Here is a 72,089-nt window from a genome sequence, read left to right as displayed (position 1 = left end):
TAACTTAACTGTCCAGCCTGCAACCTTCACATCGATTTTGAATTCCTATTTCTTTCTACTGAGGCCCTCCTCTTCTTCTCATAAACTCGTACATGGTTTGCTTCTTGCGACTGTCAGCCATATTCAAAGTATGCAGTGAGAGTGGCATAGGTATAATGAACGGCTAACACCGAAGCTAACCACTAAGCTAACCAGATACATAAACACTAGAAGTGCACATGTGCAGCGATCAAGCACAAACACACTGCTCCATCATAATGATTGGCATGTGGGACAACCAATAGACAAAGTGATACCCTGGGAACTTTTGGGACTCTGATAAATCCCCGCCCTTTGGACCGAATGGCAGGGTTAGAGTTTTTACAGACCTGTAGGTCCCACATAGATTTATTTTTTTAACCTCCTTTTTCTGAATACATAATGTACTGATGACTTTCAGGATGGAAGGACAATCTTGCCCAATATAACAAAATATGTTTCTGAACAGGATTACCAATTATAGCTTTAAATGGAAAACCTTTTACCCAATTTTAATAATGACCTGAACTTGACTAAATAATTTGACCGCTATGATAAATTGGAATGTATGTACACTCAATTGAATTGAGTGTTTGTGTTGAGGGCCTAGAGGTAACATTCTGTTAATTGGTGGTAGGCAAATAAACTGTACTGAACTGAAACTGTCTGCAGTTGTCATTTACACAATGTCTTTTATAGCAGCAGATTTTTCTGTAAGAAAACATATTCTTAGGTAGTAGTCCTGTAAGGTCGAAACTATGTTAAATTTTAGACATTTCAGAAACTGTTTTTTTTTTCTTTTTACAAAGTAGTATTTTTGAGTGGCAAAACATATTCATATCATTAATGGTTAAGCAGAAACTAGCTATTAACAGAAGAGTATGCAGCCTGTATGAGACATGTGAAACATTTAAGTGCTGCATTGAGTGACAAAAAATGAAAAAAAAAAAAACATTTACCTATCATATGCTCTCTATGACTGAAATGTATTAACTTGTAGGCTAATATTTAGGGTCAAAATAGGGTTACTACTTCCAAAAACAAAACTGTTTCTTGAAATTACAGGAGTGGATATCCTGGCCTCCCTACATTGGAACCGGTCCTTATTAAATTGTGAAATATTAAAATTTTATATAGGTTTAAATTTACTTTTATACAAGATACAAAGTCATTGGTGTGTCTGTTTTAATTTCAAATTAGCCTTTGTGTATGTTATTCCTACTTTAAATAACAGCACTGTCATTTAATCTCAGTTGCGAATTGGTTATTACAATAAGATGTATGGTGTAATAAAGGATTTTCGTTGACAATACTTTGTCGTTGAAAATCTGAAAACAAGAATGTGTTGGATCCTCTATGAAACAAACGCTTGGATAAACATGCAGGTTATTTTGCTTTATGATAATAGCTAAAATCTGTCACTATCAGCTAATAGCCTATTTCTGTTGTTGTGTCTTTGTGAGTGAGATACACATTAATGTCATTCTCGGTGTAATCTAAAAAAAAAAAATAGCATATCTGACATAATCTTTGACCTTGTGCAGAAGCGGCAAGCTTGTGCATCTGCTCTGCCTTACCAGCTTGACCGGTGATGGTGCTGGGAATAAATTGCTCTCTAAATCACAATGTGCCAGTGTTTAACAGACAAAGTGAGGGTTGGTTGGGAAAAATGCACCTGCAATGTCTTTCCCTTACTTCATCCTTTATTCTGTGTCTGAATCGATAGAGGCCAGATGACATGAATGGGCTTTGACACCTTCAAGCACTGTCCTTCCATCATTTACTTCCAACTCTTCGGCTAATAGTCATAGCAATGTCAGGCAGTGTGATGTGGCAGCCTGCCTGGATAAACTGTTATAAACTGCTTGCCCAAATTATCATTACAAGACATACAACACGGTTCCGATCGCTATTTAATACACCTGAAATGGCATGAAGAAGTGCTGCCAGGGCACAGATTCCATTTGAGTGTTCTGAGTGTGATTAAAAAAGCTTGTGTAAGAGTAAAAGAAAGGACTAGATTTTACCACTATGGAGTTTGATTGACTTTTACTTAACTATTTTTTATTGCTTTTTATTCGAAAAATATGAATTGGAACACACGCTAAAGAAAAACTGTATGGCAGGTGAATGGTGTGTGGTACCCTGTCTGGTCATTGCCCCATTGCATTTAGCAGGGAGCAGCAGTAACCTTGGATGAAGAAATAGGGGGAGAATGATAATTCATTTCAGCTTGATTGGTCCTTTTCTTTACGATTGGATGTTAATCACATTTCAGTTTAACTTGGGAATATTTTCATTAGATTATTCTTCCCCGATCAATTTCTTTGGTGAGGAAAATTAATGGGTCATTTGTCATTTTACAATCCCCGTAGAGTTCCCTTTTTTATCAGGTTTGATCAGTTAAAAGCCACTGAATAGGTTGTAATTGAAAGGTGGCTTTATGGACAACAAGAAAACTAAGTGATGTGCCCTTCAAGAAGGTCATAGAAGCTTAATTATTTCTTTAACTCACAATTTGGATCGTCTGTTAATATTGATTGTGACTTGGGCAAGGTGTTGTACTTTTGTTCAGTGGCATGTCATCTTTGTATCATTTACTTTTCATCTACCAATGAAAGCAGGTGAATGCAAAACATAGGAACAATTCATTCCATGTGATTTGAGCAAATGTAGACACTCCCATTAGAAGTATTATTTACATAAAATATACATTGGCCAACATAATATTATGACCAGAAACAGGTGAGCTGATTAGCACTGATGATCTCTACATCACACCACCAGTTAGTGGGTGAAATATATATTGCAATAAATGCAGATTTTCTTCTCAAAAGCCTATTTACTAAAAGGCAAGCACAAGGATTCAAATAGGGATCATCAGACAACTGTGGTAGGGCTCTATGAAACTGTGCCTCTTGTGGGGTGTTCTAAGCCTGCAGTAGTCCAAGGAAGGAACTAGCTCAGAATTAGCTCGTGAGGTTCATTCTGGACTAGAACTACTGTACAAAATTGAAGAAGTGATGTTAGCTCTTGTAGAAAAACGTTACAAAACTATTGTGCTCCGCAGTTCGTTCTATGAGTTTGCATGGCTGCAGACCAGTCGGAGCTGACTAAGAAGATAACGAGCTCTGATAAAACAGTGTTTCTTTAACATCACTTAGATAGTTGGGAATGTGTACATTGCCTAACTAGGAAAAATATGGCACCAGGAGGCACCATAGGAAGAACACAAGTTGGTGGAGGCAGTATGAGGCTTTGGGCAAAAATGATATTGGGAAACCTGGGGTCCTAATATTCAGGTGGATGTTAATTTTACACCTTTCCTTTGAAACAAACTACCTTAGAATTATAACAGGCAATGCAACAATTTTCCCTTTCATGAAAATTGTATTCCTTGCTAGTTGCGGCCTCTTTCAGCAAAAATAATGCACACTGCAAAAATGGTTTGAGGAGTACAATAACCCGTTTGAGGTAGAGACCTATCTTGCAAATTCCCAAGATCTCAGTTTAATTCAGCATCTCTGTGAGATTTACTCAAAAATCATACTTGATCCATGGAGGCCCCACATTGCAGCTTCAACAACCTGCTACTTACATCTTAGAGCCACATACTACAGTACACCTTAAGGGGGATGATGGAATCCATACCTCAACTGGTGAGGGTTGTTTTGGCAGCAAAAGGGGGGACAACACAACACATTGTCATAATGTTATGCCTAATCGGAGAAGAAACATAACAGCAACTCCAAGGGTACCAAACCTGTTCTGAGTACTGCAAGAACTTCCTCATGATGTTGCCCTCTCTCTTGAGTAGTTAAATATGCATTGACTCAAATGTTTATTTGCAGACAGAAGTGCCTCTCTCCACTCTGATTTATTAGCATGAACCCGTCAGCTTAACACTTACTGAGGCAATGATTTACATTGCTCAGCTCTGTTTAAAAATGTGTCAGCCTGCTCCATGGCTTGGTCTAAATCAGGGGTTGTAGATTAAGATATACCCAGCTGATTTTAAGCACAGGGGCTTGTGCCAGTGATGAATGCAGCCATAAACTGCTGAGACATGGGGAGGGAAGTACATCATCACCTCCTCTGTATCCAGCCACAACAATCCGTCTCAGTTTTCGTCAACACTTCCTTGACACTCAGAGGACAGATTGACTTTATTACTTAAGGTGAGGACGTGATGCATTTCTGATTGATCTATACTACATATCACATGCTGGGAAAAGTATGCTAATTCATGTTTTGTTGATCATGTTAATATTTTCAGAACTTGTGGGCTCAAGGTTTTGTTTCCCATAATCAATTTTTCATAGAATAAAACATTGATATTCACATTTATACTTTTATATTAGTTACAAATGAATGGAGCCCCTGATAGATTGACTGAATATAATCAAGAATAATGAGTTTTACGTGCTAAGCTTTTTCTCTTCTCAATTTATTTACAACTATCCCCATCTGTCATCAGTCCGTCTTTGTGTTTTTACATAGTTAAAGAGTCTTTTCTACAGTTTGTCATGTAACAGCCAAAATCTTCAAGGTAATTTGTTGGAAATTCTATATGACAAAAGTATTGCATTATTGTAAAGTGGAAAGAAAATGATACATTTTTAAACTTTTTAGAAAGAAAAACATGCAAAGTGTGGTGTGCATTTGTATTCACTTCCCTTAAGTACATATTTTTGTAACCACCTCATGATTCAGTTAAAAGGACTCAAATGCAGAACAGAACTTGGAATCAGTGAGGTGATTTTGGATTTGTTTTGGACCTGTTTTAGGACTGATTATCTCCCTTCACTCCATGCTGCACTCAGCTCAGCTACCTCCCAGCCACCACTCTGCTCCGTAAACAGATCCACCTGCTGCCACTAATTACCTTCAAGTCTTTCCACCTGTTGTCTCACTCGTCTACTCCCTGCCAGAACGTGGGTCCTGTCTTGCTGCCTGCATGTGTTGTTTTTCCCAGTGTCTTCTCGGCACTCTGCCTGTTCATCCCTTGGACCTGTTCTCGTCCTGCCCTCGCTGGTTTGTTTGTCTAGTGCTTGTGTTCACCACCTGGTCAGGATTTTTCCTGTGATTTCTGTGCCTCGCTCTGGGAACACATCAGTGGCTTCTTGTCAAGCCTGGTTTTGCATGCAACACCCGGTCAAGTCAAACACCTGCCTGCATTACTTGGTTAAGTCAGTCTCCGCCTGCATCATCTGGTCTCCTGCCCATTCAAAGTACACTACTACTCTACTTGTAGTACTAGTCTGTGTTCGGCTGAATTATAATGTTCACCACATACAGGAACATTAAAATCAGACTTAAGAGTTTTGATGATAAAGAAAAAATACAATAATGGGTTTGCACAGGAAAACACAGGATCAAGATCAAACATTTTAACGTGGCCAGTGTATGACGTTCACTTTGAACCAGCTGTGATTGACAAAAGCTAAATCCAATGGGACAAACAGGGCGTTTCTTCATTATGCCTCTTAATGGACAAACAGCAGGATCTCATAGATTTCCAAACTATGTCAGCGATGATTTTTACAAATACCTTCAGCTCAGATATTATATTAAAAACATTAAAAAGTTACAATTGGACAACATATCTTGCATCACACAAATGTTTATAAAACCATGAGAAGAAAAATACACAGGAAAATCATTGGTGAATTATATTGGTACCTCACAAAACTAAGGTGCCACTCTACATCTTATATCAAGGAGAAATGGGAACAGGAACTGGGAGTCACAATATCACCTGATGATTGACCTGATCCAAACCACAAACTCTGAAAGAAGGATGGGACCAGATTTTGGACCAAGCAAAGAGCCGCTTTCAGAACTCGGCTGAACTACGAAGGTGGATCCAGCAGCAGCTGTAGGAGGCTAAGAACTTGTATGATGATGATACAGAGTTCTTGCTGTTCTTCAGTGCTGCAGGAGTAGTTGGAGCACACATTTGTAGGGGTCAAAGCTGGTTTTGGTGCCACCAGGTTTTGGACTGAGGAGCTTTCAATGGGTATACCACCATGTAACCTACTCCTTGAACTTCAGGGAGCTTCAGCCCAGGGCACCCTCCAACCTTTTCCACCACTTATCGCAGCACCTCCTGATTCCTCTTCCTCCTGCCACAGACAACGCTGTGATCGAGATGCCCCTGCTCCAGAGGATCTGGTCAGTGCCTTCACACCTGCCCTGTGGTTTCTGACCAGGTCAAAGGTTTTACGGTACCAAGCCGACTCTTTGTCATGGGTCATTCCTCAGCATTCCCCAGCCCAGACTTCTCTTGAGCTCCTATAGTGGACTGCAGCCAGCAGAGTTGTATTCCCATAACTGCCTCTTAGCATGTTCCAGCAGCAGAACCTGTTCCTCTTCTCTTCTGAACAACAGCAGCAGCTCCTATATCCTTGCCTCCCAAAGCTTCTACATCCTCTTCTGCCACACTAGCAGCAATTCTGATGCCTGCAGCAACAGCATTCGAGATACACATTGTGCATCCTTTGGCCTCTGCATTTTCATCTCCAGCTGCAATGTCATTGGTCTTTCCCATCAACAGAGTGGCAAGACGGGGTTGAGAATGCTATTAATGGTGGGTTCTAATATGCAGGAGATAATATTCTACTCCTCCACAGCTGCTACTCTACAAAATATTCTCTCCTGTGTTCCTGTTTCCAAGTTTTGTGAGGGCGCCGAGCACCACTCACCATGTGTTTCTTTTTCCAAGTTCTCAGCAGGGGTCAAGTAAGACCCGCCTCACATTCCTGTTCCTGAGATCTCTGACAATGGGGCCCAGGAGGGTCCATATCCTGATCCCAAGTTCTTCAAGGAGGGACCAGGTGGTTCCACTTTGTGTTCTTAACTCCAAGTTACCCAAGGGGGCCCAGGAGAGTCTGCCCCATATACCTGTTCTTGAGTTCTCGAATGAAGAGTCCCAGAAGGGTCTTGTCCATGTTGAGGACTTCTGTAGATAGATGCAACTTATTTTATTTAGAGATATATGAGTAAAGGAGACTCATTACAAAAACACACTGCCTTCTAGCCTAATTATTTGAAAAAAAAAAAAATTATTTGTCTTTCACTTTACAACTTTGCAATATTTTGTATTGATGTAGCACCTAAAATCTTGATGAAATACATCACATGTTGTGGCACTGAGTCGGCGATTCTTTTTTAGTTCAAGAGTTCTAAGTACTTTTGTAAGCTTTTTTTTCAGTTAGGGGGTCCCGTCCCAGTGAAGTAGCCGCAAAACCGACTACAACTGAAACTAGCTCCCAGAGTGGATAGGTTTGAAGCTGCCCCTCGCGTGCCTCGGTCGTGACACCCCTATACACATAACCTGCTACACACGCGTTTGTGCAAGTGAGCCTACGTAGTCCACTCCTCTCCTTTAACATGCATGCGCTCTCGTACCAACAACTAAAATGGTGATCTCCATAGTTGCAGCACTTCCATGCACATGAGCAATGTGATGATCTTTACTTCCCTTGCTTAGGTTACTGCAGTACCACGGCACCCACTGGTGTGCTATACATATTACAATGCCCATTACAGCTTGTTTGGCTTCAAACGGTTTCATCATTACACCCAAACTTTTCTGTGCAGATATCTTAATTTGGTTTTGTTTGGCTCCGTGGTGATGTCGCCTGAGAGCAAATTTTTTTTGATGCAGTCTCTTTAAATCTAAAGGAGGCACGTCACACCTCGCCCCCCTCCAGGTGGCAGAGTGTTCAATTTCACCCTATTTGGACATTTTTTGAGTATGCTGTGGGATGGTGTAATGAACTACCGAACATTTTGAGTTATCTTTGGCATCCTTCAGCTTGGACTGCAAAATCGCTTCAAGATATAAAAATGGGGGAAACCTGGAAATCCATGATCTTATTTAGCAGTTCCACACCAAATAATGTGACGTAATTGTTCAGAAGACATAAAAGAGTGAAATATAGAATAGTGAATAGTGAAAACTGAACGGCTTGAAAAATATGACCTAAAAAGAATATAAAGATATCTACGCAATACCTGGACAGACTACATTAAAACGTTCTGCACTCCTACAGACGCCAAGTTCACAGTAAAATGTTTTTAAGGGCTAGAAAACTGGATTTTGCATGTTATGCCCCCTTTAAGCTGTCATTTGGTTTCAGATCTTGCCTATTTATCTGTAATGTAACAATCTGCCCTAAAATATGTCTTCATTTATGTCTGACTGTTGTATGAATCTCACTGCATTCTAAAGGAAATTCCTTAAACATAAAGTGATATTTGTTTATGTGTTTGTTAATTTATTCATTAATTTACAACTGCCAAGAACAGCATTATATAGATTAACAAGTTTTTTTTCTAACTTCTTCATACAGCTAATTGTGGTGGGCTTGGTGTCAAGTCTTGGAGAACCTGGAGAACATGCCAGTTCCCCAGCTGAGATTCAGACTCCAGACCTTTTTGCTGTCAGGCAATTAGTAAGGACAAAGGAAAGTTTTTTTGTGCATCATGGGATTTTTCTTTTCATTTCTTTACACCTCAAATAACTTGCATATTTTATTTTTATCTTTGGCGTGGTGTGAAACTTGGTTATAGTTGTTAACGCTGACAGCTAAGAGTTTATAGTATAAAACTGCACAAAATATTTGCATGGGCTAAGTAAATAAGAAGCAGCATCAAATATAGGTAAAAGCTTGAAAATCCTAAACAAGCAGCTTGCCAAGTCTTTGCTGACGTTTTCTCCCATCTGTGGGGCAGAATCGCGAGAGAGATGGAGAGCTTGGCTCACCTAGAGCCGAGGGAGCGGGCGGTTTCGGGGAGCTGGGGTCAATTACCTGAACACAATTACTGCATCTAACAACCTTCATCCATCACTTGCATTCTCGCTCAGCACTGTGGCAACCAGCCCATCCCACATTTGGGTTTCCTATCCCGTCAGATCGGCCACACACTCTGTCATCCCAGAGAGGCCCCTGCTCACACCAATTGAAAACCTGAGTGGCATTCTCAAGCAACCTTTGCTCTACTCCTCCTGGCCCTGCTTACTCCCACATGTCTTAAATTTTCACCCACCTCTGCAGGGAGGCATGTCGTCTTTGACAATCAGACTTTAGGAGGGGGAGGTAAGGGAAGACTTGACAAGAAGACTAGTAAATAGCAAAAAATAGCAACCCTTTCAGCATCACACTGACAGGATATCAGGTTCTAGGATCATGGAAAGACCTATATTGTCCAGTAGGAAGGCAGACTTAATGTCTTACAATGATGAATAAGCTGATGATGACTGCAGCGGAATGAATACATACATTATTGCATATTACATTGTTTTTTCAGCCATGCACTTTGTTTATTTTATCTAATATAGTTGCTGAAATTAAGAGTTTTAATGGTCATTACTATTGCATAAGTAACATTCAGTCTTTCCTTCAAACTGGTTTGTAATATCCTCTTTGTGGCCTTGTGTGAATGAATAAAATAAGTTGCCATAAAAATACCCAAGGACAAGCTATTACAAGAACCAGAGAATGTGGTCCCAGTCTGTCTGATCTGTAATAAAACAAAAAAAAAGTTCCCATTCAGCCATATGGGTGCTGCAGCTAAGGAAGATTACCCAAGCAGGTAGCAAACCTTGCAGCATTAGATGGAGATTAGATTGGAGGTGGAATTCTCCTTTAAACGAACCCAGAGGGAAACTGTAAACATGCATACTTTTTTTTTTTTTTTTTTTTTTACCTGCACACACACATTTATGCATATTCTTACGAGCATGTACTGCTCTGAGGGGTTTTGTGAGAGACAGATGCATGATAAGAATGGCAATGAAGGCCTGGAAAGACGGTATGTGTGCCGGTAGAATACAGTTGAGTAGGTCAAGAGATGGGTTTTGCAAAGTGCAAAATTGTGTGACTGCATGCCTAATGAGAGTCAACAACCTTGAGGTTGTGAAGGTTATACCTTGGGTTCTCTTGTTAATTGATCAACCCTAGTATACAGTATGTTGTAGCTTGTAGTGCGTATGTGTGTAGATGTGTGTGCATGGTGTAATGTATATTTTACTAGTCAGATTTAATTGTGGTTGCCCTTGAGAAAAGGTCAAACTGAAATATTGATGTCATATAGTGAAAGGGCTCAGGCAACAACGAGTAAAGTTTCTGGGTATCCGGGCTTATTTTGGTCCATTGGCTACTGTCAAAATTGAAATCAAATCAATCCCAAAACGTACATACAAACCAACGAACAAGAGCAGCTTTAAGGGTGCTGTTCACTCACCGTTCTTTTTTTACTTTTTTTTTGGTAAAGATCACAACATAACACAACTTGTCTGACTCTTGTGTTTGTCTCATCTTCAGTTTCCCCTTTTCTTCTGGATCCCAATTACCCAACAAGAGCACAGCCATTCGTTCACAAAGCCTGGTCACGGTCCATGCTCACAGCTTAAGACCACAAACATACCAATTCACCTTCCTTCGGTAACAACGGCAGCCTTACTCAATGTATGCTGGTTAAAATTCAACCACATTTAGAGAACAGTCGCTTCTCTTAATCGCATTCAACTGACTGCATACCTGAGGTAACGCTGCAGAGAATGTGAGTGTTTTTCCTTCTAACTATGGAGAACAGCAAACAGTTACTCAGTTACCTTAATTTCAGCAGTTTCTGTTCACTTAGCCTGAGGAGTTCTCATTCTCCAATTCACTGACCTGTGAAGGGCAATTGAGTAAAAAAGTTTTGCAAGGTTTGGTTAATGATTTCTCGAATGCCCAGGAGCACATGTGAAAAAGTATTATAAAACTGTAAACAGTTTTATAAAAATAGCAGCCCTCTCGTGTCTTCCCTGTACATTCAGAAAAAATCATTTAGAGCGTTTCACTGATCGGATATCTTCATTGAGGTGATTACGATTTGAAAGGTCAGGCCTGATGACTTCTAATGACGGGGGTCTGAAGAGTATGCCACAATCTGCACACTCCAGAATGTGTTGTACACTGATGCAGTAGCGCTAAAACATAACCAGACTTGACAGTTCGCTGCCTTCCAGGAAGGTCAAGCCCCAAGGATATTCGGCATCATCCCGACAGACAGCCGGAGGGCCAATTGAGGGAGTTGAACTGCAGTTCAGCATGTAACGTGTGAAACATCGTGAAAGCAGTGGGTGGGTAGACATGGCAGAGCTCAAAGGACCCAAACATAGCAGATTGCTCCTGCAGATGGAAGCTGTTCACTCACAGCTCACAGTATATAGGTTGACCGCATATATTCCGGGTCAGTGCACAACAGCAGGGGTTGAAAGGAGCAAAACAAACAAAAAATGGATAAACCAGCCAAAGGAAGGAGATGTGCAGCAACCCCTTTGTGGAACCGATAACAGAATCTCTGCAGCACAGGAAGTTGGCTGTTAAAGAAAGAAAGAAGGAGACTGTGCGAAAGGAATTCAGGTAAAGGATAAAAAAAAAGTGATGTAAAGATTTCAGTGAGGATTAAATATAAATGGAAGAGTCGAAATGCAGGAGTCTCAAAAAATAAGATGTGGGTATACACTGGCTTTCAAAAGTATGCATACCCTCTAACGTTTTTATATTTGACATGTCACAACCACAAACTTCAATGTTTCATTGAGCAATTTTGTGATAGCCCAACAGAAAGTAATGTGTGATGTCATGATCTAAAGGTGTTTTGGGTCCGGTTGTCTTTTGTTTTTATGTTTGCTGTATTTTCATATTTATTTATGTCAATCGATTGTATTACCATTTTTGTTTAATTCTGTATTTTGTCCCCCGCATATTCTAGGTTATTCTAGGTTATTCCCCTTTAGATTAGTATTTGTCTTTTCCATTTGGTTCATTTCCTTGTGCCTTAGTCCAGGTACTTCTCTAGCCACCTTTCCTCAATCTCCATGCACTTCTTCTGCTCCTGCTGCTTCACATGATCTCCTGATTAACTCACCAGCATTCAGTGTCATTTTCCATTTGTCCCATAGTTTATAGGCTCTCTGTTCATTATTGTTCCTCATCGGCGCCTTCCATTACCATGTCTATTACTTTGTGTTACCACCTGCTGTCATGGGTCAGTTTTAAAGCACTCAAATGCAGAGCAAGGATTTTAATGAAAATAAATTAAACTTCCTAAACAGATCCACAACAACTAGATGAACACAAAGGCACAGGGAGCAAGGGAACCACGGAACAACGTCAAGGTATGAAGAACATAGACATGGAGCAGGCAATGGAAGGAATCAGTGATGAAAGGAGACTTCCAAGCAGTTTATACACAGAGGAGAGTGAGGAGAAAAGGCATGGAAAGCAGGTGTGAGTAAGGTGAGTAGCAACAGCTGAGTCCAATATACGTAGAGGGAACTGAGGACAACAGGGTACCTGAGCTGGACAAGTCAGGGAAACACAGGAAGGAATTCAACAGAAAAACCCAAAATGAAAAACCCAAATGCACAGTGTACAATGTACTCCCGAGAAAACAAATGAGAAGAACTAAAGTGGCACATTTAAGTATGACCAGCAAGGAAAGAAATAGAGACATCTACAGAAACCAAAAAACCCAAACACCTAAGGATTATGACACCTGCTTTCTTTGTCCATGCTCCTTCATTCATCATGCCACTCCTTAGATCCTTTATGCACTTTGGCACAGCATCCAAACCACATACTCTGACACATAATTGTGACAATGGTGGAAAAAGGACACAAGATTTTCAAAGATTTTTACATCTGAAAATGTGAGAGGAGCGGCATGCATTAGTATTCAGCAACCCTGAGTCAATACTTTCTGGTCTTAGATTCATAACATACTATCCTTTAATCTGAACCATACCTGTGCATCAGATTTGTGAAGTGAAAAACCAATTCTACCATCTGAACATTGGATCTTGCAGCTCCTCCAGAGTTGCCATGAGCCTCTCAGATTCCTCACCAATAATATTTGCCTGCTCTGTGAGTCTAGGTGGGCAGCCATGTTTTGGTAAATTTGCAGCTGTGTCATTGTCTTTCCATTTATAGATAATGGTCAGATCAGTGCTAGGTTTGGGATATTGTTTTACAATTTAACTACAATTTTACAATTTGCATTAAATTTCTCCACAACTTTGTCCCTGAGATTTCTACTGTTCGTGGTCTTTATGATGCTGTTTCTTCATTAGTGTTCTCTTTCATAGAACAGCTGTGATCCTTCCGCAGGTTCACCTAGAGAAACCTTGTTACGACTTTTACCCCCAAAATTACAACGTCGGAGACTGGTGACCCCCTTTTTGGCAGGTGGGATTTCTTTTTTCATGGGGAAGAAGAATTATGAAAATAAAGTCATAAAGTTACAAAAGTAATGTAGAAAAGAAGTGAAACCTTTCTCAAGCATTACAATTATGAAAGTTGAGCATCTTGTTAAGTTATGGTTTGGTATCAGTTTCACAAATAAAGAAATACTAAATCTTTTTTGTTCATCAGCAACAAATCATCTAAGGACCGAACCCCCCCCCCCCCCCCGAAAGGTCGCGACCCCCACTTTGGGAACCCCTGCTCTAGATAGTCAAGTTTGATCGTCTTTTTGGCACTCTGAGATTAAAAAGTGGATTATTCTTACTAATATTTTGACACCCATTGGTTGTACACTGGATTTTATTCTGAGAATGGCTGAAAACGCGTATCACATTTTGAGATTTTTATCTGTAAAATATTTTCAAAACCGTGTATCATTGTTATGTAACTCCATTTATGCACTACTGTGTTAGTCTATCACATAAAATTCCATTTGAATACATTGAAGCAATTGCCAGGAGACTGACATTTTTTTCGTAAAAGGTTGTGATACGTTATTTTAATTTATTTTCAACGCTAATCAAATCCAGAATTTATACCCCGTGTTCTGTCAGTACCTATTGTATACACGATCGTAGCCCAGCTAATTCAAGCATGGAGACGTTTTTTAATTTTCTGTTATTATTTAAAATTAATCTTTTTTTTTTCTCTGTATGATTTCTGCAATACACTTAAAAACATGGATACTGAAAGAGTCTGGAACTCTTTGCATTTACTTTTGCAGTAGTCTTGCATAGTCCAGTTGCTTTACTGATGAAATCACACACTTACACACACACACACACACAATTTGACTCTCAAAGATTGTTCATTTCTTCTTGAGACATAAACAACCAACCACTGACAAGTCACTGCAGCAAGCAAGTGAATTTATTGACATAGTCAAGTCAAACCATGCCTTGGAGTGCTGGTTGTGGATATCACGCAGTTGTGAAATTCATTTTGAGTTTTTTTTTCTCCCCTCTGCCGCTTTAACATGGATGAAAAATTTCTTAGCTTTGATAAGAAGCCTAAATGAACTGCAATGTTGTCAGGCAGGAATAATTGCACTATACAGTGCATTACCCAGAAGGTATTATAATGGCAGAGGTCTAATTAAGTGTTGAGTCTTGGAGGCAAGGGAGGAGGTGTGATTTGTTTCTTCTAAAATTCCCTAGCATCACAAGTTGGAGCTGAATGTGTTTGAAGTTGAGCAAGGTGAATTTAACTGGATTGTGTTTCTTTTAAAGCATTATTTAGCTTTAGTCAAGGTGCAGCCGATGGGTTACTAATGAAAGGCTGATATTTGATAAAGATCCGTGACAGTTTGATTACCTTTTTATAACCATACAAAGGCTGGACTTTTTGCAGTTACACACTTAGTTTTAAATCCCTATCAGACAACAGGCAAACCTGGTACATTGATATTTCACTTCCATCGCCTATCCTTTTCAATGCAGACAGGAAAGATTCATCATTATTAGAACAATGACAGGTCTATTACCTTTAGAGACAAAAAAACAGAAGAAGAAACAAAACCGTTGATGAAAACTCATTTACTTCCTTTGCCTTTGTTGCAGTGTTAACTGACATGTCTTGCTTGACACAGACAGCTTTTCAAAGTCACTTCTGAGCTTTGCTCTAGTATTGCAATTACAAGTTTGAAGTGGAGTTACAATTTTTTTTAGAGTTACAGTTACTCTTCAGGCATATTTTTATGTGGTGAATGACTTTATTTATAGTGAGATTTTCAAATTTTAGAATTAAACTGTTTGATTAAAAAGGGAATAGATGAAGATTTAACATGCTTTGTCTTCCCACTGAGACATTCTGGAAGTGTATTGAACCCCGCCCAGCAGCACTCCTGCCTGTGTCAGGATGACCTGCCAAAAACTCATTCAAAGCATTCATCAGTGTACGGCAGTTACCAATTTACGTAACTATGATGCAACCTGCATTTTGTTCTATCCTTCTGCTATCATCCACTTTTATAGCTTGTTAAAGACAGAGAATGAAGCCACGTTCGTTTCATAGCACTAAATGCTGTAGTTAAACTTTATTGGATTTTTTTAAACATCTTGGAGACTTTTAAATAAATCAACCTATGCTTTTTTTCCCCTTAACAGCTTGCCAAGCGCCAGCCTTCTGGAAAGACTGAAGGCCCTCTCCCTTCTTTATTGTCGTGATCTTGTTACACACTCATTCAGACAAGGTCAGGCATTTTAACAAACAAAGGCATGAGAAAATTATGAAACATGTTTATGTGGGAGAAAATGCAAGTTAGATTCCTACTTAAAAAGATGTTGATTAAAAGAAGTATGTTTTCTATGTTAAAATTTGAACTTCAGTAAAGATACTCACTGTAAGGGCATGTGAAAAGTAAACTACATGGGAAAAGGTGTACAGTTAATTTCAAAACACGTAAGCACATGTAGGAAGTAGATGCATCTAAAAGGATGCTAATCCAGAGGCTTGCAAAAAAGGAATTTTCAATCGAAATAGCATAATCGCACAGAAATGGACTGAGAGCCATTTCTGTGCTCAGTAAATCAAGGTGCCCTTGAAGAAGGATTTCTTTTCACCTAATTGCTTGTACGAATGCATTTTGTAACCTCTTGAAATAAACTTGAAACACACACACGCAGAGAAGGGAGAAAAGACACATTAGTAAAAAATAATTTGAAGTGATATACGCAGTTGTAGCTCTCCAGGTCCATTTATTGAACACTAGAACAGCTAACTCCAAACCATTGATATATAGCTTTCTTTAACTTTTCCACTTTCATTTTCCTCTATCCTCTGTTTCCTTTGGGTGTTTTCACTTCCCTATCTTTGTAAATGTGTGTGAGATAACAAGAATATGCAGTATTCACCACCATGATATATATGCATTTTCTTACTCTGAGGGACATCAGATAAAGCATTGATACTAATGCTGAAAAAAAGTCTATTGTTTTCACTGCTGTGTGAGCTGGATTGTTTTCATATTGTGGGAGTTTGAAATATAAATTCTTTCTACTTTAATCTTACTTTAATTTATTTATCTTTGGATAACTGAACTGTTTTTGAAATGAAGAAAAGCACCATTATAATACTGATAAGGTTAACCACATTTATATATTTTTTTAAATGAACAAATTAATTAAAACAAAAGAATAAGGAGACATATTAAGCACATCTAACAGGAAATAAAGCCGGCTTTATTTGGTTTCCCAAGAAACAGAATTGTGTTTTAAATCCTTGACACATTTCCAGTCCATCTTGCAAAGCACTGAAGACATCATCCAGCCACCCCATCCTAAGTCTCATCAGAAAACTGATAGGTGGCACAGAGCATCACAGGCAAACATAGATAAACATGTGTGAGGGATAAGATCAAATGGCTTGTCCAGGCTGGAGAGCAAACTCTTTAGAATAAAGATTGTTGTCCGCAGAAATCAGCCAGCTGCAAGATCTTGCGTAAGCGTGACAAGCTCACCGTGTAATGCCCTATCCCTCTTAGGTTTACAGATGCATGACGAACACTGGCATTGGGGATAAGTGTTCAAGATGGAGCAGAGGTGTGACTGTAGATAAGACCAGGCAGGGGCTGACAGGAGAGGAGAAAAAGTAAAGAAAATGGGAACAAGTGAAAACTGGGTATGCACCAAATATGAACATTACAGAAACGTTGCCCCATAGTCATTAAGACTTGGATTCCTTTGGGGCCATTTTTCTTTAGATCTATACTGTTATTTGCTTTTTATAGCAATTTGACTTTAAGAAATTGGACCACATTACCTTACAAAGTAATTTGCAAAGTTTGAGCTTTTTGACATATTATCATGTTAACAATAAAAATCTAACGTGTGTGGAATACATTTCCATTCAGACCCTTTTACTCTGACTGCACCAGACAAAAAGCCGTGCAGCCAATTGTTCTCAGGAGTGTTTCATTCTCGGGAGTCACCCAAGAATGAAACAGGCCACTGTGCCTAATTTAAATTACGTATAAATACAGCAGTTAGGGAACAAACAGCACCATGTGGACAAAGGAACACACCAGGGATAACAAAAAACAGGGTAATACAAATATCTCAAGCTTTGAGTAGAAGACGGAGCACTTTTCACTCCAGCATACAAAAATAGAAAGAATGTGGTACAACTGCAAACAGGGCTGTCCACCTAACGTACCAGGCAGGGAAATTAGATGATTAATTAGAGACGCAGAGGAAAAGGTGAAAAATGCTTGGTTTGGGGGAAAACCTATGCCCCCCCACCACAGTGAATCATGGTGATGCTGTGGGAATGCTTTTCTCAGTGCCGACAGGGAAGCTGGTCATAGCTAACTGGAAGATGAATTGAGTTCAAAAGAGGAAAAGAAATCCTCTTAGAGCACAGGTGTCAAACTCAAGGCCCGCGGGCCGAATCCGGCCCGTCGAGGTAAACTATCCGGCCCTCAGGAGCCAAAAAGAAGACATATCGTGTCATAAAGTAGACGCATATATCCTTTTAAAGTGTATAAAGTGGCTAAAACTGTGCCTCCTGTAGTGAATGTTTTTTGTTTTTTTACTGTGTAGTAAGAGCATCCTGCTACTAGATGTCAGTTTTCCCACAACACATTAAAACAACCGAGAAATGTCCAAAAGGAGAAAAAGTGATGCAGAATGATGAATTTAAAGTGTAACTCACCCCAGTATCAACATTTTTTGCAGATAAACTGTATAAACTGAGCCTAAGGGTGCTACTTTTATGTTACTGTGTATTTTTTATACTTCTATGTAAACTGGAAGGAAATTATGAAATGAAAAGTATCGTCTATGCACGTGCAACTTGCCCTTTTAATGACTTCATGACGCCAAAGTGGCCCCATATAGAAATGAGTTTGACACTCCTGTCTTAGAGGCTAAAAGAAATTTAAAAACAAAAACGAGACATTAACCCTCCGTTCATAGTGGTCCTTAATATTGATGTTGTCGCTCTTCAGTTTTCATGGACTTCCTTGGAGAAAAAATATGCTCTTTTCTCCTCGTCCCTTGGCCAATCACTGAAAAGCAGTGGTTTCACTCAAAACTCCTCTCCAGTCCGATCTGCTTGACCCTGTTCTTGAGTAGAGAAACCCAGGCTGGCATTGAAAAAACTGCTCTTGAGACACTCACAAGTGGAACTGGGTCTTTACTCCCCTCTCAAATCAGTGTTTCTCCCTAAAAGAGTGACCACTGACCTGCATATGTGGAAAAAACAGTTTTTATTGTCACACTTAACCTGGTCGATACACTATACAAAGGTACTGCTTAGTTTACCTTTAACTCTTCAGATTGGTCAAGTCTCTCCGAGAAGAGATCAGTCATTTCAACCAAGAAGAACCCGTCCGATCTATCCAACTTCTTTCTTTTTTGTTTTTCTACCTGGATTATTGAGATGCATCAAGACAGGCTGAGAAGTTATGTTCAGAGATGGTCTTTGTCCAATCTGACTGAGGTTTAACCATTTTGCAAACAGGAATGGACAGAAATTTTCAATCTATAGATGGGTAAAGCTGATACAGACATATCTTAAAAGATTTCAGGCAAAAAACTGATTTAGGTACATAGAAATGCATGCCACACTTTTCAGATTTTTATTTGTAATCTTCACTTAAAATTCCAGTAGAAATACATTAAAATTTGAAGCTGTAACGTGATCAAATTGGAAAAGTTAGGAGGATCTAAATACTTTTGTAAGGCACCATATTTTAAAGCCCTCCATGCCTGTGCTGTTTCTTTTCTTTGCTGCCAGGACAAAATATTCTGGGATATTAAACTTATTAACTACAATTAACTGTGGATCATTCTTCATTTAAGATGCATCAATTAGATCAATCCCAACTCCTGCAGCACTGTATAACAGCTGAAGAATGCAGAGACCCTCCGCACCGAATGGGTTTCAGCCAAACAGATTTATATTATTGAATTTCAAAAACTCCAGTGCCTTAAGGCTTTGATCTGAGAGCCATCTGTACTTGCTCCAAATATCAAATACATGTGTGTTTTATAAGCATCCTACAATCTAACAGGTTTATTTGTATCGCCTATTGAATGCTAATAAAAAAAGAGGACTGAAAACACTCCAAACCAGCTAAAAATAGTTATCGTACTTTCCAAGCCAAAAAACAGAAAAAGCAGAATGCGGTGAAATGAATTACAGAGAAGACTTTTGTGGAAGTTTTCAACCCAAGTTTCACATCAGGAATCCTGATGAGGTTGGAAGCTTAATAAGAATATCTACAATTAATATCTTCAGCCCTCTTGATGAAATATAGATTAAGACAGTCATTTTCCACATGAAATCTGCCATCCGATATGAACAAATTTACTGCGGCTATTAGGGTATTACAGCAGGGCTGATAAGTATGCACAGGAGAGGTCTTATAAGAACAAATTTGAAATGCAGCACTGCAATGAATTAACTATTTATGGTTCTTAGTTGTCAGACCTGCTTCTGGAGTGACATATAGATATTTAATTAGTGTTAATCAGTAGCTTTTACTTCTAGCATGTCACAAAATTGTATACCACACTGCAGATTTTAGATTTAAGATGTACCAAAGGAGCCTACACAAATAAAAAAAATCTTGTTTCCTGAAGGTTTGATCCAAAAACAGACTTTGTTGTACTCTTTAAAAATAGTCTGAATTGGGAGTTCTTTAGGCTATGTGAAGATCTATGAAAGCAACAGATTTTTTTATTACATTCTTAACTTGCTGTCTGTCCAATTGTTATATCTGATCAAAACAGTATAATGTGCCATCTATCTATCTATCTATCTATCTCTCTCTCTCTCTCTCTCTCTCTCTCTCTCTCTCTCTCTATATATATATATATATATATATATATATATATATATATATATATATATATATATATACACACACATAAAGTATGAATAGACAATATCTGAAAGTCATATCTGAGGAAAAAAATGTTGGAAGAAACATCCAGCAACCCTGACAGAGGACCTGAGCGATACATCATCATTCAGTTGATCCATCAGGGTTAGGTTTTCAGCTACAGGCTGCTGAACCACCTTGCTGGAGCTACAAAGCAATTTACTTGGTCTGATGAAAAATGGAATATGCTTAATGCCCTTCATAGATTTATTGAAAGCAATGATATCAAAAAGGGTCTTTGTGACAAGCTGGATTGCCTAAAGCTCACCCTTACCGTCAATTGTTCAAAGGGGCCTAGTCACATATTGTGTTCATAAAACGAGAACACAAAAAATCTATATTCATCTTCAAATTAAACAATATATGTCAAGCGGTCGTTCGTCCTGATTGACATAGTATGTTTTGAGCTTGGGGAAAAAAAACTTTCCACCGGGCACAATCAGCAGACATAAACATTGTTGTGCCATCTGCCAGCAGTATCGTGTAACTATCAAGATGGAACTAACAAGATAGCGACAATTGTCCCAGGTACTTAAAGAGCCAATAGACCGTTCTACAGTGACGGCTCAGCGTGGTCGAAGACCAACCTGATCTTCAGGGTTAGGTATTTCTGTGTTTTACACAAAAAGTGTAAAACACAGAAATAAAATACAATAAGCCAACAGTGCGCAGAAATTTGTAATCTATACTACGTGACTAAAGACCTTTAATAAGCTGACAATTTTACACAACACTAGGTTATCCCTTGAATATGAGGATCTCTGTGTCTAAATTATTTTAGGTCATTTAGCAAATAAAACAAAAACATTAATGGTTTATTAGTTTATTGATAGAGAGAAAAGAAGATCAGGGATATCCAGTGTTTATTTATATTGCGCCAATTCACAATACATGTCATCTCAAGGCTCTTTACAAAGTCAGAAGCTTTTCCAGTAGGATTGATGAGGGGGCAGTCGATGCCAGCGGGTTACCCAGCTAAGTAGAGTCAGCGCCTCCTCTGATGAGTGTGAGTAATACAGATGAGTACGGTAGCTCGGAGGGAATCTAGGAAGTAATGAGAATGCTGCGGTTTCACAGTGGACAACTGAAAAGAAGCTCTAGGTTTTGAACTAAAGACCTGAACCACCATTCCTTTGTAGTTTTTTTTGTCCCAAGCATCTACTTTGGGTGGTATGGTGACATCCACTTTATTATCTCTACCGCAACATAAAAGTTAATTCATTAATGATAACCCATGAAGTTCTGTGAAGAACAGATTACTGATGTAAAACAATAAAATGCTTAAAATAAAAAGTAGAAGTATGAATTACAATACAGTACAAGGACATCAGAAAAACAATAACATTGAAACAAATTAACATGTTTATATGGGGCTGAAAGCCAACCCCAACAGGTTAGTCTTCAGAGCAAATTGATGATTTTTTAACTCAGGTTTTAGTTTCTAAGCTGCTGTAAACTGTGCCAGTTTTATAATTTACTGCACAAAATACCAAACTGTGATGAGTAAAATCTCTTGTTGTCATCAAACAGGAAGAGAGGCTTAACATGATGTGGAAATGGACATGGTGTGGTAACATTATGTCCATTTCCACTCGTTTTTTTTTTTTCTGTTACTGTTACATTTCCTGAATAGAGCGGTTTGTTGTTTTTCCTGTACATCACTTGGCCAGGGCTTGGACAACTTCACAGATGTGAGCTTACTTGTCTTAGTTCATTCAGATACATTTGTAGAATGAAAATCTGTGTCCATGTTGATTTTAAATAACTGCAGTACAGCTTACAGAAGAGTTGTATGTTTTCAAAGGAAAAGTTTCTGCTCAAAGTTCTCCAAAACAGGTGATTAAAGCAGAACAATTCCTACATTTCCTGTATAAAAAGTAAAAAGCCATGTTGTGCATTGTGTCAACCACTCCCACATTTCTTACTCAAACAGAATGGTTCTGTGCCTGAATGACAACATCAACTAATTCTCCATATCTATAAATGAAATGTATGTAGTCCAATAATTTCTACATTTTGTATTTGGCATCTGGTATATGTGTCTAGTCCATTGATTACAGGTGACATTTTCTGCCCTACCCTCCATTAATAGAGGGTATATTTGTTTTCTCTAGTATTCCTGCATGTGTTTCCATGATTACATTTATTTGTTTCTCAGGTTGGCTTCTGAGTACTTTCTGTGATGTCATTACAAACACCCTATCAAAAAACATTTCATACTAATTATTCAACTTGAATTAACTGTATGTAACCTGAGGTGCAATTGCCATACCATTGTCAAAACAGAATTCAGTGCATATTAGGATTTGTTAATGGGATTTCTTTCACTTTACACATGCCACAGCGAGAACTGGCTGCTCTGGCAAGCGTTGGTTATTTTTCTACATGCAATGAGCCAAATCCATGTGTACCATTACCCAACAGGTATCAAAATAAGAAAACATGAAGAAAATCTGTGAAACACTTTCAGGAAACCTGAAACACATGCATGCATGTTAAGACCATCGTCACAAGTATGCTATGTAACAAAGAAAAAGACATTCACTGCATAGGGCATCAATCAGTTCTATGTTGTTAAGTAGTATGTTGTTGTTTCTATTCAGAATGTTTATGACTGCTCAGTTATCTTTTGGCTTTAGTGGTCTAGTGGACAGTTATTACAGGGCCATTCACTTTTCCAGTATCTCAGTCTGAAAGGTGCACAGTATGAAATGTCAACTGAGAGGTTTAACCATCTAAGTATTTTTAACTCCTCATGCAGCTCTTATGTGTATGAGGAGACAGCCGTCACGGTGACCTGTCAAATGCTTTCACCTATAGTGGGGCTTTAATCAATGCTGAGTACAGTTCTTAACTGTGGTACGGTAGGGAAAACCTTGAGGGACAGCTTTAGCCAACAATGGGACTGAAGCTAATTTGCTGAAGAGAAACCCTCCGTATGTGTGGGTGACATTAAACTAAACCACATGGGAGACTTAAAAGTATGTAGGTGCAAAAAAAAAAAAAAAAAAAAAAAAAAAATTCAACGTAAATGAAACAGTTTATTTGATTCACTACAATTAATTTTCACATGTATTTTTACCAGGATATAAATTTTTGTAAAAATTTTTTAAATACTCCTTTAGGCTCTGCTGTGAATATAAGTTACACAATTTTCTTATTTGCTGCATATTTGTAAGTATAATTTACTGTCATCATAGCACAATCACTTTTTCAAATTTGAGAAAAAAGTAAGAATCAATACATTTTTAATAGGATTATTGACTAATTTGTTGTTGCATAATTGAAAAATGGACACGGGGAAGAGATGAACTTTGTGATGCATTAGGAGATTTGGATATAACTGTTTTGAAAGCAACTGCCACCAATCAGGAGGCAAACAAATTACTTTCTGTCACAAATTAGTTCTGTTTACACATCAAACCCTGGAGTTCTGCCCAAACCTTGTACTTCTCTTGTTTCCTTCTGCTTTTTTTTTCTGACTTCATATTTCTCTGTCACCCATTGAAGGCTATTCTTGTTATTTGCCTCGTTTCTGTATCTATCCATGCCAACTTCTTGACACACTGTTGTACAACAAAAGAAGTGATTAGTTAATTACATATGTGGATGAAAAAGGTGTTTATTTAAAAATTAATGATGTTTGAAAGATAGGCTAATCTTATGCTTATACAGTCTTTGAATGATGAAGACAAAAAAAATTATAAAGACAAAAATTGAAAGCAAACATGTATCCACGGATAAAAATATGATCAAGTTTGAGTTTCCAAACTTTAGCGGTCAGATATCACATTACTTCTTTTCTTATTTCAATTGCAAACTGGAGAATCCTTTATTTCTTGTTTAAACTTACCATTTCTTATAATAGATGGTATAGATCTTAAATTCAAGGCATGTCCTTCAATAAAAAAGCATTTTGTTGATTAAATTGCAGTTTGATAACTTTAAAATGTTTGAATGCTTTTTTGTTTATGCTTGGTAATTTTACTCTTGCTATCCTTTGATTTCCTTCAAAGCCCTTCGGATTACCCTGTGTATCAGTAATGCTACATAAATAAACTTGCCTTAGATTTTCTTTTCTATTTCTAGTTAAGACACACTGTCATGCTCCTCACCTCTCACTGTCCTCCTTCCAAAACTCAGAAACCAACCCAATGGCTGTTCTAGTCCTCTGCCTCCTCATCCCCAGAGTTCACAAAATTACTCATCTCAAGATCCCTTCTGCTAATCTCACTGATAATCTGGTTACTTTTTCGGATCCACTAGTTGGACTCACGTTCTCCCCGCCACCATCACTCACCTGCCTGTCCACCTTCCAATGCTCAGCCGTCGTCTCCATCTTCTCCCTGAAAACATATAATAAGGATAATTACCAAGCCACACCGCTCAGCAATACTTTAACTACTTACCTCTCCTCCTCAGTGACAATCTGCGCTGCTCCCCTGAACCTGGTAGAAAGATTCATGATTTCACTGTTGTCAATTAACCGTTTAAACATTTCTCAGTTGTATGTAGTTGCTGCCTGCTCAAGGGTCTCACATACCAGCAAACATGGCCATTGGTAACCAAGAATGTTTAAACATAGCAAAAAAGAAGTGCAAACATCATGCAAATAAGATGTGACAAACCAGCATTAAGTAATGCATAATTGTGAAGTGAAAGAACAGTTATAATCCGCATTTCCTGTGCTTGCTGAAAAAAAAAGCACCTCTACAGCATGATGCTGCTACCACCATGTTTCACAGTAGGGATGGTCTGTTCAAGGTGATGTAAACACATGCTCCTTCTCTTCCATGGATGCCAGATTTATTGCATAACCAATAGTTTTCCTGCTGACCAATTATTTCCCCTAAGCAATGGATCTCTGCAGCTACTCCAGAGTTACCATGTGTGTCTTGGCCATTGCTCTCCTTGCCTAGCCTGCCAGCTTAGGAATAGCTAGAATGTTTGCAGAAGAGCTGACGTATGTTCAGTTGAACAGTGCTTTTTGAGGATTCCAAAGTTTTGGACACTGTTTTATAACCACCTAACCCTGCTTTGATCCTCTCCACAACCTTGTCTGTGACCTCTCTAGAGAGTAAATTGGCCTTTATGAGGCTATTTGTCCACTAAAGTCTGATATAAAGTGATACTGAATGTCTGATATGGAGTGATATTGAATGTCAAAAAGGAATCATCATGCAGTGTGGCTCCAATCCACCACTTTGACATTGACAATTTCCCCTGTCTCCAAAATCAACGTATGTATGGGTCAAAGTTGCCATGAGGACAGCACATTTTCTCATCAAGTTCTTTTTTTTTTTTTTTTTTCTGGAAAATGATGTATCCAAGTTTCAGGGTCAATTTTGTCTGTACACAAGCTTTATAAATGAGGCCCCTGGTCATTCTCCACCCTTACCTCAAAACATAAGCTCCCTGGTTTTGTTGGTTCCTTCCATCTTGCTGCCTGTGCTCTTGCATCACCTTGTGCCCATCCGTAGTTTCTATTATTATTATCACTATCATTTTCTGTTATCTTACAAAATAAACCTCCCAATGCTGATGCCTAGTTCTTGTCTGCATTTTGGTCCCATTTGAAACTTACAAAACATGACAAAAAGACAGTCCTATTCAGTTTATTAAGCTAATTGTTCAAAAGTTTATAATGTAAAGACACTGAATTGTATTAAATCACTGACTTTGCAGCAATCCCTCCCCGGAGCAAGCAAGAGGTGACAAGGGACACAGAATTAATTTGAGTATTTAAATATCCAGCAAGGCTTCATACAGAGAAAGCTTTTGGGTGACAGTGGGAAGAAATAGTTCCCTTCAAACAAAAATAACAAACTACATTTAGTGTGAGCAGTCATCTGCTAAGGTTAACAGAAGTTTTGAGGAATTGATAAGAAAAACGAACAGACACAAATCTCAAAACACTGTTCCAAGAGAAAAATCTGAGCTCATGGATTTAATGGCAGCGGTAGCTCAATTACCGACTCTGTCTAGGAAAGAAAAATTATTAACCTAAGATACAGTGGCCTGCAAAAGTATTCACCCCTATAGCATTTTTGAGAGTTTGGATTAATTCAAAAGGCTTTTTCTTTCTCATAATTAAAACGTTTAAGAATCACTTGTTATTAAAAATAATAAAAATGCTTGAAGTTAACCATTGGTCTAGTAAAATGAAGAAATTACATCAACGGCACCCGAGTAATATGTTCAAGATTAACAGTTTTCAGACCTGCCAGAGACACAACTGTGTTTCATGTGATGAAGAAAAGAGCCTACTATTTGGTTATATACTAACCAAATAGTAGGTGATGATCTCTGTTGATGCACAATCATTAAATATCCAAAGATTGGTTGTTTTGAGAAAAACAATTATGCAACTAAAATAAGACACCAAGTTAGTATGCAAGTTTTAAAAAAATAATACTATGACTTTGTGATTTTCTATGTCAGTAGCTCACTGGTTGCATGCAATGGTTTACCGATTAAATTATTGCAACCTGTTGGTTTATTATATTTTATTTCTGTGTTTTATATTTAGTTTTTCTCTGTTTGTCAGTGAACAAAGAGTTTATCATAACAAATCCACGAGACTGGAAGTATAATAATGCGCATGCAATGAATCGAGCCAAGCGAGCCACCAACGCCCAGCAGAGGTGCAAAAAATAGAGAGGAAAAGCCCAAGATCAAGTGTGAAAAAGCGCAAAATATTGTTGACCGGGTCTTTGACCACGCTGAGCTGTCACTTTACTACAAGACATTGCAGGACGGTCTACTGGCTCTTACAGTAGCTGCGTCAATTGTCGCCATCTTGGTTTCTAAATTCCCTGCGGTACTGCCAGCAGATGGCACAACAATGTTTACGTATGTTGATCACGCTCATTGCAAAATTCTTTTCAGGCTCAAAAAGGCCTAAGTTAACACTATCAGGCCAAACACTTGGCGTATATCGTTTTATTTTAAGAGGACTATATGTTTTTTTTTGTGGGGGAGGTTTGTTATAGTACGTGACTACGCCACTTAAAGAGTCACCTCTAAAGTCGCCTACCTCTGAATAAACTAGTAATTATAAGATCTCATCCTGAATGTATTTATGTTTGTAATATCATCTGTATTACCCATGATACTAATTAACCAATATAAAATAGGTCTTGCTAAAGTAAGTCATGAATTAAGTTATATGTAATTTGTAAAAAATACAGGAGAATGGAATAACAAAAAAAAATGGAACTGGGTAGACAAGAATTTCAATCCAGCCAGTACAGAACAACATCAGTGAGGAATGAAAAGACAAATTGGAGTAGAAAGAGCAAAAATGAAAAACATCCAGGGTCAAAGTGAGGTGGTGGAGGGAAAGATAGAAAACAGAGGACAGAAATTGCAAACAGAAATGAAGAGTGGAAACCACCAAAGCAATGAAGGCAAAGCACATTGAATAAATAGATGGAACAGGACAAAATGGTAGCGGTAAGATGGAACACAAACGGCTGATGTGAAAGTGAAAAGAAGAGAAGTAAATAGCACCAGAACTACTGAGTGGAAAATTATAGTAAAAGCTGAAGGAAGGCTTTGACAGATGGTAAAGACTAAGACAGAAAGCATGATGAAGAGATGAAAGAAAATCCACATGGGACACAGAAGTTGATTAAACGTTGAGAATGAAAGAGAGATGGACAAACACTCTTGAACACTGGGTAAGTAGCAACAAATGGGAAGTACAGAAGATAAGAATGTACGAGACCAAAAGGAGAAAAAATATTGAGGGGGATTGTTCTGTTTGTCCTGACTCTAAACCACCTGCTAAGCAGATGATGATAAATGAGGCAGTGGGGAAGGCCGGCTCCTCACTCTGTTCTCCGAATGGAGATTTACGCACCAGTCTTTTCTCCCTAATTACCTCTCACTTTCCATTAGCAATGTCACAGCCACTGAGTTCCACCATCAGTTTCTTCTTTTACCCAACCTGTCATTTCCAATAGGTCTGAAGTACCTTGGGTTCTTCAAACAATTGATTATCAGTTGATTGGTTACATCACGCAGGTTCAAATACACAACCTGTTTCTATACAAACTTGCCTAAACTGGGAGATTCATATTTTGCAAGTCAACTCTCATGAAGCAACAAGACATGTTTTTAACATATTGGTGTTTGTCCCATAAGTGAAACGGTACCCACAATAACAACCAGTGTTTATTTTTAAATCGTTTTGCTGTTTGTGTATGTGTTTCGGCAGGAGGAAGGTAGAGAGGACAGTGACAGTGATGTAGCACAGGATTGTGGGGTTTTTAACCGAAGCAGAGAAGCAATGCCCATGGTGTGGTCATTTTTTCATTGTGTCAAAATAAAGATAATAAAACACCTGTAATTATTGGTTACCGTCCATAGCAGCAATACTAATATTGGACATTGACATTGTCCAAATATTTCATATCATCGCATCCCTAATAACATATTCTGAATTTCCATGTTCTGTTTCTACATCTTACTGATTTTGATTTCTCATCATATTCTTTGCTCAAAGGAGCATAGAACAAGTTCCAGAGTTTTTGCAAGAGCTTGCCTCCTCTTTCGACAAATTGAAATGACACCAGTGTTGGGAGGAGAAAAAAAGTATTTGCCACCGCAACTGCACAGGTTTTTTGTTTAGAGGCATAATGTCTTCTGAGTTAGGAAAGCTATAAAGATTGAAGTTAGCCCATGTTCTCTCGCTAATGCGCCAACAAACTAGCCTCAACAAAGTAGCCAAGTGAAAAAGAGAGTTCAGTGCGTCACTCCCACGTGCACGGCTAGATAATTTGACCCAAATAACTCTCTCATGAACTGACTAATGGAGCCTATGGAGGCAGTAAATAGGGAAAAACTATATTAAATGTCAGGCAAGGGGAGTTTTCCTCTCCACTGTCGCTTCCTGCTTGCTCAGTATGAGGGATTGCTGCAAAGCCATGGACAATGCAGACGACTGTCCACTGTGGCTCTACGCTCTTTCAAGAGGAGTGAATGCTGCTTGTCAAGACTCAGTACAACCTGCTGGGTTTCCTTAGATAGGAAACTTTTTGACCAATCTGTATAATCTGATCCAATCTGTATAACCTGATTGAATTTGACTTTGGAAAGTGCCTTCACTGCAAAAATAGAACTCTAAATAAGAAATAATTTCTTGAAATGAGAGAATTTTTCCTTAATTTGAGCAGGTAAAAAAGATTATTTGCCAATGTAATAAGATTTTTGAACTTAAAATAGGAACAACTCATCTCCATTATGTTATTTCAAGTGGTGTATATCTAATTATCTTATTTTAGGGGTAAAAATACTAATTCCATTGGCAAATAATCTTATTTACCTGCTCAAATCAAGGACAAATACATTCATTTCAAGAAATTTTTACTTATTTCTAGTTCTCTTTTTGCAGTGTTGGAATGACATGTATCATGAATTGGCGCTATACAAATAACATTTTAATTCAAAATGAAATTAAAATTTTTGTTGATGTGGAGAGAAATTTGTTCTAATACAAGAAAAGAACAAGTTTAAAAAATCAAACTTTGAAAACATTTCTATCAAAACAAAGGTTTTAGAATCATCTACAATGTGGCTGCAACAGCTGAACATACAATCTTGCTATTTTTTCAGATTTTATTTCATTTTTGGGAGAGCTAGGTTTATAAACAAAACACCTTCTAGAGATTACATTCTCTATGTTCTTTGTCTCTTATGGGGATGGAGGTAGAGGTGGGTTCCTTTAAAGGGTTGGCAAAGACACATTTCAATTGGTCTTCACCTACCCACATAAACAACAGAGTGAGGTGTTTCTCAATACCCAAGTACATAAGTACGTTGTTGTTTGCTTTGCAAGTACGTTCTTGCCAAAAACACAAGGACATAGTATTTGCTCCAAGCTCTGCAAATGGAACAGATTGTACGTGATGGTGTCACCGTTCAGCTAAGATCTATCCTGGTGTCAATAAATGGTCCTGCTTTACTTGGGAATATGACAATTTTCACATTTATGATAGAGAGTGAAATATGGGGAAATTGTTAGCCAATATTAAATATAAATAAGTTTTATTAAGTTGAAACCTTTTTTTTGAATTAGCTAAAGTTTTAATTTTTAATCCTCCCAAAGACTATTTTCTTTTTGCTTTTTGTCACAACTGACTAATATTAGATGATGATGAGCTTTAGAGTTATACAGCTGATTAATTACTTTCATTATTTCTAAAGTTTGCACTAGATCCATAAACAGGATAGGTTGAAAGAACTGTTTCACATTTAATTTTACCAACCTGCATCTTTCCAGAACTGTTACTTTACAACTGCATGATTAATTTACAATAACTAATAAACAATGATTAACACACTTATTTTTCATAATCCTCATCACCTAAACTCATCAGATGTTTATGGGAGCAACAAAATGTTGTATTAAAAAATAATATTTAAATAAAACAGACAAAATGTCAGCCAACAAGTACAGGGAACTGATTCATGGTGTAATCATAAGAATAAGCATCATTATTATAATTTAATATTGTGAAAAGTAAGGAGACAGTGGGGTGTACGATGTCAGGACATGCAGGGGAAGCGGTCCACTGGGAGTTTTTGGGAAACTGCATCCAAACCTGGAAATGTGGTCTCTTGTATACTGCAGAGCTGGCTGCCTAAAACAATGAAAAATTTAAAAACAATAAAGACTTCAATATATTAGGTTTGTATAAAAAACCAACATGGATATGAGTACTTTTTATGTACAAGGAAGAGTGGAACAGCTGTTTGTTTAAGGTTTAATTAACTTAAAATGTCATGAATTTCCAGATAAAAATATATTTTATATTCTGGTACTTGCAGTTATCTACCACATATACTAAAATGCTTTATATCTAATTTTTTAGCCAGTATAAACAAATAAAGGGTAGTGGAAAATGATAAAGGGTAGTGGAAAATGACAGATTGACTTGTTGAGATCAGGCTACGGTTAGTGGGGAAAACAAACTCCACCCGCCCGCTGAGCCTGCAGCCACCACCGCCTGTCAGCGGAGCTCTGCTGCTCTGAAAAATGTGGAGCACTTTTCAAAGTATGCTCATTTTTGATGAAGTAAATAAATAGATGAGGTTTTGAGGTCTACGTTCAATCTGTACAAACAGTTTCTACACTCACCTATTCATTTAGTGCTGCTGGTGGTGCAATGCATTTATGGGATTTGGCCCAAGAAGGACTCATCGATTTATCCACTTTGCTCCACCCTTCAGAGTCTTCAAAGTGGGACACGGCAAGAAAATCGCCTAAGGGAGTCTTTCAGAAGGCACCTGAACCGATGCCCAAACCAACTTGTCTCTCGTCCTGAGAAGGACAATTTTGGATTCATGCTTTTGTTTCATCATGTGCAATGGACTTTACACATGTCTTACCAAAACCTCCTAAGACCCATTGCAGTCTGTACAAAATGCTGCAGCTGGGCTCCTGACAGGATCTTCAAAGTTCTGTCATGTGACTCCACTGCTTATGCAGCTTCACTGGCTCCCAGTTTCTTATAGAGTGCATTTCAAGATCTTAGTTTTGACTCGGAGAGCTCTGCATGGACAGACACCAGTGTACATCTCTGAACTTCACATCGCTACCCCCACCCCCAACCTCCCCCAATTAGGGCTGATTGCCTTTTGTACAAAATAAAAAAACTAAAAAAGACAGAGCTTTCTCTTCTGTGGCTACAAGACTCTGGAACTCCCTTCCTCAGACTCTAGAAATCAGCAGAATCAGTGTTTTTTTTTAAAAGGCAGATAAAAAACTTTTTTTTAAAATCTACTTTTGTTTAATTGTGTGTTTTTTATCTTCTGTTGTAAAGCATTTTCTGATCTTTATCTTGAGAGGTGCTGTATGAATAAAGTTGTACTTACTTAATTTCTCAGTGGACTCATTTTTATGCAGAGGAGCAGCGGTTCTACTTCAGGCTTCCCCTTAATGACAGAGCTCCGCCTCCTGTCTTTAAAACTGATTCTAGCACCCCTACAGAATAAGCTAATTTCAGTCACTTGAATCTTGAATCCTGTTCTTTCTTGTAGTCGTGATTCATGTTATAAACATACTGTACGTGAGGGCCAGAAGCTCCACTCTTAGGCTCAGTTTTTCTGCATCAATGCTCTCGCGTTACTGCAAAGGTTTATCAGAAATCTGGATGAAATAAGATCAGCATAATAAAGGGCTAGCTTTTATTTTTTTCATTCAAGGTTAAGACTTACTACAAACACACATGGCTACTGCAACTTTATATTGCCTTTTAAAATGGATAGTCAGTGTTTTGGGTTGGGGACAGGAAAATTCCTCTCCAAAACAATGGTGTGTAAAATGTAGTTCTGAAAAAGGTGACCGTTTCAATAGAAAACAAAAGTGAAATAGCAAATGGTTGACTCTTTTGATTCACAATAATCTGGATGAAAGTTTAATTGCTTATATAATAGGTAAAATAAAATCACTCCTTGGGCAGACTTTAAATAAGTTACGGTAATTCTACTTTGTCAAATAGTATCAATGTCATACAGGGAATAATTGGCATACTGTGAGTTTTGACAACATGTATGCCAAATAGAGTATACTAAAGCACAAACTGTGATGACCAATTAGCTACCTGCTATCTTTTCCTGTTTAACCAGCTTATGCAATGACAGGAAGGGCTGTCATTCTCCTCCTAAATCATGTGCCCCATGGACATTTTTCCCAAAGCTTCTCCCTATCTTGGTACAGTTGTTATTGATTGAGGTAGAGGAGTCTGGACAGTCGGTAATTAAATGGAACGACTGGTGGGTGTAAAATTAGCCTTTGTGTCATTAGACTGGAATGACAGAGTGGCTAAAAGAACAAGTGCAGCTGAGATGACTTATGACTCAAGGCCAATTAAAAGGCAGAGCAAAAAGCGGATGAGAGGAATGGCTGATGACGTGGCACGGACGTGTATGGATTTGTCTTGGATAATGAACTCTTTAACTGTAATCGATCTGCTGTACGAGAAGCACTGGATCACAGCTTTACTTTCAATGAGCTCAGGAGAATCCGTGGATGGTTTATTTCAGATCTTCAGACAAATGTGTTAAATGTCAAGAAGCTTTATTGGGATGTGCTTACCATAACATATGTGTTCATTGGAGATCTCAGTCATTCTTGCAGTAGAATGTCCTAAAAAGATTGTTTAAGATGTTCATCAATCTTCAATGAATAACAAGATCTTTAAATTCTTCTTTGATGTGGTTTTAAATATTTTTGCAGCCATTTTGGATATTGAAACTTGAGCCTGGCTAAACAGTTGAATGAAGCTGGAATGAACTGGAGAGATATGATTTAAATATGAACTTGTATAGCTGGACATTAATTGGGCCTTCATGCCTAATAAAGCAGCGTTATTTTTATTTTATTTTTTTGTCCTTTAGCACAGCATTAAAAAAAACGTTTTGAAAGTATTTGGATAAACATATGATATGGAGCTGTTGTAGAATACAAACACTCTAAAACATGTTGTAATTTGGGAAAATGAAGCTCTGTTTGAAAGGGTTATTGTTTTACTCACACGTTTACTGGAGCTCAGCTGCAATGCCGATAAACTAAATGAACCTATATAGCAATGGTATAAAACTAATGATGGGAACACAGGTGCAGTTGCAGAACTTTGCTTTTTCTTTTTTTCATTATGTGTTTCACTTAGATGCACTCTTAAGATCCTCCTTAGCTACTCTGCTGAGTGAGACAGAGAACAAGCACTGGAGACCATACATGCCTTGTTTATTTGATATGCAAATAGTTTAAGATATCATCAGAGCCATCTACACTGCCTTAACTTGACTGTCTAGTGTTTGAAGTGAGTGGGTGGCAACTTAAAAAGACATAATGAATAGCTTGAAACCAAAGACAAAGCATCAGCATCGGGATACAAATTTCTGTTGACAGAAACAGCAAGCACAGAATTTCTCTCAGAGATCCCTTTTCAGATAAAATGAGAACAAGGGTGGAGTCTCTATCCACAGTCTGTCTGTGCAAGAGGCGTGATGAACCTTGGACAGGTTATCGCTCGTTATTTCATGACTTAGACTTAGAGACTTAGACAACTTTATTTGTCATCCTGCATGCACAGAGTGCATACAGCTTGGAAAATCATGGTAAAATGCAGTAAATCTCAGTAAATTACAGTGTCCATTTTGTGTCTTCAGCATTTGAACTATACCTAGTACAAAGTCATTATTAGGTGTTGTCTGGTCTTTACTTCATACTTTTGGACAGTATTTTTAGAGTCACACGTCAGATAAACCATCTTTAGCAGGATAACATAAAAAGCTCACTTAAAAGAGTTATATGTAAGACTTTAACTTTGTGAAACCAGAAAATAAACTTAGTACATAAGATTATGTAGAGGAAACAAGTCAATTAAATATTTGTTGTTTTCAACTACACTGCTGTAGCCTTAGTATTTAGCTTTTAACTTTGGCAGTAAATCTTATACTTTAATGTGTTACTTTTTGATACCAATCATGTGGTGGAAGGGCAAAGTGCCTTCCGCAACAAACATGATGTTCAGGTTTGGAGACAGCCAAAAGAATAAATGTTTAATTAGTTTCTACCAAACCCAAAATACATGATATCTATTGGAAAAAAGGTTCAGTGACACATAGAGTTTAGTGCAAAATTATTCATACCCATGTCAGCTTTATATTAAAAATAATCTTTTCATTTTAACCAACAAGTTTTAATCTGACTTAAAGTAATATTAACAGTTTGGAGACACCCAGCAAGAGTCCCAACTTGAAAAGATAATCAGTGGATGGAGTTAAAGACTGGAGTGATGGCATGGAGGTTTTGGAGCTCATTACTAAAAAAAACTCAAAATGCCAGAAAGAAATATCCATATGCTGGTCAGAAATTATAAGCAGGGCTTAATAGCTTTAATGCCAAAAAAAAAAAAGATTTTGCAATTGAACATAATGAAGATATGCTGTTTTTCATCAAATGTAAATAAAGTTTTGTTGTTGTTGGGTTTTATTTTTCAAACTTTTGATGACAAAGACTGTCATCTCCTTTTTTTATTTGGATAAAAATCTGACCGGGGTATGAATAACTATGGTTTACACTGACGGACCAGATTGTCAACATTGAGGAATTATTCGATCAACTGAAAAGTCTTATTAGTCAAGAAATATTTTATCATGGGTGCTGAACTGGCTGATTTTCTCCTGAACAGTTAAGGAGTCACATGAGAATAGCTTTAATTAGCATAATAATAAGCAATTATCATAAGTAGTTTAAAAAACACCTACATTTTAAAATGTAGATTACAGCTAACTATCATTAACTCCTCAAATGCGTCAAAGGCCCTGAACAGGGCTTCCAATGCTTTTTGCTGTCTGGAGTCCTCTCTACATGAGCTGTGCAAACATTCACACAAGCTTGCAAGCGATGTTGCTTTAAGTGAAGCTCTGGGGTTTGTGACATATTACTCTACTACCACTAAGTAGTGTAGAAAAGCTTGACTTATTTTCATGATATGTAGGCCCTTGGATTTAGATGTTGGACAGCGTATTTTCAATGATTTAGTTATAAATTAAATCAACCATCTATTAAAGTGGCCTTTTAGCCACTTGCTAGTTTGCAAACCTAGAAACAAATCTCTCTGAGTTACATGAATTATTATTTACCATTTACTATTAATATCCCAACCCTTAATACATACAAACTTTAAATATTACCTATAGAAATGTGTTAAATATGTCTGAAAATAGTTCAAAAGTAACCCAGAAAATAACAGTTGATACACAGCTTTTTTTTGACTCTGTAATGTTTCAGAGCACATCTTGACTTTTGATGTACAATATGTTTATTGTGTTTGGTTTTTTTTTTAACAATTTTACAGAATTGTAATAGATTGTAGCGGAGAAGGCTTGTGTAGTTTGCAACTTCTGGGCGCTAGATCTTTCAAGGTCATATGAAAAAATTGCTTGCAGATGTCAAACTCCAGCAGGAACTTTGAAAAAGACCACAACATATCTGAACAAATTGATCGTTTGAACAGAGTTTGGGTTGTTCTGATACAAAAATTGGTCAACTGGACAATTCTCATAGAGTCCAACATGCTGAACAGTGGTTAATTTTCTTGTAGAAAGCATGACAAATACTAAAGGATTGTAGATCAGGGTGAGGTACGCTTAAGGAATCTCTCCAGGGTATGAAAAGTAATATAAACTGTGGGATAAACATGGTATTTAGACTGAGTGATGCTTCCATATTGTTGCTCAGCCAGCTTCAACCCTGAAAGATCATTTCATAAAGCCGGTGTGGAGGTTTCAGCAGGTCAGAGTATGAATATTCTTGGATGCCCTCCATTGCTCAAAAATATGAAATCTGCATCACATATGAACAAATACTTTCCCTTTAAAACTAAGAACACATGGGGTGCATTTCTGTAATGACCATGACTAGGTGTTTGTAGCAGCCTGGTAAAGTCCCTTGTAATCCTTTGTCCAACAAAAGGAGCTCGCTGAATAAAAAGGCCATGACATCAGAGCTCTGTTCACAGGCTAATCTCTGGAACCAATACTTATCCCTCACATGGCTGATAACTTTGCTAGTCTGAATTGAATCAAGATTCGAGGGAAGGACAAATGGGAGGAAAAAGTACCTACTCTGCTCAAGCTCATACTTGCTGGGGAAACCGATATGATAGGTGTGTAATATATAGAACTTGACAAATAACCTTGAGATTGACCATGTTCAGCGAATGAAGAAGCACGCTCATGTTTGATAAAGTGAGAGAATTTAGAGCATCTAAGAATGTAACCTTGGATTTCATATTTGCAAAAAAATTATGCACAAAACGATGATGTTGTTTGTTTCTGCACTGTTCCTGAGCCACTGTAACAAAATCTTATCCAAATATGTATTTAGTGATGCAAATTTGAATGACAATAAAAACAAGTCTAACATTGCTGTAAATGACGTTGTCCTTTTTATTACTTGTATGAGTCTGAGTAACATGTGTGAAGGTTCTGCTTCACCAGCCTGATTCACAAAACCGTTCTTTGCTTTCTCAGCAAGTGTTTTCCTCTTGGGATCAAATATTCTGAACAGCTGAATTCTAGCATATGGTTACCATCAAATAAAGTGTATCCTTTGTTGTGATTGCATGTAGCAATAAGATAACATCTTAGAAGATGTGATGGCTGAGGAGAGTCAGACATCAGTGCATACATTATGCAAGAAAAGAAAAAAAAACGCAGGAATTTCTGTTCAAGCTTTAACCGTCAGCTTGTAAATTACATTGAGATACATGTGATAGAACACAGCATGTGCTGTAAAAGCACTATGCTGAGAGTGAACTCACCAAAACTTTTGACCTGTAAGTAATGTAGGCCCACCACTTGTCAAAGATAAGTATGGTATATCTTTGTCCTGGCTAATGTACAGTAATCTTAGAGCAGGGGTGCCCAAAGTGCAGACCGGGGGCCATTTAAGGCCCCTGGACTATATTTATGGGGCCTCAGAAAACAAACGTGCCCCCCCCAGAACAGACGGTTCATGCAGAGGGACTTTGTATTTTTTTAATCATAACCAACAACAATACATCTTCTAACAATCAAAATTGTTATATACAACAGAAAGAACTTGTCTTTTAATAAACAAGTAGTTTGAAATATATATATTTTTTTTTATTTCATCGCAAATTGGACCACATCTCTCTGGATTCTTTCAATTAAAAGCAGACATTTTGGCACCCAGCTCTACCTTTAATTAACTTATTAGACTGGGCTAAATACAGAAAGTGTTTTCAAAGAAATGGTGGCCCAAATTTTGCTCCTGTTGAATTCTGTTCTTGTTGCTGAGAATATACAATATATTTATATTGTTTTCAATTAAGCTCAAAAGAATTTGCAGCCTGGATGCCTGAATTTTATTTAAGGAAAAGATGCAAAACACTTTTTACATTTTGGAACTACAATTATTTAACTAAAATAAATATATATATTTCCCTTTATAGTCCCACAGAGGGGAAATTTATCTCTGCATTTAACCCATTCCTTAGGGAAAAGTGTGCTGCCGACACTGAGTGGCGCACAGGGAGCAGTCTGTTGGCCCAGAGTGACAGACTGAGTTTCGAACTGCCAACCTTCGGCCAACACTCCCACCATTTACACATCCTTTTCCTACAAATACCTACTTTTTTACTTGACAAAATGTTTGGTCACCACTGCCTCAGCGCAAGACAAACCCCTCTAAGAAAATGCAATTGCCCTTAACAGATGCAGTAAAACTTCAGCATATATGGGCAAGATAAGAAAAAACAAGCATTCGATGCTGTTTTGGTATCTCCTCGGGCATATAAAACACTTCGATTCATCATCAGGAGCAAGACACACTTCCAAATGAAGCAGAGACTGAAGAGACCAGTCTAACCTTTTCCTATCTCTAGCAAAAAGCAAAAATGAGATCTTGATGTTCCCAAACTAAACACCCTTTTCTGTATGAGAAGGGTGTTTAGTTTGGGATAATGTGCATAAACACCATACACAGGCTTGGTGGGATGCAAAATGAACATTTCTAGCCTACATGTTTTCTTTAACATCTTTTTTTTTTACACCTTAATGCCACATTACTCTTATTTTTCTGAAGATTTCAGGTTGTTTGATACACTGTACAAGCGCTTAAGTCTGTAACCGTACTTTAATATCCTTGATTTTGCTGGTGGAAGTATAACATTGTACCAAGATGTTTAGATAATAGATAATAATCTTTTTTAACTTTTTTAACAACACATAAGACAAAATTATTTCATTGGCTGGTATATAAATAAATTATGTACCTTTTTTTACCATTAAGGTTTATTTTCAGGTCTTTCTATGCAGTGCCTTTTATCTCATATGCAGTATTTATCTCACATGTTGCTTTCCATAACTGTCAAATAAGACAGAACCAACTCTCCTCTCCACACTTGCATAAACACGTTCTATTCCGAAAGCCCCCTTTAACAGTGGGATTTATCAGTAATGGACCACATATGGCTGTGTGGAAGAAACAACATGTTTCAGATCAACTCTCTCAAGTCAAGGGTTGCATTGCATTCCTGATAATTTGACAGAGTTGTGTCACTCTGAATTGGCCGCCACAAAAGCCTTTTTAGACAAGGAGACCTAACATTTTATCTGTAATTTGTCTGTATATTGTAAGATGGCCTTTGCTTGGTCTGGAAACATTTTTCAACGTTGCATTATGTTACCATGGGAACAAAAAAGCTGTGTTTTCATTAACAAAATCTTTAAGTACGGAAATATTACCCTGAATTTCTAAATGAAAGATACAAGATGTCTTTCAATTGGCTGTTTTTTTTCCCTAAGCTTTGAGATGAGAAAGCCAGTAGCTGTGGATGATTCAGCAGAATTGATTCTGGATACTTTTTTTGCAAAGCCATTAACAAGTACCAAAAAGGTGATGATTTAAACCTTGGATGATTTGCATAAATTATTAAATGCAAACATAACAACTTGCACTCACCCACAAAGGTCATCTCTGTTGTCCTCTTCATCCGAACCCTTAAATTAGCCTTGTGCCCTAGGCAGCGAGGCTTATTAATATTGCAGCCCTGTCTGTATTCATTATGAATGAGAACAAGTGTGAAGATGCCAAACAGGCACCTAAACAGTACAGGGCGCTGACTTTAACAATTTGGGTCAGACAGCAGATAATCAGCAGGCACCTCCAATTTTAGCTTAAGGGACCCACGCTTGACAGCGGCCAATACATTTTATTTATTTATTTATTTATTTTTTATTTTTTATTTTTTACCAGTATTATGTTATCTGAATATACATCAGATCAGCTGGAATGGAGATGCAACATTTTCTTTGTCATACTTCCCATGACATTGAATTTTGACCATTTCTATTTAGCCCTAGTGACCTTTAATTCAAATATTGTCGCTTCATCACTAACTATAGCATTGCCTTCTGTTTAAGGATTAAATGGACTGCATGAGTCACTTATTTTAAAACAAGCTAAATGTCAGAATGCCACCTTCGATCTACTTTCTCTTAAAGTTTAACACAGTTTTGTACCGTCTAAGCACAATCACATTTTCACACAAGACCTTTCAGTGCTCCAGGAATGTCTCTCCATGAATGATTTATCTTTTTCCATTAAAATGTCCTGTGACATCTGTGACGCCTGACCTGGCAGTGGATTTGGTGACAGTGGTATGCCACAAGGTGCTGATCCAGGTCATCTTGCACTTGTGTCACGCTGATGTCTACTGGAAACAGTTAAGTGCTTCCTGATTTAGATCCACGAGAAGAGGTTTGGACAGAAGAAGAGGGGGGGGGGGGTAAGAAAAGGATTGGACCATCAGAGAATAAGTCACTCCTAAAGGAGAGTTTTAAAACTTTAAAAAAAAGATTTTCCCTTTTTCATCCAAAGGGATATGAGAAGTCAACTCACTGCCAGAAGACATCAAGTAGGGAAAGAAAAGCTTGATGCCTAAATTCCAGAGTAAAACGTATCCCGACTTTTAGAAAAATCCGTCATTTGGAATTCACCACTTTCTGCTTCTCACTATTCTTCCCGTATGTTTTGCCTCTGCTGCTTTTATTTTTGCCTCCATGCTTAATGATAGAAGGAATTTCTCAATTTTTGATGGAGATAAGCAACAATGTTTGATTATCTTCAATAATGGTTAGAAACTAATAATTCATTTGGCATTTTCGAGAGGCTGTGTGACCAACTGCTGGGAAGGCAGCTAATTGACCAAAATGACAAAGCTGACCGAGAGAGAATCCACAGAACGTGATCTACCAAGTTATGGAGGATTGGCGGCAGAGCACACTGTATTTTTGCTTTGGATGATTGACAAAATAATATCTCTGAATCCAGTTTGACGCTCTAGTGGGGTGACCGCTAAGATCCTTCCATCTACAAAGGAATAGCTCTGTGATGGCAATATCAGATTTAACACTGATGTAGAGATCAAAGTAGTGTAGACCTCCACCACTAATTCTCATGTTTAGTTGCTGGTTACCAGGGAAATTGAGCACCTGCTTAAGAAGATACATTGCTGAAAAAGAGTGAAACTGATTCTTATGTAAGTTTTCCTGGTGCTTTGAAGTCAAGAGAGATGACAGGTGCTGCTCCTTTCTAAAGGGCTGTTTGATCTCCTCACACCAGATGGAAGAGTTCAATATTCTCTGGACAAGAGAAATGCAATTTTGTTTCATGGTGTGTGTTGGAAATGTATGAAATGTGTGGTTAGAAAAGCTACAACTATTTATGGAAGAAAAATGTTTTTCAATTTCAAAGTATACAGAAACAGAGTCAATCAATTAACCAAGAATAAACTTTTGATCTAATAAGAGATGGCATGTATTTGTTTCTTTTTTTACAGTTTGTTTTCCCATAGAGGAACACAAAGGAAACATAATGGTCTGAATAACATGATGATCTGACCATCTGAAGGCCCGTCCCCACAGAGACTGGTGTTTCAACAAAGGTATTTTGTCATTTAGATTTTGCATCTGCACAGATCATGCGTTTCGGGAGACCATAAACCAGCGGTCCTCAATTCTGGTCCTAAAGGTCCGATGTCCTGGAACTTTTATGTGTTCCTGATCCAACACACATGAATCAAATTGCTGAATTACCTCCTCAGTATGCAGTCAAGTTCCCCAGATCCCTGCTAATGATCTGATTATTTGACTCAAGTTGCAGGACGGCAGCCCTCGATGCCATAAAAGATTTTTATTTTTTTATTTTTTAAAAAGAAAGAATGAAAAATTTTCAAAACACCGGTTTCGTGTTTCTATGTGTCTTTTCTTGAATGATGACATCATAGCTCCATGTCGCTGTAACCTTCGTGCGTCTCACTTTCATAAATAACAACCAAGATGCCACTGTTCGGTTTTTCGTCCATGCTAAGGCAAATATTGGCTTTGAAAGGAAGAATCTGTAACAGTCGTAACAAACGGCCTGCTCTACATGGCGTTTCCCCTGCCAACCCACATTAAGGTCATGTGGAACATTCGTAAATGATTGCGTCTTATCCCATGTTGCTGTGTTTACTACATTTGAGTTGTTTACACATGTCCGGTGTTTTTTTGCACATTTCTGTGGACACACACTTTTGCTTAGTCGTTTACGACAAGTCATTGTGTTCGTCTTCATGTGAACTAGGCCTGAAAAAAGTTTAAGCTTCAGAGTTGATCACCGAACAAGTGCTTGATTAGAAACAGGGCACAGCTGTGAGGGAAGGCAATAACTGAAGTTGAACTGAGAAAATGGAACAAATGGCAGCACAGAGCAAAAAAGACACCACAATGCAGATATGTATTAAATACCAAAATAAAGCTGAACCAAAACCAAAGTCCCAAAAATGAGAGTCATAGTTACCTTATGTCAATTGTACAAACAAATTATCCTCAGTGTCTTTATTGCATTTAGACCTTTGAATCCTTTTTGTGTCCACTGAACTTTAAATAGGCCCAGAATAAAATCTAATAAAGCTACTTACATATATAAATCAAGCAGAGCACAATGGCAAAAGTAGTAATGCTCCACTTGTGAAAGTAAATCTGTTTGGCTCTCTTTGGCATTAAGAACTCGATTCTTAATGCTGCACTGCCAGACACCACATTTTCATTTGTACCTTTTGGCAATACAAGATATTCTTCTTTTTTGGTGTCCTTTTTTCCTTTGCTTGTAAATGATATATGTTTACCAGTTACATGCTCTGTAACGCCAGAACCCCAAGGATAACACATAATATCTAAAATTGTTACTTTTACAATTGAAAAAAAAAAGATGCAGTGAAGACACACAAAATATGTATCTCTACTGTTTTTGGAAACCCAGACATGTAAGCATCTGTACTCTACACAAGGCTTAGAACTTAGAATTATGCACAAAGTCCACAGTCTTGATAAGATGACAAATCAAATATCAAAAAAGGCACACAATTGCCTGGACTGGGGAGACTGAAGCACCTTGTTTGTCCTTGGTGGGGGGGTAAGGCCCTCTGGCCAGTGTCTGATAGTCAAGCCTCAACTTCTTGGTGTGTTCTGAACAAGTTATTGTTTGATGACACAAGAGATGACGGGACAGATGCTTCATTCTCAGTAAGCCATGGTACTGCTCCAGTCTGGTATGGCGAAGAAAGAGCAAAGCCAAAAAGAAAGGCTCTACATTTATCATTGTGTCTGACATGTGGTCATGAGATATTGATGATGAGAGAAAGAATGAGACCTGTGATACAAGTGGTTTAATCTAACTTCCTCCTTAGTGTCGCTGGACTCAACCTTAGATGTAGGGTAAAGGAGCTCCATCTCTATGAAAAGAAGCTCAAGATAAAACAGTTGCTCACCTACACTTAATGGAGTCTATGAGGTTTGGGTATTTAATCATTTAGCCTCCTATGCACCTGAACACTATTTTCCAGGCACATCCCAGTGGGCGGAGACCCCGGGGCAGACCAAGAAAACACTGAAAGGACTATATAATCTCTTCTAACTATGATATCACCTTGGGATGGACACTGTCTTCCATTATGGACCACAGTCCAATTTCTATTGTTTTATAACTTTCTCTCCATTCTTTGGTGATTGCGTTTGTGCGGCCAAGTGTGCTCTCAGCAGTAGCGTTGACCCCAGACTGAGATCTGCTCTCTACTCCACCTCAAGGGATGCAACAGCAAACCTGCTCCAACCATTTATTTGCTCGTTTGTCCTTTCTACTCCAGCAACAGTAGCAAAAGTAAAGCTACAGTGTCAGGTCTGGATGTTTTGCTTTTTAAACTTTGAAAGCCACTGTAAAACACTGCAGTTAGAATACATCTGTTTGCACAGCTATTAGATTTTGGAAATCTACCTTTCTGACTGGGCTTTTGTTTATCTTAAGTGTTCAATTCAACTCAATTTTATTAATATAGCACCTCAAGACACTTTGCTAAGTCAAACGAAATCATACAGATTGGTCAAAAAGTTTCTTATCTAAGGAAACCCAGCAGATTGCATCAAGTCTTGACAAGCAGCATTCACTCATGAAAGAGTGCAGAACCACAGTGGACAGTCGTCTGCATTGTCCATGGCTTTGCAGCAATCCCTCATATTGAGCATGCATGAAGCGACAGTGGAGAGGAAAACTCCCTTTTAACAGAGAGGAAAACCTCCAGCAGAACCAGGCTCAGTGTGAACGGTCATCTGCCTCGATCGACTGGGGGTTAGAGAAGACAGAACAGAGACACAAAAAGAGAGACAAAAAAAGCACAGAAACACACATTGATCTAGGAATCCTTTCTATATTATAGGGTAATGGCAGATGATCTGCCTCACCAGGATGATGTCACAGCTAACAGAACACCAGACCAAGTGTACCTACTATGAAGAAAAAATGACAGAGAATTAAAAGTTGAAATAACAACTAACAATAGAAATTGGAGAACAGTAGAACTCAGCAGAGTGATAGAAATAGACCCAGATGTCCTCCAGAAGCCTAAGCCTATAGCAGCATAACTAAAGAGATAGCTCAGGGTAACCTAAACCACTATAACTAAAAGCTTGGTCAAGAAGGAAAGTTTTAACCCTAGTCTGAATAATTCCATGTGCAGAAAAAATTTCTTAGCAGTTATCATCAGTTCAGGTGCTAGCTTCTGTGAATTTCTTTATGTTTGAATCAAATCTATCTTCACATTGACATAGTCTTTCAAAGTCTTGTTTTCTTTTATTTTTAATTATTTCAAATCACATTAACTGACCAGAATGTCGGAATCATGTTTGCTTATTTGTTGCTGTCTAAATAACAACCAGGAAATATTCAATCATATTGGGTTTACCAAAGGAAATATTTTAATGAATTACTGAAAATTTCAACAAATTATGCATTAACAGAATAATAGTGCATGTATCCATACCAAAAATATTGAATGCAGTCTAGCACAATGTAGTTTCCTAAATCCGAACACATGCACCTCTTTTTTTTTTTTTTTTTTTTTTGCAAAATGAAATTGTGTAACTCTGCATTCTGCTGCTCAACTTTAAAAAGCAGCACCAAAATTAAGCAAAGAGAAGATGACTGTTTAGGATCGCAATGGTTTTTCACTTACGTACAAATGTGACAAGACGATGGAGCAAGAACGATGGACCAAGCCAAATGTTTGTGTCGTCATCTTTCAACAGCGATGATGTCAATAGTTATTAATTACTTAAATACTCATCCACAATAACATTGAGCACAAACATCATACAGAGAGAAAAAAGGCTAAACTTGAAACATAGCTACCTGTAGCATTGAACCTGCCCCAAATGTCATTGGAGTCTTTATAGCGGCAGACATCCAAACACACACCAGTACTGTGGGGAGCTTTTCCTACAGATGAGCTTCTGTCAGATTCTTTGGGTTAAGTCACTCCTGGACAAGAGACAACACCAGAAGTGTCTTACCTAGGGTAAGGAGAAAAAGGAAAAAAAAATTGAGAGTAAATTTTCATTTCATATAGAAATCAATTTATCAGTATCTGAAGAAAAAAATTAAAATTCATTTTCAACAGTCAATGATCATTTTGGAAACTATATCAATGGCTGGTGCTAGTTCCCTGCTTATTGATAAATTTCAGAGTCAAGAAAGTCATCCGCCACAACATTTTCGAGCACATTGTGCTTTACTCTGCCGAAATGCTTCATTCAGATACTGATATCATGTGGCAGTGGGACGTGGGGCGTGCTCACGCTCTAACAGTTACAGTACCCTGTTTAATAAACATTGTTGCCCTGGTAGAATATGTGACCTGTTGTAAATAGGAAGATGAGAGACACCAGAACCAACAGTATGGACCATCTGGGGGTCTGCTGTTAAATCAGCCTGTTTTTTGTTTTGTTTTTTACCATCTTAGCAGTACTACAGGATAGTTTCCTCCATGTCAAGTTGCATTGATATTGTAATTCATGCAAAAGGAGTCCTGACAAACTATTGAGTGCATGTACTATACAGTACATGGATGTACTGTAAAACCTGACAGTTTCTGCTTTAAAAATCACTTCATTAAATATTTAATTTCCTTTCTTAGAAATGTTAACTTTAGGTTTTCATTAGCTCTAGTCTATGTCATGATCATCAAAATAAACAGTAATAGATGTTTAAAATATATCACTTTTAATGAATCTACAGACTATATGCATTTTGTATTAGTGTCCAATCCAAACCCATAGTGTATTGGAGTTTAAACTTGATTCTTTATTTAATATTATTGTATGACAATAAACAAATACTGCAAAAAGAGAACTAAAAGTAATTAAAATGTTCTTGAAATAAGTGTATTTGCTCTTGATTTAAGATAAGATAAGATAAGATAAGATAAGATAGTCTTTATTGATCTCACAATGGAGAAATTCACTCGTCACATCGGCTCATACAAGAAGGTGCAGAGTAGGGAAGGTGCATTCAGTTATATACAGTGAATCTTCATATCTACAATGGATCAAAAGAATACCAAAAAAAATACAAAAAAGGAAATAGGAATGTAAATGTCTCATTTACATTCTTAGTGGTCTATATATATATATATATATATATATATATATATATATATATATATATATATATATATATATATATAGACATATCTATATACTTAAATATATACATATATCTATGCGCCTACTTACATACGCACCTACGCGTATGTACGTGCATATACATTGTATACATTTGTACATACATACATACATACATGTGGGCTGACTTATGTTCAGGTGGTGATAGCAGCAGAAGTCACTACATCAGGATTATTGCACGGGTTGTAGGACAGTGTATTAAATAGATTATTGCACCTTGGTTATTGCACATTAATTATTACAGTTATGGTCACAGTTGCAGTTACAGTGCAGCATTGTAAAATCTGATAGCAGCAGGAATAAATGACCTGCGGTAGCGCTCCTTTTTACACACAGGATGTCTAAGTCTTGCACTGAAGGAGCTGCTCAGCTCCTCTACAGTCTGGTGCAGGGGGTGGAAGGTGTTGTCCATGATGGATTACTTTGAGCAAGTAAATAAGATGTTCTGCCAATGGAATAAGATTTTTGCACTTAAAAAAGGAACAACTCATGTCAATCGTCTTATTTCAAGTGAATTATATCTAACTATCTTATATTGGGTGTAAAAACACTCATTCCATAGGCAGAGCATTTTATTTACCTGCTGAAATCAAGAAAAATCCACTGATGTTAAGAAACTTTTACTTACTTTTATTATTAATACTTGTATATGTGTGTGTGTGTGTGTGTGTGTGTGTGTGTGTGTGTGTGTGTGTGTGTGTGTGTGTGTGTGTGTGTGTGTGTGTGTGTGTGTGTGTGTGTGTGTGTGTGTGTGTGTGGACATCCGTAATAATAAATGACAAAATATTGTGTAAAAACTGTACAGTTAACTTGAAAACACATTTTCTTAAACTCTGTTTAAGTAATTTGGAAAAACAAGCATTTAATGTAAAAACTTTCCACTTGAGCTGGTTTGAAAGAGGAATGACCAGCCAAACAACATCCACCATGATGACAGATGTTCAATGCCAGTGACAAGCATGGAGCAACTGTCAGACTGACATGCATTTTTTGGGAGAAAAAAAAAACTCCAAAAAAACAAAGACTTTCAGTTGTTTGCTTGGCCCATTTCCAATAACCAGTTAATCTAACCTGCAGGTCCTCTAACTGTGGGAGGAAACCGGAGAACCCAGAGAACACCCATGCAGGCACAGGCTGACTCCAAGTTGAAATTTTAAACATTTGTTGCACCAAGAGTTAAAGATCAGTTGCACTCGCACATACTTTAGATATAAGATAAAATTAAGACATAAATATGATTTAAATTAAAATTTGAATATGCATAGCAATTATAAGGGACAGTTATTTTCCTCTTAGCATTGAGCTTTACAGTGTGTCCCAGACATTAAAAAAATAAACTTGTCACTGTAGTACAGAAAATGAATGAGCTCCACCAATAAACAGCTGCTCTGGACTGGAAGATTTTTTTTTTCTCTCTTCCTGCAACAGGTGTGTTTTACTACAGATTTGCCTTTTTTATTATTCAACAGGGCTCTTCCACCTTTAAAAGACGAATTCTCTTATTCATTATTTAAGTGCCTTTCACTGTGGTCGGAGGCACATTCAATTATTCAACAACACTATAGAGCCTAGCAAGGGGTTAATAGGGCTTTTGCTGGCATTGAGTGGTAGGGGAGGTAAATGGGCAGCAGGGGATGTGATGTGTGGGGTGGGGAAGATTTATGACACAGATCTTGTGGGGAGGTGAGAGATTGTGGCACAAGGGGAATAGAGCTGTGAGACTGAGAGAGAGATGAAGACAGCAAAAAGGGGTCGGGCAGATGTCCCTGTCCCCCGGGCTAGAAGATGTGTTTAAAATAAAATAAATTGAAATAAATCTAAATAAATGATTGGGCAAATTTACTTTTCTGTTGTTTTTACTCTATGTGTTTATTGTCAATGTTGCATTACTCTAGGATAGTAAAGTCTTCGTTTGGGCTGACTTAAGATCAGTCCTTAAGATGGCTTTAGAGATTTAACATTTCTAATTATCTAAAAAGAAAATTGTAAAGAATTCCCTATAATCTTGATTTAACATGTATTTTTCGAGTAATGTTAAAGTCTATTTTTCTTAAACTTGTTTTTTTATGTTTGCTTCAAAAACTAAGAAAAAGTCTTAGTGGTGCTTAGGACAAATATTTAAAAAAAAAAAAGGGGCGGGGGGCACAAAAATCAGACAGAATTTTAATTAGCTAGAAATTAGTAAACCATTTATCCTTTGTCTAAAATTCTTTTATATTGTTAATTATGATCTCAATGTAGGAAATCAAATTAGCGCAAATCTGTTAACATCCAGTTAAATCATATTGTCTTGTTATATTTATATATTTTTTGCTGTATGTATTTAATTTGTAAGAACTTTGCTAGAGCGTTAAAATCAGCAGAACATCTGCCTCTATGATAAACATGCACATCACTCTTTAGAACAAAAACTATTTTAGTGCAAAAGCTTATCTAAAAGACAACATGTCTGTTTGGTCGGGAGTACAGAAACCTTCCTTAGCATAAACATCTATCCGGTAGCCGTAGAAGTTCTCTCAAGATCCCTTCCAGTCGGTTTAAAATAACTTGGCTTCTGATAACATGTTCTAGTTTCAAACAAATCCCTGTCATGTGCCCTTCAGCTCTGCTTCACTCTGCGGTCTCTGTTATCTCCTCCCTCATGGCACTTTTCACCTTCTTCTTTCCAACACAGCCAGGAAGAGAGGGAAGGTGTTCTTGCCCAGAGCTGAAGCATGACATTTTTACTCGGAAATGCCTAACCTAGATCTAAGTTTCTCTGTGCATTTGAACAATGGAGCAGTATGTGGATTCCACAGCTGCCGTATGCCAGCTAAACATTGTAATCTTTGTGGTGTTCTTTTTTTCTTTCCATTAGGCTTTAAAAAAACAGCCAACGAGGTAAGTGAAATAAATAATCATTGTGGAAAAAACAGTTGTTCAATTCGTATACACTGTAAAAAAGAATTTTGAATGGCTGTAAATTCTAACCATTTAAGTTCTATATTTTTATTAGTTAAAGTCAAACCCTAATAAAGTCTTTTGATGCAACCCCTTAAATTTAATTTAAATGCAGTTTTTTTTACAAAATACTTCAAAACTTGATTTATAATGAGCAAAATAGTTTCTGCTAAATATTTTACTCCTTGCACTAAATAGCATTTAGCAGCTATTTTGCCGAAACTGACACACAACTTTGGCTATTTAAACTATTTCCAAAATGGAGAATAGGAGTAGGTTCCAAATGTGGTTGTATTTATTCAATCAGCATGATTCTAGTAAGATTTATAGGAACCTCCACATTTGTACAATAAAGTATAATCATAATCTAAAATACTCTTATTTTAAACAGAGAACATCACATATTTAAGAATTATTTATTTATTTATTTATTTATTTTGCAATTGGTATGTAGAATAAAAATATTTAAAATAAAATGATGAGTTTTATTTATCTATAGTGAAAGTCCAAAATTATACATTCCCTAATAGATTTAGGTTTAGGTCATCTTTTAATTTTTCCAACATATTTCTTCCAACTAGAAGCAATTATGTTGCCGTTTTGGATTGGCAGAGTCCCAAATTGATTCTGATGAAGATTTTGTGAAAAGGGCTAATCATAAGGGTGATGGCAAGGCGTCTTTCCGACCTGAGAGACTTGGACTTCACCACCACAGAAAAATTAATAAAAAAAAGTTTAACAATACAAAAACTGGTCAGCAATTACAAACAGGGTTTGATTACAGTAATGCCAATCAAGAATTGTGAGAAACATACAAAAAAAATTGACATGCCATTTTCTTTAGTAAAAATGGTTTAGAAAAATATTGAACATATAGATACATATAAATACAGTAAATACTTTTTTCAAAATTGTTTCAGCATTTGCATAAATTGGGTGTATTTCGAGAGATACCTGTCTCATTACTTATCAGAGAAAAATAATTTCAAATCTTCTAAGTGGATCAATAATTTTAAGCTTATTAGTATATGCAGCAAGGAATTTCTAAAGCATGGTATTGAAAAGTTTTAATGAAGAAAAACGTATACAAAACCTGTTTATATAACATTAGCTATTCAATGTTATAGTAAATGTTGACGTAATTATAATGGTTTAATGTATATGTATTTTTTCCTAGTTTAGATATTTAGCTATTTTCATTTTAAACTAAATTCTGCTAAATAATTTGCTACTTTATTTCCTATGGCTGACCAACATGTATATGGTGAAAAGTAGTAGTGCTTTAAAAAAATATTTGTATCATGCAATAGTTAGTAATAAAGTAACATTGTCAGTTAAACTGCATTATTGAATACAAGTAAAAAGCAACAAAATAGAATCAAAATAAATCTATTGGTATCTTAACTCTTCTTTAATCAGGACCACAACAACTCCTCCCAAATACATTTGTCAAACTGTGTAAACTGGACTTTGACATAATTATTAGATAGTAGTTTTACAATATTGCTCATAATCAGGAATATTTTGGTTACATGGGGTGATGTCTAGCGAATTTTCACTGTTCAACCCATCCATCCAATTATGAAGTCATTTAATCCCCAGTGAGATAAATGTGTGTTACAGTATCCCCTTTGTTCCCTCCGTTACTTTTATAGTAGCCTTCACAACCAGCTCCTTTAACCATTAATTCATTACATTCATCCACACCGTCCACTGTGCAATTGATCAACGGCCATCATTTTGTAATGTTATCGTTATCATCACTAATTGATTTGATGATCCATGCATCCCATTAATAGTGTAAAAGATGGGAGATTAAGAATTTAACTGTCCATTGCCATTAATGTGATCAAGATGTAATAAGTGAATGAGCTACAAGTCATTTAATTTAATCAACCGCTGTTTTATGCAGTCCAGTTTCAGCCCATATATCCTCCCTGCACCAGGAGAAGGAATGCTGGTTGCTGCGATGCGGAAAGTTTTTTAATATCCCTTTTTATGGGTTTAAGGTTCACCTCTGTCTCTTCCCCGTCCCTGCTCCATCCTTTCTCTTAAAAATGTGAATCATCCTGATTGGTTTTCAAAATGTTACAGTTCTGTAAAAACACAGAGATCAATCAACATGAATTTTACTCAAGCAAATACTTTTATGTGGGACTAAGAGTTCATTTAGAAATAGAGCTAAGGCACTGATCACATTTTGTGGATTTTTTTTTTCTTGCATATAATTTGAAGCCAGGGTTCAAAGGCACAAAAACTTGCTAAAGGAGTCAATCTTGTCTCATCACAGTCTTAATGGGTGTTTCTTATGAGAAATACTGCAGCTCCCCCTGTTGGCAAGCTTCAGCAGAGCATTTTGGAGAGTACAATTTCCCATCTCAACCAAATGCAGTTTGTAGTGTGACAGATATCAAAGTCAGGAAACCAGTCCCTTCCAACATTTGACACTTACAAAGCGACAGCCTTTATCCGTGATCTGTGCAATGCGGTCAGCCCTAAACAGTATAGTCAACAGAGTGGTACTAGACACGCCATTAAGGCATTCATGGGTGTAATCAAGCATGCCTAATCTAAAATGTCATCAATAGTCTCCCCATTCTAAAGTACATCTGAGCTTGTTCACTTCTTTCCTGTGGAACATTATATCGATTTACAGAGATCAAACGACGGCGGAAATCCTTCAGTCTCCAGTGTAATTAGTGGGTTTATTGCAACAAAAGCACCCTGTTTTTTTCCTTAACAGTTAAATCTCATGCGCTCCACTCTTGAGATCCCTTTGTCGGTTAATGACTGTGACGTACATTCAACATGTTCGGCCAGTTTCATCTCCTGTGGAAACCAAAAGCTTGATGCCTCACACTTGACAGCTAGAGAGAGCGGCAGACAAAAGTTTGAGAGGCTCTCGGTCTTTTTGGGCCTTCCTCCTGATTTTTTGGAAAGCTCTGATAAGTGCCGCTCTCCATCTGAAGCCACATTCACAGAGAGACTCTAACTGTCCCAGTTTTTTTAGCCAGGCATGTGATCTGTTTCAAATATGCTCCTATTAGTACTGAACTGGATGTAAAATGCAGGGAGTCACATTTTTCCAATTGCTCTGTGTACCGCACGGAAGTTAGATAAGACATTTTACGTACGCCTGTGTAACCCTGTGTCTCTTTCCTGTGCCTTGCAAATATTTTCACACCCCTTGAACTTTTTTTTATGCATAATCTTGATTACTCTAATACCCCCAAATAAAATTCAATAGCCTTTAATGGTCAGAGTCCCACTTTATGTGACATAAACTTCAATATTAATACAGTTCTGTGAAGGCCTCAAAGGTTAATTAGAGAAGTGAGCAAATTGCATCGCAGAGGCCGAGGACTAATAAATTGGACAGGTCAAGGATGATGTTGTGAAGAAGGGTAAAGAAGGCGATGAGATCATTCGTCATACAAACAACCAAGAGCTCACGGTGACTCTGGGAGCGGCAAGAACACACCACACAGGTTTTGGAAAAGTTTCAACCAGTGTTGAGTTACAAAACATTCTCTGAGGAGTGAGCAGCGAATAATCTTTTACTCAAAAATGGAAAGAGTTTGGTATACATTGTAAAGGAGACGTAGGAAACATGTGCGAGAAGTTACTTTGGTCGGAAGAGTCCGAAATTGTTTTGTTTATTTTTTTCCCAGCATATAAAACACTGTGTGTGGAAAAAAATAACTAGGACTCCACATCAGGTGACAGTATTATGCTGTAAGGTTGCTCTTCTTTAGCAGGGACAGGGAACTGATCAGAGTTAATATGAGCAGAGATAAATGAAGGGACATTATGAGAAAAAAATGCTTGAGACTGGGTCAAAGTTTTCAGCAGGACAACCAGAGGTGCAGAGGGACAGTTCAGATCAAAGCATGATTATGCGTTAGAATGGCCCAGTCAAACTCCAGATCTAAATCTACTTGAGAATCTCTGGCAAGATTGGACAGTTTATATTTATACATGCTTCCCATTCAAACCGACTTTGCCTAAGATATTCACCAAAGAACAAGTATCAAAAATCTTAGTTTCTTGTTGAGCAAAGCTTGTAGAGACACACCCCAAAAAAGACTTCCGGATTATATTGAAGCGAAAAATAGTTCTACAAAAGTATAGATTACAGAATAGCTAAATACATGTGCATGCTACAACTTTTACATTTTCATTCATAAAGAGATTTTGAGCAAAAAGGAGTTGATTTACTTCAATTTTACAACTATGTGAGGCTTTATGTTGGTTTATCACATAAAATCCCCATAAAATACATCAAGGTTTGTGGATTTGATGTGAAAAGGTAGAGGAAGGCGAGCACTTTCACAGTACTTTCACAGTGTGCCGTGAATGTGATGTGAACATTGCACTGGTTTGGGAACAAATCACTAAGCAATATCACTCAGAAAAGAAAACATCAGACTATAGTTAAGCATGACTTATGCATGAGTGCAAGCACAGCCTAAAACAATCAAAACTAAACTGATTCCCTCATCCCCCCCACCCACCCTCACCGCTTAAAAAGCCGATTAAAGCTCTTGATAGCACCACAAATCTGTCTGTCTGAATATACATACATACATGCATATAACAGCAGGGAGAAACATAAAGCTTCTAATGTCTGCGTAGAGTGGCGCAAGGGATTGGTGTGTCTAGAAGTAAAGTTTGCCCCAGGTGACAAGTTTGAAAAAACTCCCATGGAGCGCCCCGCCGAGAGAGTTGCAGGCTGTGCCGCGCCAGAAACAATGCACTAATTAAGGCAAGACTCTCGACGCAGAGTTCATAGCAAGTCCTTGGATCTTGGGTGGAATGAGGAATGAGTGGAGAGGGAGTGGTTTTTTTGGATTAAATTCAGATCAAGGGAGCAGACACAATCTGGCTTCAGTTGTGGCTTAATGAATGGCTCCAATTATTTTCACAGTAGGTTGTATCTGCTTTGACTGCTGTACACACATGCATTTGTGGAACCTGTGCATCATGACACTATCAATCTCAGAGGTAATATGTCTGGTATAATACCATAAATCATCCAAGGCATGATGGGTTGTCGTCTTCTTCTTAGTGACCAGACAAAAGTAAAGTGCACTTCTGAAACAGTCTGCTGTGCAAACAGAGCTCTAAATTCAGTTTATTAAAACCAAATTGATTATAATAGTTTTAGAAAGAAGATAAGGAAGGACACTTGGTAAATTTTTAAATATATTAAGCTTTTTAAAATGTAACAGGTAAATATTTTTGGTTGAGACAATATTTTACAAAAAAAATCTGCTTGAGATTTCTTTCTGATAAAATAAGCTTTTTTTAAATGTTTTTTCTTTTTCTTTTAATATTTATTTCATTTTACAAATGTTTTAGAACTAAGCATAATGCATTGCATTTCAATGCATTGCATTTTGATTTGGATCAAATCGGGACAGAGGTTGATTTTGGAATCTGTCTCTGTATTTTTATACGTCTGTATTTAAAATGGATCTGTTTGTCCAATAAAGTACTTTTGAAATAAACCACGGCATCGTCCACATGTAGATGAACGAGGTACATTTTCAAAAAAGTTTAAGTAAAAATGTGCGTCCACACATTAGGACGCAACACAACTGAAAATGCTGTAGTAGGTATGCCGGGCCCATATGTGGCGCTGTGAAATTGCCACAGATACACACAAAACAACACAGGGCATGTGCAGACAGCTCATGTGAAGTAAACAAGATGCAACTAACCACAGACATATATACGTAGACGCGTCACAGGGCGCAGGTTCGCACGTCAACGTCACCGCCATATTGTATGTGGCAGAAAAAAAGTTGAGTTCTGTTATTGTGAACGTGGATCAGAGAAGATGCCTCATTCCTGTGCTGCAATAAATACACACACACACACACACACACGCACACACACACACACACATATATATATATATATATATATATATATATATATTTTTTTTTTTTTTTTTTTTTTTTTTTGTGTGTATGTGTTATGAATATAAGGATCAATTTGTTAAATCTAAACATTGTGGTCTTCATTATTTCATAAAACCGTGTCACATGTGAACCTTTAGGAACAGACTTTTGGGTGAGTATTAAAAAGGTAAAATTAATAATATGAGGAAAAAAAGTCCTAGGTCAATAAAGTAAAAATAAACAAACAAACACAAAAGTTATAATGTTATGATAAAAACATCATATTATGAGAATTAAGGGGGAACATTTCCAGAATAATCACAGTTTGCAGAATTATTTCACTCCTGGAGTAATAGGGCCAGGTTAGATTATTTTAAATATTTTTATTCTTTTGGGGAATAAATTCAGGAGAATGAAGCTAAAGGGATACGAAAATAAACTTGTAATATTACAAAAAAAAAAATACTACGAATGCAAAGTATATTCAGAGATTAAAGTCCCTCTGATACTGTTTAAGTGACTGAGTAACTGCAGATTTGCCACATTTAAGATGGCGGACGCTCTGACGCATCGCAGCATAGGCAGAACCCGCCCAACGACGCGTCTACTCTTATATTATGTCTATGCAACTAACAGCCATAAGAAAGCTGCAACACTGGATGGTGCTATCTTTGTTGTTATTTGTGAGGGTGAGGTGCATGTGGGTTACAGAGAGGGGCGTAGTTACCACTTCATCATTTAAAAGGATAGCGTGTAACTAATTTGCGTTTTAATTAGCAAAAAGTATTGCTTTTATAAATAAATTTTTTGCCAAAGTTTAATAACATCACATCAAAAATGAAAGCTAGTTTATTAATACATAGGTGGCAGTGCACCCATTGGGAGACGCCATGCTGCGTCGCTATTTCTGACTTCAGTAGCCGAAAGGACAAACTTGTCAGCCAAAAGCGTTTTCCTTATCTGTCTTTTATATGCAGACGTGCTGTTGGTGGAGGAGGGATATAAAACAAGTAAAGACGACCGAAGATCATTCTATTTCCTGTTTTCTGTTCAAATGGAGAACCATCCATACACTTTGCCTTGAAAGAGGGAAGAGAAAGCAACCAAGAAATAAAAGAAGTAATAACCAAGAGAAGAAGAGAGTCTATATCAGCACATCTATTATTGCAAGGTGGAGTGAAGATAATTTATGAGGGGGCGGGGATTCAAAACAGATGTGGAGGTTACAGGTTTTCTGCTGGACAGGTAAGTTAATTCAATATAACAGTGAACTTTATTTTGCCATTATGTTAGAAATAGGGCAGTTTAGTCCAACAACTACTCTGTCCTCCCAGCAGAGATGACTCTCTCTCTCAGGCACTATGTGTGTACCCGGAGGGGCGGAGTGATATCAGGCATTCGGTTCACTCTTGTCCTTACCGCTGCAGCGTGAGCGGGTCTCTTTACTCGTGTTTATAGTCGCTAATTTTAGAGCCCAAACTAGCCCAAAAAACCGGAACACATGGAATCAACCAACGACTTAAGAAAAAAACAAACCCAAAGTCGTGTGTAATAGGCAGACTTGGCAACAGTACCAAAAAAAAAAACATTTCACACAATGACCAAAGCTATTAGCAGTAGTTTGGTACCAAAGACACGGAGGACATGTTTACATTGTCACATTTATGACTCAGCTTCTCTAGTAGTTATTATGCGCTTAACAGTGAGGTCATTTGTAATTAATTTAGCGCATCACTGGATAGTGCGCCAGTGTATAAAACTGATAAAACTGGCTCGCATGTACACATAGATAAACGAAACCACCGTTTTGACCACAGTTTTTAAAATGATTAGTTATGGTCTTCCAAAACGCCGGATCCAAGTGGTGGCACAGCCTAACTGACAGAATACCTTTGCGGATACACCTAATCTAGTTTCCTTATCTGCAGGGCCTTAATTGAACAGAATCTCACTGGCCTGGTTTGCTTCTGACTCTATTTTGTGTGATAGAAAATATTCACTGCCTGACATTCAACCGGCCCAAATGTTTTGGGTCAGTTAGGATTGCTGAAATTCTTATTATCTTCCTATTGATCGACAAAGATCGTAGGGTAGGATTTTTCTAAGAGATTTATTTATTTATTTTCTGCTTGCCTTTCCTTCGTATTTGTTAGTATTGCCTTTAGACTTTATGTTTTCGGTATCCTTTTACTAGCTTGCTTCACAGTTGGGTTGATGCTCTCAGATTTCTCTAACCATACTTAAATGTGTTTTTCTTAACACCACAGTACATGTCTCCAAAATTAGCATCTAGTGCATTTAGAAGACATAATCTGGCTCTTATATTGCTATTGGAGTGATGGCCTATCCTGAGTGGCTTTTCAGCACATTAGTATGAGACTCGTTTCACTGTAGATACTGACACTCTTCCCAGCTTGAGCCAGCATCTTCATAAGGAAAAGCAACTTTATTTATAAGGTATTTTTCTGTTCTGGAGCTGATGTGCACATTTTTAATGGAAACATATTTCTGGGACACAGAAAATGTCTCCTTTCTGAATTGCATAGTGGCTGGAAATTCCCATAATATTTATACTATTGTTTGAACAAACTGATGTTGCACCTTCAGGAGAGTAATAAGCATGACTAAAATATTCTCTATTGAATTATTCTGGCATTTAGCAAAAATACATAATTTTGTTAACTCTAACAGGCCTCAAACAGGAAGTGTTGATCTGATTTAATTTTAGACAGGGAGAAAACAAGCAATGTGTCTCTTTATATAAACTAAATAACTGGTTTCAACTGTATGTAGGAAGCCTGACCAATGTGATTTTTTTAATGCAAACTAATCTACATGCAGATTTTATATTTAAAAAATACATTTTTGTAAATGAAACCGTTACATAACTGTGCTTTTCATTTGTTCTGGTTGAGTCTAAGGCAATCATTGCTGTCAACCATGCCTGGCACTGAAAAATGAATCCGATCAAAGCAGCTTACTACTGTCTTGCACCTTCTTCTTCGCAGTGTGTCTTCATGTTTTGGGGACTGACAGTAAAACAATCTATCAAAACAATGAAGCTGGAAAAGTATTCACAGTTGTCTCTTTTCAACTGATGCGATAGATCAGCTTGAATATTAAATAGAATGTCAAGTTTCATGTGATGTGTTTAATCCCTCTCAATAAATAACAATTAAATAGAAAGTTTAAAAAAAGTCTAAGGCAGAAAATAATTTGAAAAACATCATCATACAGAATTTATTCAGTCATTTTGAATCAGTTTTTATTGCTGTGATCTATTTAAAGGGGTGGAAAGCATAAAACGAATGTTTGCTTTCAAAGGCCTACACTGCTTTAACTGTATGTATTTAGTATTGTTTTTTTGTTATATCAAACCTTTACAGATGAGAGGAGAACTAATTTATTTATACTTTGAATAAACAATAATATACAATAAAACCATATTTTTTCTACCTTTTGCTCACATTAAGTAGCCTTGCTGCATACTTAAACAAGGGGTTGTTTTCTCTCCTAAAGGCAATTCTCCAGGTAGGTCTTGTTATAGTAATGATTTCCCAGAAGAGATCAAAGAACAATGATATCAGACTAAAGGGACCTCAAGATGCACAATAATGCTTGGAATTAGTACCATACACTACACCTGGAAGAAAAAAAAAGAAAAAAGAACAAGAGAGCTTGATCTCGCAACTGAAAAAGAATAGCGCTGAGCCAAAATACTCAGACGATGACTCTAGAAATGCCTGCAGGTGTGGGTGCGTACAGGAGTCAGACCCACCCCCAGCAGAGTTAATGCACAGGAAGGGAGAGGAGAGCGAGAACAAAGGACAAGCACAGCATAGGATCTAGCATTTATTAATTGTCCATGCCAACTTAATCCTTCCAGGTCACAGGAGAGCTGGTGTCTATCTTCACCGGTCATTGGGCGAGAGGAGATGTGCACCCTGGACAGGTCGCCAGTTCACAACAGAGACACGCGACAAACAGCCATTCAAACACACACTCACTCCTAAGGGCAATTTAAAGAGACCAAATAACCTAACATCCATCTTGTTGAACTTTTGGAAGCCAGAGTATTCGTTGAGAACCAAAGCATGTACCGGGAGAACATGGAAACTCCATGGAGAAAGCCCCCTGGGCAGGATTTGAGGTCTAGGCAGCAAAACAACAGTGCACCACCGTGCCAGTCAAAACGATACCCAATTCAATGTCCTTGGCTTGATATTCAGTGGGAATGAGTCTCATTTATTTATTCACTCATTAATTCAATTATTTTCACACTTTGGGGGAGGTTACCCTTACATTACTATCATTATCATTCGGCATCTGACATTTGGACTCCTATCTTTTATTTTTTATCACATAGCACATTATATTTGCCAAAGAAAATAATGTAAATGCCTTGAGTTTAATTAAAATCACCTAAATAAGATAAACCGTGTTTCATCTGTTTTTATTGTTTTATGCACCATCACCACAGGCTCCCCATCCTTAATCCAAATCTCCATCCATCACAGTTGTTCTCTGACAGCTCATTTTGGGTTTTTAAAATCATCCGTTCCAACTTGCCGGTGACAGCTTTGGAGCTTGCTGAAGGCTGGGAAACAAACACATGCTGTCATCTGTGCTGTCTATCTGTCTTCCTGTCTCTCTGTCTTTGGCCGATAGGATCCTCGCTAGTGACAGATTTCTGTCCGGCGGTGTGCTTTATCTGCTGATTTGGATCCGTCTGTTTGTTGTGTTGTGTGACAGACCAAATGTGCCAGTGCTGCAAGAATGTGAAAACGCGGCAAATTATGTGGACGCTTGTGTGTACGTGCATATGTTCTGAGGGCTGAGTTTTGATTAAATCTTTTAGATGTAGTCACAGGTTTTTTCTGGCAGCCACAATGAGGACAGGCATTTCTTAGTCAGAAATAATTCAGCCCGGTTAACCAACAAAACTTGATTTGCAGAGCAGAAACTTGATTTGCTGTTGCTAAAGAGTGGAAAATGTTTGTGTATAATAAATAATTTGTCCAGTCAGTTGTACCACAATCTAATGACAAAGTCAAAAATGTTAAATCAGAAATGGGAGAACAGGTAGCTTGCGACACAACTTACAGCTCTACTGCACTCAGGCATATTGCTCGAGACAGTTGGTAGCCATGATTCTTTGGAAGAGGTAATGTTTTCTGATATTCATAAAACAAACAATCATTTCATAGTGGAAACAATGCTATTGGTTTTATTGTATCCATTTTACCCTGAACTACGCATCTGTTCTGCAAGCACCTAAGGAGACATAAAACACTGTATCCAGAAACAGGGAAATGATGGAGCACAAAAATCCATTCATGAGGAATAACTTGAATGCACAACTTGGAAAATGTATGTACGTATGTACATTAACGTTACTATTTAAGAATGTGTGACTGTGAACTGATATGAAACAATGCTTGCACTATTATAGACCATCCTAATAATATTACCATCTTTTTGACACACTGTATCCAGCTGCTGTGATTGTACAGGATGATCTTGGGCTGTTGGGGGGAAAGCAGGAGCCAGTCTAACCAAACATTTGAAGAGATTAATTATCTATCATAGCTAGCTTTGTTTGCGATTGAAACAAATCCGGATGAATCTAAAGTTGTGCAAAGGATTAATCAGAGCAATCTGAGAGCCCTTCCTGTGTGGTGAATACAAGTAAATTATGTTTTTGATACATATCTATATAGTCGTTCAAAACAATTAGTAAGAAATAAATTAGATAATTAGACATTTATCTAACTTCGGACACATTCCTTACGATATTGATCAGTTATGTATCCCCATAATACAATCTGAATACGATAAAAATGGAACTGGCAAAGACGATATATAGATAATAACCAGCCAGTATCATGCAAATGTATTCACACCTAATGAACTATTTTATATCTTGTTATAAATATATTTATGCAACGTAACCACACACAAATCCACCTTGTGTAAATTTAATTTATCATGAAGAAATAAAAAAAAAACTTCACATAACCCAGTATACACCAGTACCCCTGTTAAAAATGGTGATGGCTGCATAATGCCATGGGTCAGAAGTGATGGGAAGATGGATGGAGTTAAATGCAACACAATCCTGGAAGAAAACTTGTTAGAAGCTACTGAAGACTGACGAGTAGGCCGGATGTTTGCCTTCCCATTGAGATATCAACTATAAACATGCAGCCAAAGCTACAGTTTTTATGGTTTAGATCACAGCATTAGCAATTGTAAGAAATGCATTGCCAAAGATCAGACATGAATCCAACTGAGAACTTGTGGCATGACATGAATGTTTTTATTAATTTACACCCTCCAACCAGTCTTGAGCCTTTTGACAGATAAGAATGGGCAAAAAAAAAAAATCTTTATGTGCAAATCTAGTTGAGACATTATGCACAACTTTATGTTAGTTTATCAACTAAAATCCCCCAACAAATAAGTTTAAGTTTGTTGTTGGAATGTAACAAAATTGAAAATAAATTCAAGGAATGGTTACATACTGTAGACCTCTAGGACTTAAGTCAACTGTTGATTTATTATTATGATTATTATGATTAGAATTATTAAACACTACTACTAATAATAATAATATTAATAATAATAAATTATAATGCATTCTAATTCAGGACACTCAAGGATGTGGTACACAGCTAAAAGATGACATACAATCAAATCAAACAGTAAAATAGAAGTAGAATAAAATTAGAGATTAAGAATATGTACACCATGATACATTTAAGAAGAATGGGCTGCTCTAAAGAGATGGGTTTTCAGACCAGTCTTGAACTGTGAAAAAGAGGTGATGTTTTGTAGGTAAGAGGGCAGTGATTTCCAAAGTGGAAGAGCAGAGCAAACAAAGGCCCTGCAAGGTAGGAGATGGAACAAAAAAGGAGGAGGGCAGAGGCTGATCTGAGGGAGCGGGTGGGGATGGAGACCCACAGAAGGTCAGATAAATATGGAGGGACAACATTGTAAATGGCTTTAAAAGTAAGTGGAATAACAGTGAAGGTAATGATTAATCGGAAGCCAGTGAAGCTGCTGCAGAGAAAGAGTGATGTGATTGTAGGAAGTGGTTTGGGTGATGACACGAGCGGCCGAGATCTGAACCATCTGTAGCATTAGAAAGGATTTATTGGAGAGACCAAAAAGAAAAAATGGAATACAATAGTCATTCGGGGATGTCACGAGATTGTAGACAAGGATGCCAGTGGAATATGGGATAAGAGAGAGACAGAGTCAATATTACCAAGGTGAAAATAGGCAGATCAAGCAACGTTATTGATGTGGGATATGAAGGAAAGCGAGCTGTCGAGGATAACCACCATTAACTTAACCTGTGGGGACGGGAAAAGCAAACAGTTGTCAAAATGGGAGGACAAAACGATTAGAAAGAAAGAGTGTTTTATTCCCAACAAGGAAAGTTTTTTTTTTTTTACTGTTTAACTGGAGAAAAGTGTTAGAAAACCAGCGGTTGACCTCACTGAGACAATGAGTGAGGTTGGAGGGTGGCAGAGTGGAGTTAGGTTTGGTAGAAGAGTAAAGCTGGTTTCTGCAGGTGTCGGCAACTCAAATTTAAGACTTTTTAAAACTGTCTTAAGACCATTATGAATTAAATGTCCCGACATATACATCCATATACAAAATTATTCTTAAAACAACTGAGTTCATTCAAACTGACTAAAGGACCAGTATATATGTAGAGAGAGAGAGAGAGTTCATAGAGCATGCAGCAGCATGCTCTATGAACTTGGATACCAGATTTGTGGGCTGTACCTGCCACCGACAGCCCCCCCCCCCCCCCCCCCCCCACACCAAAAATGTACATGTCGGCCCAGCTGTTTGGTTCTGGTTGTTCGATGTAGATGACCAGACTTGACGATGTCTGAGTTGGTTTGAAGTTAGTAATTTGTGCTGTACGAGTGGTGTTTAGTCATCGTGTTGAAATTCCAAAGACTCTCCGCTCATAATGTTGGTTCTGATCCGAAGACAAGGCCTTAAATTTTGATTTTCAAATTTAAGAGTTTAAGACCCCACAGAAACCCTGAGCGGGGTCTCATAGGCATAGCAATGAATATTTATACAAATTTTACAGAATTGTGATCCAGAAAATAAAGGTAAATAATTAAGAGGAGGGGCCCAAGGACTGAACCTTGGGGTACAATGGTAGAGAAGGGAGAATACTAATGTTTACTTAACCGAGGTGATTCTACTTTTATTTCTAAGTTTTATATATATATATATATATATATATATATATATATATATATATATATATATATATAAAAGTCATTTTTGGATCGTGATGATGCTGGATGATTATAAAAGCTCATAGATGGCAACCCCTGAAGAGGGATCTATCTGACTTTTGTGATTTTTCCCTAGCTGCCTTTTTTGATCTAAAGCTCCAGCTCTACTAAGAAACATTATCACTGTTTTCGTCACCAGATAGCCTTGCATGGACCTGTGTAAAGTTGACCAGAGGTAGCTTACTTATGTGTACATCTGTATGGATCCCTTTATGCTTTGAGGTTCCTTATTTTCTTTTCCCACAGACATAACAATTCAACTGCTGTTTTCATCCTGACATATTTTTTGCATTACAAGTAAGACGATACACACAGCAAACTGCTCACAACTGGTGCTGCATGAGTACTGTCATTTGAAACTAAATTAAACATTTAGCCCTGGGACATGGACCATGATAATGCATCACAAACAGCCTATGAAAAGCCTATGTTGGAACTGAAGGGGAAGGCCGTGTGTGAGTATTTTATCTTGTAAGTGGTGCCATCTTTGGTGACCAAACAACTTAATAAGCAATCTGTCAGGATGTACAGAAAATGGGGCTGTCGTGCAATGATGACTTAAGGCATTTACTTGCATGATGATGGAGTGACATCACCCAAACCTCTGCTTTTATTTATCCTCAGCATCATTTGTGAAATTTTCATTTCAACTGATTTGCTCTAGTTAGATTTTTTTTTTCCAAAGATGAAAATGGTTACAGAAGTGAAGTGTTAATTTTTAAAGGTTTATGATAAAGCAGCCATTTTAAATCCCTTCTAGTTCCTCTGTGTTAGTAGCACAACCTCCTCCACTGGAGAGGACAAGGACTGCAAAGGGTGTGTGCAGTGCACTGTGGGAGCTATTGCCACATAGACAGATTACTCTTGTCACTGCTGATCTACTCGAAATGGCCAGCCATTACTGAAATGATCTGAGGCCGCATACAAATACACATTATATGAGCACAGTGCAGGTGGACAATTGGCAGGAGATAGATATTTGATGGAGACAAGTAGTGTATGCTGCAAGCTTTATGATTAAGGAAAGATAGCAATGCAGGCTGCAGAAAAAGCACACATTATTGGAAACAGAAACCCACACGGAAAACGCACACATATGCACACACACCCATACAGAAACCACATGGAGTCCCAAAGCAGATAAAGCCGTCACTGGAATTAATAACTGCATTCTGCAGCGCTTTGGGTCCCAGCCCTCTCCATAAACAGATTTCTCACAGTGTAACCAATTGGCCAAGAGATTGACCCAGGGTGTTGGTGAGTCCAGGAAACAATTTAGTTCTGGGTATGTTGCAACTTACTTGCACTAAAGCAGCCAGACTGTAAACCTTAAAAGCTAATGAAACTCTGTTTGCTCATAGTTTAAAATTTTAATAAAATAAAACGGGTTCTTTTTGCTAAATGCATGTAGAGTCATGGTGTGTGTCTGTCTGCTGTCTGGACACTGCCACCCACACTCCACTGTGGACGGCGTCATGCATCACAACAGTCACGTCACGTTCATGATGCGCACCTGTCTTCTGCCCTTTATAGGCTCTCCACAGACAGCGACAGTTATATCTTTCTCAATAATTTGCAGAAAATCTTTATTAGCATTGCAGCAATTAAACTGGTATTTCCCACTGGTATTTTGATGATTATCTTTGTAAGTTTGAGACATTGGAGTACTGCATTTCAGAAAATGGTGAGTATCAGTCACAAAGCGATGGTCTTTCAATGAGTTGGAGATGGTGATGAACCAGATCAGGCCACAGTTATCAGAAAAAAAAGGGTGAAGAGGACATGCGATATTCAACCAGCTGATAAGCAAATCTCGCAAAAAAATAAATATATAGGGGGATGCATTTTAAGGACAAATAGCACATTTTGAGAAAAGTAGAAGACTCTAATATTGATTAAAAATAAATTAGATCATGGATGAGGAGACCTTTAATATGGCGAACAAGGATACATACTGTAAATGAAGGATGCTACAAAGTTAGTGAACCAAGAAAGCAATAACTATGTTGCATTGGTGATAAGGGCAGACTTAAGGATCACTGTTTTTAAAGTTATCAGATGAAAACATAAAAATAGTATTATTATCAAAAATATATTTGTTGCCATATTCGTCACAGCTGTGATAAGAGAGATTACTCAGTGTTCGCACGTGAAAGAAGCACAAACAGCTCTGCCATATGTCATACAATAATGAAGAAATTCAGGATCCATTTGCAACAGCACTGTGATAGAGGACACATTTTAAAGCTAATACATGGACTGAGTCTAATACTGACAAAATGTGGGTTTAAGGAAGCTATCGATGGTGCTTAGCTCAGTCTCATCCATTTTTTATTAGAAATGTGGAGCAGATACAGTTATTCTAATTCAGTTGTGAGGTGATTCCTGTTCAGTGTAATCTGGCACCCACGTGGAAACGGCAATAATGAAAGGTGTGAGATGAAACAAAACAGAAAAGGGAGATTTGGAGATGCTTTTGAGAATTTATGCTGCCCCACAGTTATAAACACCTTACGGATCTAGTGGAGCATGCTCTTATTTCACACAACATGAGACTACATAGGTTTTAATCACTGTAGTATTAGTCATAAACAAGGAAAGTATGTCAGCTTGGTTCTTATTAAAGTAATAACACTGGCTATGATCCAAAACAATAGCCCATAATAAGACTGGAGCGCAGATGACTTGGAGCCCACTGATTCAAAGACGAGGCAAAACCTGTTTAACACTAAATAAAACATAGAGGTAGCTTGAGAAGTATGAAAAACCTTCCGAAAACTGAAAGCAATTTTACAAATGAAACAATCTATACTCTGCAAACAAGGCGACTGAGACCAAAATGTTACAAAATATAACATTTAAAGTTCTCAGTCCTCCATTTTGATTTCTAAGCTTTTAAGTGGAGGCTATGCCATAATCTAAAAGGCACAAGATGTGCAACGTTGATATTACCGAAAAAAAAACATTGAGTTTGTTTAAGTACCACGATTTTTTTCAGCTATCATTTAAAAAAAATATTTTTTTTAGTCAAAAAAAGCTCGTTTGTGGAGTTTTGCAAGTTTTTCAACTTTTGTGATATCCCTTTTTTAGTATATCACACATTTAAAATCAACACAGTAAGGCGAGAAGCATCTGTACTTGTACATCTGTTAAGTCTAATGTGGGCTGATGGCTGACTCAGAGATTCACAACACCTCTTGTGAAAACTTGAGAAACGAAAAAAACGTTAGCAAACTGCTCGTTAATACAAGAATAAAACTCAAACTAAACAAAAGACGTGGAAAATTGTCTTTTGATCAGTTTTCAGTTGGAACAAAAAAAAAACATAAAAGCAGATTTTATTTTTGTCAAGAGATCTTCATTATAGTTCAGCAAGACAAGATTCTGGCACCGACCACCCACTTATATGCCTCCTGAAAACATGTGAACTGAATCACTGGGAAACATTAACTGCAAGTCTTAAATCACAATAAATGCACACCCATATTGCCCCACAAGTCAACCAAAATATCTGGTAAAACATTGCTGCGCAGCACATACGCATGTCAGAAGTATAAAAAGTGATACATTTTATAGTCTTTCATATCTAATCTGGGAGATGTTGGACAGAGAGGGGCTTTCGCTTTAATTTTCCTGGCAGCATTTGACTAAGACCTGATGATTGCAGGTCTGCTTAGTGTTCCAAGCGGTCTCTCTTGAGACTTATCTATAAACATGCACACTCTCCAGATTGCTTCACATGCACCCACTCAAACTTAAAGAACCTCCCTATATGTGTGTACACTTTAGTAATAAAAACCTTGCCGCTATAAACATTGAAAGCCACCCACATTTCTATCTCCTCCGTCTGTCTATCCCTAATCTCCCCTCTTTCCTGCCTCCCTCTCATTCACATGCTTCACCCAGGACGTCCGGATGAGCCCCTTCTAGCTCCTCAATACAGAAATGTCCCCCTCTCTTCCCGTCTTTTCATCTCTCTGTTTGCCTGCTGCAGTAGGGTGGGAGATGACAGCCAATAAAAGACCAGCTTGTTTTTGGTTGCCCAAAAACATAAAAAAAGAAGACTGATCCATTCTGCGTTGAGTGGTTTGTTTTTCCTCCTCTATGTGTACTTTGCTCTAGATTTTGGCCTCTTGTAATGTGGTCTTAATAGGAAAGAGGGAATGATTTAATAGAATTAATTACCTCAAGCTGCCTGCCCACAGCCTCGATGCACAACGCTTTCTGCACACACAGCAGCATGATGCTGGAGTCTATAAAACAGCTATAAAAACCTTAACAAAGATATAGGGTTTTTGTTTTAATGACTATAGTCAACATGTTCATTCAATTAAGAAGATTAATTTGCTCCAGCATGCAGGTGGCAGCTATGACATGCAGAAAAGATCTAAACGCTAGAGGAGCTATGCAGTGAAAGCCCTACATACGAATGCATCTGAATGTGAATTTTTCCAAATATGAACGCTGCATACAGGAGCAGAGAGCTGCCACACCAAATTTACTGTTAGAGTAATTAAAATGCTCAAGTCATAAAATGATACCTTTTATTGGTAGAATATAAAAATGTTTATGTTACGACATTATAAAGTCCATCCCGGCGCAGATAAGTGGTGGAGCAAGAGTGAAGATTTTATTTGGTCTTTCAATATCTTTTTGGCATTTGTACAGTACATTATCACGACACAGCAACACATAAATTACGTTGGAAGAACGTAACGTTTATGTCATAATGTGATAAATGTATTAGTCAAATAGTTATCACATGTTAATATGGCATGGTGTTACATTCTTCAGACATAGAAAAGGTATTTAATACTATAAAGTAAACATGATTTAGCTGTTATGCCTAAGCAAACAGAGAACCCAATATTCATGCCAGACATGGTGTTTGCGTTTAAGAAATAAACATTTCTAAAATGCATTTTAGAAATAAGGCAAGCCCTATGGCTGGTGAAAACACTGATGGTTCTAGGCAGGGGGACCCAGGCAAAATGGGCAGACGTTCGGTGGCAGATCTGGGCAGGTGCACCGTGGCGACACTAGGTTAGGATCTGTGGCGTGGTGGCTGACACGTATCTAGGGCTAGGCAAGGTTTGTGGTTGACATAAGGCCAGGTCAATATTCAGAAAGATCCGAAGCCAACTGCACAATTGTACGAGGGCAATGTGAGAACAGGGAAATCCAAAAAAAAAAAAAAAAAAAAAACAGAACTTGGTCGGCAACTTGGCAGGCAGGCAAGGACGAATGCTGGACCTTTACACACAAAGAGTTTTCAAATAGTCTGGCAAAGACTGACTGTGGAGGTCCAGCACATAAAGGCAGGGAACCAGCTGAACTGAATCAGCTTAATTGGGCTGCTAAGGGAGGAGGATCACAGCTGCAGCAGATCACAATGATTACGAGGGGCAGGAGGAGGATGAGGGAGCAGACAGCCGGCCAGAATCATAGCACTATCTCAAAAATATCTCTATTTTTCTTTTGCTGGGGTGGCAGCTCTTAGCTTCCAATGCTTCAGTTATGAATTTTCTTCCAAATACCAATGCTTAATGCTATCATCAAGACAACAATCCAAAACACAAGCTAGCCCACTGGATTTGTGTCAGAACATGCTCCACTAACTCTTTCCATGGACTCAGTCTCCAATCCAAACATTTTTTATTTATTTTTTAATTGCAAGCCCAAAGACAGTAACACAATTTCAGCCAGAGCTTCAAGGCAGTCTATATGAAATACAAGTAATGCTGAAGTATCTTGTTGTTCTGCTGGGTTTGGGCCAAGTGCAGAATGCTATAGGATAGAAAACACATCATCATGTTTTTCCATAAGTCTTCATTGAAGCTTTTTGTCCCTCCAAAAATAAAAGTAAAAAATATATAAATATATTAGTAGAAAAACACCTACCCAACCATCTCCATCATGTCAAAAAAGAAACTTACCCCATTTTTATTGTTTCATCACCATACAATGCTTATAGCAATGGTATGAATTATGATCAATTAATGATTTTTTTATACTGCTTTGGAGGATTTGAGGATCATTAAAAGGCATCAGAGGGAATAAGTGGTGGCGTCACGAGTCAAGCAGGCAATTGCCAAGACTTCTGACTGTCAGTGAAAACAGTGACACAAGGTTTCCAAATAGCAAGGATGCCTTTAGGCAATGCTGCCATTACTTCAAGGAGTTTCCTAGAGCAGAGATCTTCAACCTTGGTCCTCAGGACCCAATGTCCTACATGTTTTAGGTGTTTCCGTGTCTCCTCACACATGTATTAAATAAATAGGTAGTTAACGGGCCTCTGCAACCATCAAGGGCTGCTGAGGCTATAGAGCAATCATTTGATATAGGTGTGCAGGAACAGAGACACCTCTAAGACAAGCAGGACAATGGGCCCTGAGGACCAGGGTTTAAGACCTCAGTCGCAGAGGACATACTGGACTTTTGCAATGGCCAGAGGATCCGTATTGTGTTGTTGGAACCAGTCAAACACTTGACCTCGATGAAAATTACAGTTTAAGTTTCATTTAAGTTTCGCCAATAATCTTTTTTTTTTATTTTGTGGAACATTGAGCAAAATTTCAGAAATGTATGAAGTCAGGATTGACTGGAACAGTTAATGAACCTCCCTGTTGACCACATTAATATTGTCAAATGGAAAGTAACATCATCTTTTCTGTCTTTATTCAGGAAAAACCTTTTTTTCGGCAGAGGACAGCCCAGCTGTCCCGAGGGGGCATTTGCAGTTGGATACACTCTGGACTCCTGGGGGAAGTGGAGGATTGTGTGTCTGTCTATTTTGTCCAATCGAGGACGTGGAAGATGCATGCATAACTTGATTTATTATAACAGGATTTCTACTTATTGGAAATACCTTATTACCTGGTATATCGACAAATTTGGAAACTCTAAGTAAATGGTGAGCAGCCAGGAATGTGTGATGGAATAAATCGAGCTGTGCATACCCAGACTCAGATGTTCATAGAGCATCTGAGTCTGGGTGCGGTCCTGGTACATCATCGCATGCATGCTGAGGTCTGAACTCAATGGTGAAATGGAAAAGACCTCGGGGAAGTTCTAAGCGATTTCGATTTACGGCGGAAAGACCAGAAATGCGGCTGTTTGGGACTCGCCATTGAGATGTACCAAAAAGACTTTAAAGGCATATGGAAAAAAACAATTTCTTGCTATCTGAATTCAGCTCCCAATTCTGGCCATGGAGGCTGGTATCTTAAATTCTCCTGGATGTTGTGTAAACAAGAGGCTCTGTCTCTGCCACACACCCTTCCATGACACCTGGAACCTGGAACAGTGCTCTACTGAACTGGCTGATAAACACACCATCTAAGACTATGCCTAGAGGGGTGGGAGCTACTGGACAGTCAAAGGGCTTACACTGATGCACACATAAACACACACACACAGACATGGCGATAAATAAACACCCTTCTGACTCAAGTTGGATGTGCATGGATGCTCACTTGGGAAAACTGGACTGGGATTCCCCACACGCCCGAAAACCCACCACACACTCACATTATGTTGTGTGTATGTTGCTTTTTGTGCTGAGGGTTTTTCTTGCATTCTCATACTGTCCCTGTAGAGAGAGTGCAAGAAATGGACTTTCTACCCCATCAACCATCCTAATGTATTCTTTTCTCTATTCTTTAAAAAGGCAGTGCCTTAATGGCAGCAAGGCATCAGTCAATTCAATTGTCAATTCAAATTCAATTCACAGTCTCATCCAGTTTGTTTGGAGAGAAAAAAAGCAATTCGATTCAAATTCAATTCAGTTTAAATCATTGTCTCATCCAGTTTGTTTGACAATACATGGCATCTATTTGAATGGTAGCTAGTCCAATAAAGAAGATCTCAGCTTATATGTTATTGAGCAGTAAATTGAGCGCCAGATGTGGCTCCATAGAGAATCCAGATTTGTCTTAGTGGCTTCTGACATTTTTCATGCTTCTTCTGACTTTTACATTTGATATCTTACTGATGTTACACATAGCTAAGTTTAAGACTTCCTAACCCTCACATCCAAAAGAAAAAGAAAACATCTCAGTATCATACTAGTTAGTTACCCTCCAAGCTATCAGTGTGTACTTTTGTTTTT

General features: G+C 37.8%; 1 long non-coding RNA gene across 1 annotated transcript; it reads right to left on the bottom strand.

Moving 5' to 3' along the window:
- Positions 1-20,990: 20,990 nt before the first annotated feature.
- LOC118564149 lies at positions 20,991-45,628 on the bottom strand. The gene is made up of 3 exons (XR_004931673.1): positions 45,473-45,628; positions 24,506-24,551; positions 20,991-21,249 (listed from the first exon to the last, which is right to left on the bottom strand). It is a non-coding gene; the product is annotated as an uncharacterized LOC118564149 (long non-coding RNA).
- Positions 45,629-72,089: the final 26,461 nt, after the last annotated feature.

Source organism: Fundulus heteroclitus, chromosome 9 (genome assembly GCF_011125445.2).
Source record: "Fundulus heteroclitus isolate FHET01 chromosome 9, MU-UCD_Fhet_4.1, whole genome shotgun sequence".
Classification (NCBI taxonomy): Eukaryota; Metazoa; Chordata; class Actinopteri; order Cyprinodontiformes; family Fundulidae; genus Fundulus; species Fundulus heteroclitus.
This window is presented reverse-complemented; position numbering and strand designations above follow the sequence as displayed.